This window comes from Hordeum vulgare, chromosome 1H (genome assembly GCF_904849725.1).
Source record: "Hordeum vulgare subsp. vulgare chromosome 1H, MorexV3_pseudomolecules_assembly, whole genome shotgun sequence".
Taxonomy (NCBI): Eukaryota; Viridiplantae; Streptophyta; class Magnoliopsida; order Poales; family Poaceae; genus Hordeum; species Hordeum vulgare.
In genome coordinates this window covers 238,253,822-238,325,910 of record NC_058518.1, presented here as the reverse complement: position 1 = coordinate 238,325,910, position 72,089 = coordinate 238,253,822, and positions in this window count along the sequence as shown.

Below are 72,089 nucleotides of genomic sequence, written 5' to 3'. Positions count from 1 at the left end.
TTCAGACTCTGCGACTTTCAGCATCGCAAACAACTCGCCGGGTGACTTGTTCATCCCTTGCATGTTGTAGTTCAACACAAAGCCTTTATAGCTTCGCGGCAGTGATTGAAGGATTCTGTCAGTGATAGCCTCTTGCGGGAGTTCAATCCCCAGCTAAGCTAGACGGTTTGAGTACCCAGACATTTTGAGCACATGTTCACTGACAGACGAGTTCTCCTCCATCTTGCAAGCATAGAATTTATCGGAGGTCTGATACCTCTCGATCCGGGCGTTCTTCTGAAAGATAAACTTCAACTCCTGGAACATCTCAAATGCTCCATGACGCTCAAAGCGACGTTGAAGTGCCGGTTCTAAGCCATACAATACTGCACATTGAACTACTGAGTAGTCCTCCTTACGTGGTAACCAAGCGTTCTTAACATCCTGATCAGCCGTAGCGGGTGGTTCATCTCCTAGCGCAGCATTAAGGACATAATCCTTCTTCCCAGCTTGTAAGATTAGCTTAAGATTACGAGCCCAGTCTACAAAGTTGCTTCCATCATCTTTCAACTTAGCTTTCTCTAGGAACGTATTAAAATTCAGGGTGACTGTCGCGTGAGCCATGATCTACAACACAAATATATTCAAAGTGGACTTAGACTATGTTCAAGATAATTAGAGTTTAACTTAATCAAATTATTTGCTAAACTCCCACTCAAAAAGTACATCTCTCTAGTCATTTGAGTGGTTCATGATCCACTTACACTAGCTCAAGTCCGATCATCACGTGAGTTGAGTATAGTTTCAGTGGTAAGCATCCCTATGCTAATCATATCATCTATATGATTCATGATCGACCTTTCGGTCTCATGTGTTCTGAGGCCATGTCTGCACATGCTAGGCTCGTCAAGCTTAACCCGAGTGTTCCGCGTGCGCAACTGTTTTGCACCCGTTGTATGTGAACGTTGAGTCTATCACACCCGATCATCACGTGGTGTCTCGAAACGACGAACTGTAGCAACGGTGCACAATCGGGGAGAACACAATTTTGTCTTGAAATTTTAGTGAGAGATCACCTCATAATGCTACCGTCATTCTAAGAAAAATAAGGTGCATAAAAGGATTAACATCACATGCAATTCATAAGTGACATGATATGGCCATCATCACGTGCTTCTTGATCTCCATCACCAAAGCACCGGCACGATCTTCTTGTCACCGGCGCCACACCATGATCTCCATAAACGTGTTTCCATCGAGGTTGTCGTGCTACTCATGCTATTACTACTAAAGCTACATCCTAGCAAAATAGTAAACGCATCTGCAAGCACAAACTTTAGTATAAAGACAACCCTATGGCTCCTGCCGGTTGCCGTACCATCGACGTGCAAGTCGATATTATCTATTACAACATGATCATCTCATACATCCAATATATCACATCACATCGTTGGCCATATCACATCACAAGCATACCCAGCAAAAACAAGTTAGACGTCCTCTAATTTTGTTGTTGCATGTTTTACGTGGTGACCATGGGTATCTAGTAGGATCGCATCTTACTTACGCAAACACCACAAAGGAGATATATGAGTTGCTATTTAACCTCATCCAAGGACGTCCTCGGTCAAATCCGATTCAACTAAAGTTGGAGAAACCGACACTTGCCAGTCATCTTTGAGCAACGGGGTTACTCGTAGCGATGAAACCAGTCTCTCGTAAGCGTACGAGTAATGTCGGTCCAAGCCGCTCCAATCCAACAATACCGCGGAATCAAGAAAAGACTAAGGAGGGCAGCAAAACGCACATCACCGCCCACAAAAACTTTTGTGTTCTACTCGAGAAGACATCTACGCATGAACCTAGCTCATGATGCCACTGTTGGGGAACGTCGCATGGGAAACAAAAAATTTCCTACACGCACGAAGACCTATCATGGTGATGTCCATCTACGAGAGGGGATGAGTGATCTACGTACCCTTGTAGACCGTACAGCAGAAGCGTTAGTGAACGCGGTTGATGTAGTGTAACGTCCTCACGTCCCTCGATCCGCCCTGCGAACAATCCTGCGATCAGTCCCACGATCTAGTACCGAACAGACGGCACCTCCGCGTTCAGCACACGTACAGCTCGACGATGATCTCGACCTTCTTGATCCAGCAAGAGAGACGGAGAGGTAGAAGAGTTCTCTGGCAGCGTGACGGCCCTCCGGAGGTTGGTGATGACCTTGTCTCAGCAGGGCTCCGCCCGAGCTCTGCAGAAACGCGATCTAGAGGAAAAACCGTGGAGGTATGTGGTCGGGCTGCCGTGGAAAAGTCGTCTCAAATCAGCCCTAAAACCTCCGTATATATAGGTGGGAGGGAGGGGACCTTGCCTTGTGGCTCAAGGAGCCCCAAGGGCGTCGGCCGAGACCAAGGGGGAAGGCTCCCCCCCCCCAAACCGAGTTGGACTTGGTTTGGTGGGTGGGAGTCCTTCCTTCCCTTCCCACCTCCTCTTTTTTTTTCTCTTTGATTTTCTTTGCTAGGCACATAGGGCCCTTTTGGACTTTCCACCAGCCCACTAAGGGCTGGTGCGCCACCCTCAAGGCCTATGGGCTTCCCCGGGGTGAGTTGCCCCCCCCCCCCTCGGTGAACTCCCGGAACCCATTCGTCATTCCCGGTACATTCCCGGTAACTCCAAAAACCTTCCGGTAATCAAATGAGGTCATCCTATATATCAATCTTCGTTTCCGGACCATTCCGGAAACCCTCGTGACGTCCGTGATCTCATCCGGGACTCCGAACAACATTCGGTAACCAACCATATAACTCAAGTACGCATAAAACAACGTCGAACCTTAAGTGTGCAGACCCTGCGGGTTCGAGAACTATGTAGACATGACCCGAGAGACTCCTCGGTCAATATCCTATAGCGGGATCTGGATGCCCATATTGGATCCTACATATTCTATGAAGATCTTATCGTTTGAACCTTAGTGCCAAGGATTCATATAATCCCGTATGTCATTCCCTTTGTCCTTCGGTATGTTACTTGCCCGAGATTCGATCGTCAGTATCCGTATACCTATTTCAATCTTGTTTACCGGCAAGTCTCTTTACTCGTTCCGTAATACAAGATCCCGCAACTTACACTAAGTTACATTGCTTGCAAGGCTTGTGTGTGATGTTGTATTACCGAGTGGGCCCCGAGATACCTCTCCGTCACACGGAGTGACAAATCCCAGTCTTGATCCATACTAACTCAACTAACACCTTCGGAGATACCTGTAGAGCATCTTTATAGTCACCCAGTTATGTTGCGACGTTTGATACACACAAAGCATTCCTCCGATGTCAGTGAGTTATATGATCTCATGGTCATAGGAATAAATACTTGACACGCAGAAAACAGTAGCAACAAAATGACACGATCAACATGCTATGTCTATTAGTTTGGGTCTAGTCCATCACGTGATTCTCCTAATGACGTGATCCAGTTATCAAGCAACAACACTTTGTTCATAATCAGAAGACACTGACTATCTTTGATCAACTGGCTAGCCAACTAGAGGCTTGCTAGGGACGGTGTTTTGTCTATGTATCCACACATGTAAATGAGTCTTCATTCAATACAATTATAGCATGGATAATAAACGATTATCTTGATACGGGAATTATAATAATAACTATATTTATTATTGCCTCTAGGGCATAATTCCAACAGTCTCCCACTTGCACTAGAGTCAATAATCTAGCCCTCACATCATCATGCGAATTACATTGTAATAAATCTAACACCCATACAGTTCTGGTGTTGATCATGCTTTGGCCGTGGAAGAGGTTTAGTCAGCGGGTCTGCTACATTCAGATCCGTGTGCACTTTGCATATATTTACATCCTCTCCCTCGACGTAGTCGCGGATGAGGTTGAAGCGTCGTTTGATGTGTCTGGTCTTCTTGTGAAACCGTGGTTCCTTTGCTAAGGCAATGGCACCCGTGTTGTCACAGAACAAGGTTATTGGATTCAGTGCGCTTGGCACCACTCCAAGATCCGTCATGAACTGCTTCATCCAGACACCCTCCTTAGCCGCCTCCGAGGCAGCCATGTATTCCGCTTCACATGTAGAATCTGCTACAACGCTTTGCTTGGAACTGCACTAGCTTACCGCACCCCCATTAAGAATAAATACGTATCCGGTTGGAGACTTAGAGTCGTCCGGATCTGTGTCAAAGCTTGCATCGACGTAACCTTTTACGGCGAGCTCTTCGTCACCTCCATACACGAGAAACATCTCCTTAGTCCTTTTCAGGTACTTCAGGATATTCTTGACCGCTGTCAAGTGATCCACTCCTGGATTACTCTGGAACCTACCCGCCATACTTATGGCCAGGCTAACATCCGGTCTAGTGCACAGCATTGCATACATGATAGAACCTATGGCTGAAGCATAGGGGACGGAGCGCATATGCTCTCTATCTTCATCAGTTGCTGGGCACTGAGTCTTACTCAATCTCGTACCTTGTAAAACTGGCAAGAACCCTTTCTTGGACTGTTCCATTTTGAACCTCTTCAAAACTTTATCAAGGTATGTGCTTTGTGAAAGTCCTATCAGGCGTTTTGATCTATCCCTATAGATCTTAATGCCTAGAATGTAAGCAGCTTCTCCTAGGTCCTTCATAGAGAAACTTTTATTCAAGTAATCCTTTATGCTCTCTAAGAACTCCACGTTGTTTCCAATCAGCAATATGTCATCCACATATAATATTAGAAACGCCACAGAGCTCCCACTCACTTTCTTGTAAATACAGGATTCTCCAACCACTTGTATAAAACCAAATGCTTTGATCACCTCATCAAAGCGTTTGTTCCAACTCCGAGATGCTTGCACCAGTCCATAAATGGATCGCTGGAGCTTGCACACTTTGTTAGCATTCTTAGGATCGACAAAACCTTCGGGTTGCATCATATACAACTCTTCCTTAAGGAAACCGTTAAGGAACGCCGTTTTGACATCCATCTGCCAGATTTCATAATCGAAAAATGCAGCTATTGCTAACATGATTCTGACGGAGTTAAGCATCGCTACGGGTGAGAATGTCTCATCGTAGTCAACTCCTTGAACTTGTGAAAAACCCTTTGCCACAAGTCGAGCTTTATAAACGGTCACATTGCCGTCAGCGTACGTCTTCCTCTTAAAGATCCATTTGTTCTGAATAGCCTTGCGGCCCTCAGGTAGTACTTCCAAAGTCCACACTTTGTTCTCATACATGGATCCTATCTCGGACTTCATGGCTTCTAGCCATTTGTTGGAATCTGGGCCCACCATTGCTTCTTCATAATTTGCAGGTTCATTGTTGTCTAACAGCATGATTGATAAGACGGGATTACCGTACCACTCTGGAGCAGTACGTGGTCTCGTCGACCTGTGTGGTTCGATAGAAACTTGAACCGGAGTTTCATGATCATCATCATTAACTTCCTCCTCAACCGGCGTCGCAACGACAGAGGTTTCCCCCTATCCTGCGCCACCATCTAGAGGGATGAGAGGTTCGACATCCTCGTCAAGTTCTATCTTCCTCCCACTCAATTCTCTCGAGAGAAACTCCTTCTCGAGAAAAGTTAAGCTTTTAGCAACAAACACTTTGCCCTCGGATTTGAGATAGAAGGTGTACCCAACTGTCTCTTTTGGGTAACCTATGAAGACGCACCTTTCCGCTTTGGGTTCCAGCTTTTCAGGCTGAAGCTTTTTGACATAAGCATCACATCCCCAAACTTTAAGAAACGACAACTTTGGCCTTTTTCCATACCACAGTTCATATGGTATCGTCTCAACGGATTTTGATGGTGCCCTATTTAAAGTGAATGCAGCTGTTTCTAATGCATAACCCCAAAACGATAACGGCAAATCGGTAAGAGACATCGTAGATCGCACCATCTCTAATAAAGTACAATTACGACGTTCGGACACACCATTACGCTGTGGTGTTCCAGGCGGTGTTAACTGTGAAACAATTCCACATTGTCTTAAGTGAGCACCAAACTCGAAACTCACATATTCACCCCCACGATCAGACCGTAGGAACTTGATCTTCTTGTTATGATGGTTTTCAACTTCACTCTGAAATTGCTTGAACTTTTCAAATGTTTCAGACTTGTGTTTCATCAAGTAGACATAACCATATCTACTCAAATCGTCAGTGAAGGTGAGAAAATAACGATATCCGCCGCGTGCCTCCACGCTCATTGGACCACACACATCGGTATGTATGATTTCCAACAAGTCACTTGCACGCTCCATAGTTCCAGAGAATGGAGTCTTAGTAATCTTGCCCATGAGGCATGGTTCGCACATGTCAAGTGAATCAAAGTCAAGTGACTCCAAAAGTCCATCGGCATGGAGTTTCTTCATGCGCTTTACACCAATATGACCTAAGCGGCAGTGCCACAAAAATATGGCGCTATCATTGTTAACTCTAACTCTTTTGGTCTCAATGTTATGTATGTGTGTATCACTATCAAGATTCAATATGAACAATCCTCTCACATTGGGTGCATGACCATAAAAGATGTTACTCATAGAAATACAACAACCATTATTCTCTGACTTAAAAGAGTAACCGTCTCGCAATAAACAAGATCCAGATATAATGTTCATGCTCAACGCAGGCACTAAATAACAATGATTTAAGTTCATCACTAATCCTGATGGTAACTGAAGTGAAACTGTGCCGACGGCGATTGCATCAACTTTGGAACCATTTCCTACGCGCATCGTCACTTCATCTTTCGCCAGCCTTCGTCTATTCGGCAGTTCCTGTTTCGAGTTGCAAATATGAGCAATAGAACCGGTATCGAATACCCAGGCACTACTACGAGAGCCGGTTAAGTACAAATCAATAACATGTATATCAAATATACCTGATTTTTCTTTGGCCGCCTTCTTATCTGCCAGATACTTGGGGCAATTGCGCTTCCAGTGACCCATACCCTTGCAATAGTAACACTCCGTTTCAGGCTTAGGTCCAGTTTTGGGTGTCTTCGTCGGATTGGCAACAGGCTTGCCGCTCTTCTTCGAATTACCCTTCTTGCCTTTGCCGTTTCTCTTGAAACTAGTGGTCTTATTCACCATCAACACTTGATGTTCTTTACGGAGTTCAGACTCTGCGACTTTCAGCATCGCAAACAACTCGCCGGGTGACTTGTTCATCCCTTGCATGTTGTAGTTCAACACAAAGCCTTTATAGCTTCGCGGCAGTGATTGAAGGATTCTGTCAGTGATAGCCTCTTGCGGGAGTTCAATCCCCAGCTAAGCTAGACGGTTTGAGTACCCAGACATTTTGAGCACATGTTCACTGACAGACGAGTTCTCCTCCATCTTGCAAGCATAGAATTTATCGGAGGTCTGATACCTCTCGATCCGGGCGTTCTTCTGAAAGATAAACTTCAACTCCTGGAACATCTCAAATGCTCCATGACGCTCAAAGCGACGTTGAAGTGCCGGTTCTAAGCCATACAATACTGCACATTGAACTACTGAGTAGTCCTCCTTACGTGGTAACCAAGCGTTCTTAACATCCTGATCAGCCGTAGCGGGTGGTTCATCTCCTAGCGCAGCATTAAGGACATAATCCTTCTTCCCAGCTTGTAAGATTAGCTTAAGATTACGAGCCCAGTCTACAAAGTTGCTTCCATCATCTTTCAACTTAGCTTTCTCTAGGAACGTATTAAAATTCAGGGTGACTGTCGCGTGAGCCATGATCTACAACACAAATATATTCAAAGTGGACTTAGACTATGTTCAAGATAATTAGAGTTTAACTTAATCAAATTATTTGCTAAACTCCCACTCAAAAAGTACATCTCTCTAGTCATTTGAGTGGTTCATGATCCACTTACACTAGCTCAAGTCCGATCATCACGTGAGTTGAGTATAGTTTCAGTGGTAAGCATCCCTATGCTAATCATATCATCTATATGATTCATGATCGACCTTTCGGTCTCATGTGTTCTGAGGCCATGTCTGCACATGCTAGGCTCGTCAAGCTTAACCCGAGTGTTCCGCGTGCGCAACTGTTTTGCACCCGTTGTATGTGAACGTTGAGTCTATCACACCCGATCATCACGTGGTGTCTCGAAACGACGAACTGTAGCAACGGTGCACAATCGGGGAGAACACAATTTTGTCTTGAAATTTTAGTGAGAGATCACCTCATAATGCTACCGTCATTCTAAGAAAAATAAGGTGCATAAAAGGATTAACATCACATGCAATTCATAAGTGACATGATATGGCCATCATCACGTGCTTCTTGATCTCCATCACCAAAGCACCGGCACGATCTTCTTGTCACCGGCGCCACACCATGATCTCCATAAACGTGTTTCCATCGAGGTTGTCGTGCTACTCATGCTATTACTACTAAAGCTACATCCTAGCAAAATAGTAAACGCATCTGCAAGCACAAACTTTAGTATAAAGACAACCCTATGGCTCCTGCCGGTTGCCGTACCATCGACGTGCAAGTCGATATTATCTATTACAACATGATCATCTCATACATCCAATATATCACATCACATCGTTGGCCATATCACATCACAAGCATACCCAGCAAAAACAAGTTAGACGTCCTCTAATTTTGTTGTTGCATGTTTTACGTGGTGACCATGGGTATCTAGTAGGATCGCATCTTACTTACGCAAACACCACAAAGGAGATATATGAGTTGCTATTTAACCTCATCCAAGGACGTCCTCGGTCAAATCCGATTCAACTAAAGTTGGAGAAACCGACACTTGCCAGTCATCTTTGAGCAACGGGGTTACTCGTAGCGATGAAACCAGTCTCTCGTAAGCGTACGAGTAATGTCGGTCCAAGCCGCTCCAATCCAACAATACCGCGGAATCAAGAAAAGACTAAGGAGGGCAGCAAAACGCACATCACCGCCCACAAAAACTTTTGTGTTCTACTCGAGAAGACATCTACGCATGAACCTAGCTCATGATGCCACTGTTGGGGAACGTCGCATGGGAAACAAAAAATTTCCTACACGCACGAAGACCTATCATGGTGATGTCCATCTACGAGAGGGGATGAGTGATCTACGTACCCTTGTAGACCGTACAGCAGAAGCGTTAGTGAACGCGGTTGATGTAGTGTAACGTCCTCACGTCCCTCGATCCGCCCCGCGAACAATCCTGCGATCAGTCCCACGATCTAGTACCGAACAGACGGCACCTCCGCGTTCAGCACACGTACAGCTCGACGATGATCTCGACCTTCTTGATCCAGCAAGAGAGACGGAGAGGTAGAAGAGTTCTCTGGCAGCGTGACGGCCCTCCGGAGGTTGGTGATGACCTTGTCTCAGCAGGGCTCCGCCCGAGCTCTGCAGAAACGCGATCTAGAGGAAAAACCGTGGAGGTATGTGGTCGGGCTGCCGTGGAAAAGTCGTCTCAAATCAGCCCTAAAACCTCCGTATATATAGGTGGGAGGGAGGGGACCTTGCCTTGTGGCTCAAGGAGCCCCAAGGGCGTCGGCCGAGACCAAGGGGGAAGGCTCCCCCCCCCCAAACCGAGTTGGACTTGGTTTGGTGGGTGGGAGTCCTTCCTTCCCTTCCCACCTCCTCTTTTTTTTTCTCTTTGATTTTCTTTGCTAGGCACATAGGGCCCTTTTGGACTTTCCACCAGCCCACTAAGGGCTGGTGCGCCACCCTCAAGGCCTATGGGCTTCCCCGGGGTGAGTTGCCCCCCTCGGTGAACTCCCGGAACCCATTCGTCATTCTCGGTACATTCCCGGTAACTCCGAAAACCTTCCGGTAATCAAATGAGGTCATCCTATATATCAATCTTCGTTTCCGGACCATTCCGGAAACCCTCGTGACGTCCGTGATCTCATCCGGGACTCCGAACAACATTCGGTAACCAACCATATAACTCAAATACGCATAAAACAATGTCGAACCTTAAGTGTGCAGACCCTGCAGGCTCGAGAACTATGTAGACATGACCCGAGAGACTCCTCGGTTAATATCCAATAGCGGGACCGGGATGCCCATATTGGATCCTACATATTCTATGAAGATCTTATCGTTTGAACCTCAGTGCCAAGGATTCATATATTCCCGTATGTCATTCCCTTTGTCCTTCGGTATGTTACTTGCCCGAGATTCGATCGTCAGTATCTGTATACCTATTTCAATCTCGTTTACCGGCAAGTCTCTTTACTCGTTCCGTAATACAAGATCCCGCAACTTACACTAAGTTACATTTCTTGCAAGGCTTGTGTGTGATGTTGTATTACCGAGTGGGCCCCGAGATACCTCTCCGTCACACGGAGTGACAAATCCCAGTCTTGATCCATACTAACTCAACTAACACCTTCGGAGATACCTGTAGAGCATCTTTATAGTCACCCAGTTACGTTGCGACGTTTGATACACACAAAGCATTCGTCCGGTGTCAGTGAGTTATATGATCTCATGGTCATAGGAATAAATACTTGACACGCAGAAAACAGTAGCAACAAAATGACACGATCAACATGCTACGTCTATTAGTTTGGGTCTAGTCCATCACGTGATTCTCCTAATGACGTGATCCAGTTATCAAGCAACAACACTTTGTTCATAATCAGAAGACACTGACTATCTTTGATCAACTGGCTAGCCAACTAGAGGCTTGCTAGGGACAGTGTTTTGTCTATGTATCCACACATGTAAATGAGTCTTCATTCAATACAATTATAGCATGGATAATAAACGATTATCTTGATACAGGAATTATAATAATAAATATATTTATTATTGCCTCTAGGGCATAATTCCAACACGCCTGTCTTTGCCGACAGCTGGCTGAGGGCAAAGCCACGTGCCTTATCCAGCCACCCCTGATCGAGAGCATCTCCCCGTGCCCACCTTTCTCTCGCGACCTCACCGCTAGGGTTCCCCACCGCCGCCGGCCTCCTCGGTCGCCGCCGCCGGCCTCCTAGGTCGCAGCTGCTGCCCTACCGGTGGTCGCCGCCCTCACCTGTCGTTGTCGCCGTCGGTCTCCGCTCCGTTCCCACCCCCACCGTGAGCGAGGAGACCGACCGGTTCGCGCCTCCCCGGTGGTCTCCATCTGCCGCCGCCCCTTCCCGTTCATTCAGGCGGCAAGCTCATCTGCGACCACGAGTACACATCTCCTACAGCTCGAGGCACACATCTCCTACGGTCATCCGCCGACTGTGCTCTTCTTGCTCAGAGGCACACATCTCCTACAGCTCCATTACTCCGGTCCGGCAAGGTATAAGCTTTTCTATGCTTCACATCTGTAAATTTATTTGTGCTATTAAACTTTATTCTGATCTGCATTTTATTTGTGTTGTTAAACTTTATTTACAAATTCAGTTTATAGTGATACACTTGCATAGTACAGTCTCTGCATTTTTTATACTGTTCAATGTTGTTTATAAATACAGCTTGAACTAATAAACTTGCACATCCATTTGATCAAACCACGAGTACAAAACATACTTTAGCTACCATTCTTGTATAAGAAAACAAATGCAGCACAAGCAGGTCAGGAGCATCTGCACCTGCTCGCAGTCAATATGTCACCATCTTTGGGAGCATCAGGCTCACTTTAACATAGGATCAGAAGAACAAGTAGGAAGAGTGGAGGAGAGGGACACGGAAGGGAGAGTGGCATGGAGGATGAACATGGTCGCAAGACACAATGAGAGAACCATCGCTTCAATCGCAGGGAAGCAGGGCACAAATTCAAGACCATAACCCAATGCTACCAAAAATTTAACAAGTCCATGTCTTCCTGAACCTGAAGTAAAACATGAAAATGCAGAACAATATAAGCAGCCTAGGATTTGCACAATAGAAGAAATTTTCCATGAACAATGAAATAGGGTACGTAGTACCTTCTTCGCGAAAATTCATCCATCAATTGTTTTTCAGCCACCTTCTGAGCTTTTTTACTTGCATTCGTGTGCGGGCATCGGAATATTTAGAGCACTCTGTTTCAAACTTGAATAATAAGTTATTAATAATAGATGTTAGTATTAGTTAGCTTAATTACCGCGAGTGCGTATTTGTGTTGATTGAGTGCATTTAAATGTGCAGTAGCTTCTCCGCGAGGGATTGGTTTTCGACGACCTCCCCTGCATTCGAAAGTGAGCACATTTGTTAAGTCCTCCTCCATCCCCTTTATTTTGCTCTGTTCCGGCCTTCGTGTTGATGACACTATCTAGCTAGGTATTTTTAGTATTAAAATGCAAAGGTGTTGCGTAACCAATATGCATCTCCCGTTCGAAAGGGTTCCTGTCATAAATATGCATGCATTTGCATATTTATAACGGTGATTCTTTCGAATTGTCCAACGTTATCCATGGACAGCCCGGGTATGTGTAGATTGGGTCGTTTCCCACGCTTTGCTCCGGATCCCATGCAGAGTTTCGACAGCTCCTCCATGTTGTTCTCCGGGTACACATCCTCTCGGTTAGTTGTCGAGACGTGTATCAGGAGAATAGTGGGGAGGTGCTGCCGAAATTTTGCGTTGGTTCGGGAGCAGAGCATGGGGAAATGACCCAATCTACACATACTCGGGTGGGATTAGGACCCATCTTTACCTAGTAGCTGGTAGGTGTGCATGCCGTGCATCCCAATGTATTAACCATGATTAGAAAATGGCCATAATTAATTTAACATACTTGATGAATTGATAATTTATATTGTTTTATATGTGGATACTATGTAGCTAGCTTGCCAGAATGACTGATCGTGAATGGATGTACACCGGTCACCATAGTCAGAGAGATATGACCGATGAATGGTTGAGCAAAACCTATGAATTCGTGGAAACGACGTTTTCTAAAGGCCAGCCAAAAACATGGTGCCCCTGCAATAAGTGCAAGAATTATTCGCAATAGACAAAGGATGTAATGGGTAAACACCTGCAGATGTGTGGTTTTACTCCCGGCTATACCTTGTGGACATTTCATGGTGAGTCGGCCCAACGTAACAGAGACGAGGTGTTGCATCGGCGCACCGATGATTATGGTACAGGGATTGAAGACATGGTGAATGACTTTGATGATGCTCGGAACAAGGACGAAGAGATGAAGGAATCCGCGAAAGCCTTCTATGCCATGTTGGAGTCTTCAAAACGTCCTCTTCACGAGCACACTAAGATTTTCAGCTAGATGCCATCGCACAAGTAATGGCTCTAAAAGCCCAGTTCAACATTGGAAGAGACCTGTTTGACTCAGTGATGACCCTATTTGGGCGCTTTCTACCAGAAGGTCATATTATGCCTTCAAACCTATATGAGTCATACAAAATCATTAGTGCACTCAAGATGCCGTATGAGCAGATACATGCTTGTGAGAAGGGATGTGCCTTATTTAGGAAAGAGTATGCGGACGAAACATATTGTCCATTTTGTAAGTCCTCCAGATATGTTGAGGTAGAAAACGGTGAAGGTGAGAAGAAGCAGAGCAAAATCCTCGTGAGTGTCCTACGGTATGCCGATCTTACCAAGACTTCAACGACTTTACATGCTCGAAGAAACAGCAAAACAGATGACATGGCACAAACATGGAATTAGGAAAGAATTAGATGAACACGGAGTTCAGATGTTGGTACACCCTTCAGATGGTGACGCATGGAAGGCATTCGATAGTATACATAAGGAAAAAGCTAAAGAACCAAGGAATTGTCGAATCGCCATCAGCCTCGATGGGTTCAATCCTTTTGGTATGACGGCTACCCAATATAGTTGCTGGCCTGTATTCGTCATTTCCCTCAATCTTCCACCATCATCCATTATGCAAAGAAAACACATATTTCTGACGTTGATAGTTCCAGGGACAAACTACCCGGGGAAGAATATGAGTGTGTACATGCAACCGCTGATGGATGACTTGAAATAAGCTTGGGTGAATGGGGTCAACACATACGATGCAGCTAAGAAAGAGAACTTTCAAATGTATGTTCGGTACCAATACTCGTTGCATGATCTGCCAGCATTTGCGCTTTTCGTTGCCTGGTGTGTGCATGGAAGGTTCCCATGCCCACAATGCAAGGCAGCTCTTAAGTTTCATTGGTTGCCGGCGGGTGGGAACTATTCCTTCTTTGACTTGCATAGACAGTTCTTGCCTATGGACCATCCATTCAGAAAAGACAAGAAGAATTTCATGAAAGGTAAAGTTGTCAAACACTCAGCACCACCTGCGTTGACGGGGGCAGAAATTAATGAACAGTTAAAATCTATGGAGCCTGATCCAAACCGTCCAGGGTATTTCTTGGGTTATAATGAGGAACACGCCTGGACCCACAAGCCATGCATCTGGGATCTCCCTACTTCGAAGACCTCTTACTTTCACACAACATTGACATGATGCACACTGACAAGAATATCGCTAAGGCCCTTCTTGGCACATTTTTCGGCACTGATAAGGGCAAAGATAATACAAAGGCTAGAGTTGACCAGGAGACTCTGTGCGATAGGCCATCACTAAACATGCGAGAACCGAAAGGAAGAAAAAATTGGTCCAATAAGATGGTCCAATAAGATGGTCCAATAGTTAGGTCTATTTAGTTATAATACTTAGTTTCATTCTTCATTAACTTACATTCATAGGTGCTCCCGAGATGGTTGGCCGATAAGATGGATTGTTGGGAGATGATAGTGGACAGGTGGTGCACAAAGGCTTGGTTGAGCACCCACACTATGGCCAAGGACCGTCGTGCCCAATTGGTTGGTGTGCCACACCACCAAGGCAATGCCAACATCAAGCAATACGCCAAAAAATGGGTATGTGTGCCTTGTTTTGTTTCATCAATAATTCGTTCGTTCATGATATTTGTTGTACTAATTCTTTGTCTTTTCGTGTAGGCCAAACACAATAACCAACCCGAGCCTGAGGGATACACCGCGTTTAGCATGGCCCATAAGGGCTCGTACAAGACGGCGAAGGCATATTCTGAGGGGGACGGGCCGTCGGCGTACACAAGCCTGTTCGCCTACAACAAGATGATGTCTTATTCTGAGGTGGTCAAACAGCTGCGCGGGCCTGACTTTGACCCGAGCCAGAATCCTATCGATCCACAGGCGTTAATGATCTCTGGTGGCGGTAAGAGTCATGGCACGCTGGCCATGTGTGATGGCTTCGTCCCTATCACTGAGACTCTATCTCAGATCAAGTCGAGGCAAACGAGTTCCGCTCCTGTAATACGGCAACGCGCGAGGCTAGTTGATCTTGCCATCGAGGTTAGTTTTCTTCATTATTTCTTTCGTTCTTTTGTCCCTGGATGGATGATGAAAATTCCTTTTGAGGAGTGGTTGCAGGACGCACTTATGAAGGAGAGGGAGGCCACCAGGCTCTTGTTGGAGGAGAGGGACCGGAATACACAGAGGTTTCTTGAGTTGGAGAGGGCACACAATAATACCCATGCGAAGGCCATGCATGACTTCGTTTCAGTAAGTCATTTGTGTGAGACGCAAGGCTATGTGTGAGACGCAACAAGGCTATTTCATTGACTCCTCGAAAACTAATTTGCAGGCTATGTGTGAGAAGCAAGGTTTGTCGCCCCCTCCGCCGATGCCTTCTCCGGTGGGAACGGTGAGTTCCCTTTCAATGACCAACCTTGCACGGTCTTATACCATTGTCTGTTGTCATGCTAACCACATATTTTAACTCTTGCCTTGTTGCAGCATCATTCCAGAGTTGAATCCCACGACCCCTTTACTTCTCCTGGTGAGAGCCCTAGCAACCCAGCGACCAACGGAGATGGAGCTTCTCCTCCGTTTCTTGGCATTCAGTAAGTTATTCCTCTCCTTCTTATTCTTCTTATTATTTAGATCAACTTAGATTACGCCATGCTTTAGTTAGCTTAGTAAATTCTAGTTGATATTAGCCATGGTTTAGTTAGCTTAGTAAATTCGAGTTGATATTAGAGCTCAAAAATGACATAATTAGTTTAGAAAGTTTTAAAAGAAACCAGAAGAGAAGAACAAACAAGAGATGAAGAAATAAGAGAAGAACAAAGAGGAGAAAAAGATAACTTCTCTTCTTTCTTTTTCTCTATCTTCTTCTTCATCTTCTTCCACTTCTTCCACTTCTTCTTCTTGTTCTTCTTCCTCTTCTTCTTCCACTTCTTCTTCTAATTGCTTAGTTTAATTTAGATAACTTCTTTCTTATTGTATTCTTCTTCTAACTTCTTTCTCATTATGCAGATTTTGATAAAGCAGCATGGCATATGGATGGATGCTCGAGGACTTTGTAATGCACTTGTGTAGTCTTAGATGAACTTTATAATGCAATTGTATTTGTGGGTGCACTTGTTATGCTTTGTAATACTTTGTGATCTTGTTTGCACTTTAATTACATATATTCGTGATGTTTGCACTTGTGTTGTGTTGTTTGCACTTGTGTTGTGCTGTTTGCACTTTGTGATGCACTTGTGGTGCAGTTTAGGGGCTGGTAAAATATATATATGTTGCTGTTTGTATCTATGTTTTGCAAATGTAGGGAATTAACAGAAAACAAATATGAAAATAAGCAAAGAGGGTCTTTGCCTACAGCTTACTGACGGCAACGGCTTTGCCATCGGTGGACTGACGGCAAAGAAGACACGTGGCGGCAGCCTGTGTATCCTGACAACTCTGGGAATACCAAATTTTCCCAGATTTTCGGCTTTGCCGTCAGTTGTGCGCCAGCTGTCGGCAAAGAGGCGACCAAGGGGACCTAGGGGTTTCGGCTTTGCCGTCAGCTTTGCTACGGCTGTGGGCAAAGAGGGGACCTAGGGGACCCAGGGGTTTCGGCTTTGTCGTGAGCTTTGCTACGGCTATGGGCAAAGCCTGCCGTTAACCTTCTAACGGCGCTCGGCCTGCGTCGTTGCCGCCACTGCTCTTTGCCGTCAGCCCGTGCCACAAAGCTGATGGCAAAGTCTTTGCCGTCGGTCGACCTTCAGCTGACGGCAAAGAAGATGATTGCCGATAAAATCTTGGCCGGTACCTTTGCCGACAGCACACTGACGGCAAAGCCTTTGCCATCAGTTAAACTGTCCTTTGCCGTCAGCTCTGGCTGTTGGCAAACCAGCAGATTCCAGTATTGTAAGTTGGTCTACTCGCAAGGATGGTCCGGGCGACACCCAAAATCATAATGGGGGTTGTACGGGAGTGCTGCAGCCACTGCCTGAATAGCTGCCTCACGGAGACGAGCAGCCTTTGCCTCCCTCTCATATTCCTCTGCCTCTCCTCAGGTTATGTAATATCTCCGTTTTACCTGAAAGTCAAAGAAGGCAGGAGCAGGAAGGGTAATATGGAAAACACACTGCCGGTTAAATATTAAACGGTATAGGAGGGATTCATCATCCCTCTCAAGGAACTGGTAGCGTGTCAAAGTGCCGCGGTCAAGGAAAGCTGTATGGAGCGAGGGATCTCCTTCGCGGATGGGTACTCCAAGAAAATTTGCTATGCGAGTGGCATATATCCCACCAAAGAAATCCCCTTCATTAGCATTATTATTCAGCCTCCTTGCTATTATAGCTCCCATGTTGAAACTTCTATCACCCGTTACTGCGCTCTTAAGAATACTAAGGTATGGTGCGCATAGGTGACAATGATCAATCTTGCCATTAATGTATCTGCCTATGAAGAGGGCAAAGTAATGTAAGGTAGGAAAATGAATGCTCCCTATGGTAGCCTGCTTAATATCTCTAGTTTCTCCAACGGTTATACCAGAGAAAAAATCTCTAACCGAAGATTTAGGAGGATCATTGAGACTACCCCAAATAGGTATCTTGCAAATTCTACTGAAATCCTCTAAATCCATGGTATACGATTTGTCATAGAGATCAAACAGTACATATGTATCACGGCCAGCTGAAAAATTGAATCTACGAACAAAAGAGGCAGTGAGGGTAACATATTGTTCACATTTATCGGAGATGAATTCTTCGAGTCCGACATTGTGAACAAGTGTATCAAACTCGTCTTTGAAACCTGCCTCAATCATGAATTCATCAGAAGGCCATTCACATGGTTGTACCTGTGTGTTCCTTGGTTGGTAAGGGTCGGGCTCCCGAATCGCAATACGGGGGCCACTCTTGCTTGAGGAACCACCATGATAGTTTCTCCTGAACATCTTCCTTTTCTAAAAAAATTAGTGACTCTAAGGAAAAGTGAACAACGCTCAACAAAACTCATAGCAACTACTCCCACAAGTGCCTAGAGGCCATATTACGCATCAAAACTACTTGGGACCAGCTAAAATTAGCATGCAAAGCTCAAGAACCTGGTCACCAAGGCAACAAAAATACGTGAAGTATAAGGCACTAGAGCAAAAACTAATTGTACCAATGGAGGAGTCACTTACCAAGGAGTAATTTCCCCAAAACAGTTCGGAGAATGGTGCTTTGAGCAAGGAGATCGAAAATCCCAGCAAGAGGAGCAAGAACACGGGTTTGAGCTACGAAACAATTATTTCTGGAGGTAGGAGAAGCAGATGAGAGCTCGAATGAGTGGAGGGGGTACACGTGGGCCCCACAAGCCTGCCAGGCCCGGCCAGGGGGGGTGGCCGTGTTGGAAATATGCCCTAGAGGCAATAATAAATTAGTTATTATTATATTTCTTAGTTCATGATAATCGTTTATTATCCATGCTATAATTGTACTGATTGGAAACACAGTGCATGTGTGGATACATAGACAAAACACTGTCCGTAGTAAGCCTCTAGTTGACTAACTCGTTGATCAAATATGGTCAAGGTTTCCTGACCATAGGCATGTGTTGTCACTTGATAACGGGATCACATCATTAGGAGAATCATGTGATGGACTAGACCCAAACTAATAGACGTAGCATGTTGATCGTGTCATTTTGTTGCCACTGTTTTCGGCGTGTCAAGTATTTGTTCCTATGACCATGAGATCATATAACTCACTGACACTGGAGGAGTGCTTTGTGTGTATCAAACGTCGCAACGTAACTGGGTGACTATAAAGATGCTCTACAGGTATCTCCGAAGGTGTTCGTTGAGTTAGTATGGATCAAGACTGGGATTTGTCACTCTGTGTGACAGAGAGGTATCTCGGGGCCCACTCGGTAATACAACATCACACACAAGCCTTGCAAGCAATGTGACTTAGTGTAAGTTGCGGGATCTTGTATTACGGAACGAGTAAAGAGACTTGTCGGTAAACGAGATTGAAATAGGTATGCGGATACTGACGATCGAATCTCGGGCAAGTAAACATACCGAAGGACAAAGGTAATGACATACGGGATTATATGAATCCTTGGCACAGAGGTTCAAACGATAAGATCTTCGTAGAATATGTTGGATCCAATATGGGCATCCAGGTCCCGCTATTGGATATTGACCGAGGAGTCACTCGGGTCATGACTGCATAGTTCTCGAACCCGCAGGGTCTGCACACTTAAGGTTCGACGTTGTTTTATGCGTATTTGAGTTATATGGTTGGTTACCGAATATTGTTCGGAGTCCCGGATGAGATCACGGACGTCACGAGGGTTTCTGGATTGGTCCGGAAACGAAGATTGATATATAGGATGACCTCATTTGATTACCGGAAGGTTTTCGGAGTTACCGGGAATGACGAATGGGTTCCGGGTGTTCACCGGGGGGGGCAACCCACCCCGGGGAAGCCCATAGGCCTTGGGGGTGGCGCACCAGCCCTTAGTGGGCTGGTGGGACAGCCCAAGAATTCTGTATGCGCCATAGGAAGAAAATCAAAGAGAAAAAAAAGAGGAGGTGGGAAAAAGGGGAAGGACTCCTCCTTCCAAACCTAGTTGGATTCGGTTTGGAAGGGGAGGACTCCCCCCCTTGGCTCGGCCAAACCCCTTGGGGGTCCTTGGACCCCAAGGGAAGGCTCCCCCTCTTCCCCCTATATATACACGGATGTTTTAGGGCTGATTTGAGACAACTTTTGCCACGGCAGCCCGACCACATATCTCCACGGTTTTACCTCTAGATCGCGTTTCTGCGGAGCTCGGGCGGAGCCCTGCCGAGATTAGATCACCACCAACCTCCGGAGCGCCGTCACGCTGCCGGAGAACTCATCTACCTCTCCGTCTCTCTTGCTGGATCAAGAAGGCCAAGATCATCGTCGAGCTGTACGTGTGCTGAACGCGGAGGTGTCGTCCGTTTGGCACTAGATCGTGGGACTGATCGCGGGACGGTTCGCGGGGCGGATCGAGGGACGTGAGGACATTCCACTACATCAACCGCGTTCACTAACGCTTCTGCTGTGCGATCTACAAGGGTACATAGATCGGAAATCCCCTCTCGTAGATGGACATCACCATGATAGGTCTTCGTGCGCGTAGGAAAATTTTTGTTTCCCATGCGACGTTCCCCAACAGTGGCATCATGAGCTAGGTTCATGCGTAGATGTCTTCTCGAGTAGAACACAAAAGTTTTTGTGGGCCGTGATATGCGTTTTGCTGCCCTCCTTAGTCTTTTCTTGATTCCGCGGTATTGTTGGATTGAAGCGGCTTGGACCGACATTACTCGTACGCTTACGAGAGACTGCTTTCATCGCTACGAGTAACCCCGTTGCTCAAAGATGACTGGCAAGTGTCACTTTCTCCAACTTTAGTTGAATCGGATTTGACCGAGGAGGTCCTTGTATAAGGTTAAATAGCAATTCATATATCTCCGTTGTGGTGTTTGCGTAAGTAAGATGCAATCCTACTAGATACCAATGGTCACCACGTAAAACATGCAACAACAAAATTAGAGGACGTCTAACTTGTTTTTGCAGGGTATGCTTGTGATGTGATATGGCCAACGATGTGATGTGATATATTGGATGTATGAGATGATCATGTTGTAATAGATAATATCGACTTGCACGTCGATGGTACGGCAACCGGCAGGAGCCATAGGGTTGTCTTTAAACTAATGTTTGTGCTTGCAGATGTGTTTACTATTTTTCTAGGATGTAGCTTTAGTAGTAATAGCATGAGTAGCACGACAACCCCGATGGCGACACATTGATGGAGATCATGGTGTGGCGCCGGTGACAAGAAGATCGTGCCGGTGCTTTGGTGATGGAGATGAAGGAGCACGTGATGATGGCCATATCATGTCACTTATGAATTGCATGTGATGTTAATCCTTTATGCACCTTATCTTGCTTAGAACGACGGTAGCATTATGAGGTGATCTCTCACTAAAATTTCAAGACGAAATTGTGTTCTCCCCGACTGTGCACCGTTGCGACAGTTCTTCGTTTCGAGACACCACGTGATGATCGGGTGTGATAGACTCAACGTTCACATACAACGGGTGCAAAACAGTTGCACACGCGAAACACTCGGGTTAAGCTTGATGAGCCAAGCATGTGCAAACATGGCCTCGGAACACATGAGACCGAAAGGTCGAGCATGAATCGTATAGTTGATATGATTAGCATAGAGATGCTTACCACTGAAACTATTCTCGACTCACGTGATGATCGGACTTGAGATAGTGGATTTGGATCATGTACCACTCAAATGACTAGAGAGATGTATTTTTTGAGTGGGAGTTCTTAAGTAATATGATTAATTGAACTAATTGTCATGAACATAGTCCAATGGTCTTTACGAATTACGATGTAGCTTGCACGATAGCTCTACTATTTTTATATGTTCCTAGAGAAAATTTAGTTGAAAGTTGATAGTAGCAAACTTTGAAGAGGATTGTCCTCGTTGCTGCGCAGAAGGCTTATGTCCTTAATGCACCACTCGGTGTGCTGCACCTCGAGCGTCGTCTGTGGATGCTGTGAACATCCGACATACATGTTTCTGATGACTACACGATAGTTCAGTGCAAAATACTTAATGGCTTAGAAGCAAGGCGCCGAAGACGTTTTGAAACATCACGGAACATAAGTGATGTTCTAAAGAGATGAAATTGTGATTTCATGCTCGTGCCCTTGTTAAGAGGTACGAGACCTCCGACAAGATTCTTTGTCCACAAAGTAAAGGAGAAAAACTCAATCGTTGAGCGTGTGCTCAGATTGTCTGAGTATGACAATCGCTTAAAACAAGTGGGAGTTAATCTTCCAGATGAGATAGTGATAGTTCTCCAAAGTCACTGCCACCAAGCTGTGAGAGCTTCGTGATGAACTATAACACATCAAGGATAGATACAATGATCTTTGAGTGATTCGCGATGTTTGACACTGCGAAAGTAGAAATCAAGAAGGAGCATCAATAGTTGATGGTTAGTAAAACCACTAAGTTTCGAGAAAGGCAAGGGCTAGAAGGGATACTTCGTGAAACGGCAAAACAGTTGCTGCACTAATGAAGAGACCCAAGATTAAACCCAAACCTGAGACTAAGTGCTTCTGTAATGAGGGGAACAGTCACTGGGGCGGAGCAACTCTAGATACTTGGTAGATAAGAAGGCCGACAAAGGTCGAAAGAAGTATATTTGATATACATGATGTGTACTTTACTAGTAATCCTAGTAGCATGAGGGTATTGGATACCGGTTCGGTTGCTAAGTGATTAGTAACACGAAATGATAGCTACGGCATAAACGAAGACTGGCTAAAGGCGAGGTGACGATACGTGTTGGAAGTGTTTCCAAGATTGATACGATCAAAACGTCGCACGCTCCCTCTACCATCGGGATTGGTGTTAAACCTAAATAATTGTTATTTGGTGCTTGCATTAAGCATGAACATGATTGGATCGTGTTTATTGCAATACGATTATTCATTTAAAGAGAATAATGGTTACTCTATTTGCTTGAATAATCACCATCAATGGTTTATTGAATCTCGATCGTAGTGTTACACATGTTCATCATATTGGTGCCAAAAGACACGAGATAATGATGATAGTACCACTTACTTGTGGCACTTCCGCTTGAGTCATGTTGGTATAAATTGCGTGAAGAGGCTCCATGCTGATGGATCCTTATACTCACTTGATTTTGAATCACTAGTGACATGCAAATCATACCACATGAGCAAGGCCTTGTTTTCATTGAGATGAAACAAGATAGTAACTTGTTGGAAGTGATACATTTTGATGTATGCAGTGTTGGGGAATGTCGCATGGGAAACAAAAAATTTCCTACGCACACGAAGACCTATCATGGTGATGTCCATCTATGAGTGGGGATGTGTGATCTACGTACCCTTGTAGACCGTACAGCAGAAGCGTTAGTGAACGCGGTTGATGTAGTGGAACGTCCTCACGTCCCTCGATCCGCCCCGCGAACTATCCCGCGATCAGTCCCACGATCTAGTGCCGAACGGACGGCACCTCCGCGTTCAGCACACGTACAACTCGATGATGATCTCGGCCTTCTTGATCTAGCAAGAGAGACGGAGAGGTAGAAGAGTTCTCCGGCAGCGTGACGGCGCTACGGAGGTTGGTGATGACCTCGTCTCAGCAGGGCTCCGCCCGAGCTCCGCAAAAACACGATCTAGAGGTAAAACCGTGGAGATATGTGGTCGGGCTGCCGTGACAAAGTTGTCTCAAATCAGCCCTAAAACCCCACTATATATAGGAGGAGGAGGGGGGAGCCTTTCCTTGGGGTCCAAGGACTCCCAAGGGGTCGGCCGAGCAAAGGGGGGAAGGTCTCCCCCCCCAAACCGAGTTGGACTTGGTTTGGTGGGTGGGAGTCCTTCCTTTCCTTCCCACCTCCCTTTTTTTCTCCTTGATTTTATTCCCAATGCGCATAGGCCCCTTTTGGGCTGTCCCACCAGCCCACTAAGGGCTGGTGCGCCACCCTCAAGGCCTATGGGCTTCCCCGGGGTGGGTTGCCCCCCCCCCCCCGGTGAACTCCAGGAACCCATTCGTCATTCCCGGTACATTCCCGGTAATTCCGAAAACCTTATGGTAATCAAATGAGGTCATCCTATATATCAATCTTCATTTCCGGACCATTCCGAAAACCCTCGTGACGTCCGTGATCTCATTCGGGACTCCGAACAACATTCGGTCACCAACCATATAACTCAAATACGCATAAAGCAACGTCGAACTTTAAGTGTGCAGACCCTGCGGGTTCGAGAACTATGTAGACATGACCCGAGAGACTCCTTGGTCAATATCCAATAGCGGGACCTGGATGCCCATATTGGATCCTACATATTCTACGAAGATCTTGTCGTTTGAACCTCAGTGCCAAGGATTCATATAATCCCGTATGTCATTCCCTTTGTCCTTCGGTATGTTACTTTCCCGAGATTCGATCGTTAGTATCCGCATACCTATTTCAATCTCGTTTACCGGCAAGTCTCTTTACTCGTTCCGTAATACAAGATCCCGCAACTTACACTAAGTCACATTTCTTGCAAGGCTTGTGTGTGATGTTGTATTACCGAGTGGGCCCCGAGATACCTCTCCGTCACACGGAGTGACAAATCCCAGTCTCGATCCATACTAACTTAACGAACACCTTCGGAGATACCTGTAGAGCATCTTTATAGTCACCCAGTTACGTTGCGACGTTTGATACACACAAAGTATCCCTCCGGTGTTAGTAAGTTATATGATCTCATGGTCATAGGAACAAATACTTGACACGCAGAAAACAGTAGCAATAAAATGACACGATCAACATGCTACGTATATTAGTTTGGGTCTAGTCCATCACGTGATTCTCCTAATGACGTGATCCAGTTATCAAGCAACAACACCTTGTTCATAATCAGAAGACACTGACTATCTTTGATCAACTGGCTAGCCAACTAGAGGCTTGCTAGGGACAGTGTTTTGACTATGTATCCACACCTATATATAAGTCTTCATTCAATACAATTATAGCATGGATAATAAACGATTATCTTGATACAGGAATTATAATAATAACTATATTTATTATTGCCTCTAGGGCATAATTCCAACAGTCTCCCACTTGCACTAGAGTCAATAATCTAGCCCTCACATCATCATGCGAATTACATTGTAATAAATCTAACACCCATACAGTTCTGGTGTTGATCATGCTTTGCCCGTGGAAGAGGTTTAGTCAGCGGGTCTGCTACATTCAGATCCGTGTGCACTTTGCATATATTTACGTCTTCCCCTTCGACGTAGTCGCGGATGAGGTTGAAGCGTCGTTTGATGTGTGTGGACTTCTTGTGAAACCGTGGTTCCTTTGCTAGGGCAATGGCACCCGTGTTATCACAGAACAAGGTTATTGGATTCAGTGCGCTTGGCACCACTCCAAGATCCGTCATGAATTGCTTCATCCAGACACCCTCCTTAGCCGCCTCCGAGGCAGCCATGTACTCCGCTTCACATGTAGAATCTGCTGCGACGCTTTGCTTGGAACTGCACCAGCTTACCGCACCCCCATTAAGAATAATTACGTATCCGGTTTGCGACTTAGAGTCGTCCGGATCTGTGTCAAAGCTTGCATCGACGTAACCTTTTACGGCGAGCTCTTCGTCACCTCCATACACGAGAAACATCTCCTTAGTCCTTTTCAGGTACTTCAGGATATTCTTGACCGCCGTCCAGTGATCCACTCCTGGATTACTCTGGAACCTACCTGCCATACTTATGGCTAGGCTAATGTCCGGTCTAGTGCACAACATTGCATACATGATAGAACCTATGGCTGAAGCATAGGGGACGAAGCGCATATGCTCTCTATCTTCATCAGTTGCTGGGCACTGAGTCTTACTCAATCTCGTACCTTGTAAAACTGGCAAGAACCCTTTCTTGGACTGTTCCATTTTGAACCTCTTCAAAACTTTATCAAGGTATGTGCTTTGTGAAAGTCCTATCAGGCGTTTTGATCTATCCCTGTAGATCTTAATGCCTAGAATGTAAGCAGCTTCTCCTAGGTCCTTCATAGAGAAACTTTTATTCAAGTAATCCTTTATGCTCTCCAAGAACTCCACGTTGTTTCCAATCAGCAATATGTCATCCACATATAATATTAGAAACGCCACAGAGCTCCCACTCACTTTATTGTAAATACAGGATTCTCCAACCACTTGTATAAACCCAAATGCTTTGATCACCTCATCAAAGCGTTTGTTCCAACTCCGAGATGCTTGCACCAGTCCATAAATGGATCGCTGGAGCTTGCACGCTATGTTAGCATTCTTAGGATCGACAAAACCTTCGGGTTGCATCATATACAACTCTTCCTTAAGGAAACCGTTAAGGAACGCCGCTTTGACATCCATCTGCCAGATTTCATAATCGAAAAATGCAGCTATTGCTAACATGATTCTGACGGAGTTAAGCATCGCTACGGGTGAGAATGTCTCATCGTAGTCAACTCCTTGAACTTGTTAAAAACCCTTTGCCACAATTCGAGCTTTATAAACGGTCACATTGCCGTCAGCATCCCTCTTCCTCTTAAACATCCATTTGTTCTGAATAGCCTTGCGGCCCTCAGGTAATACTTCCAAAGTCCACACTTTGTTCTCATACATGGATCCTATCTCGGACTTCATGGCTTCTAGCCATTTGTTGGAATCTGGGCCCACCATTGCTTCTTCATCACTTGCAGGTTCATTGTTGTCTAACAACATGATTGACAAGACGGGATTACCGTACCACTCTGGAGCAGCACGTGGTCTCGTCGTCCTGCGTGGTTCGACAGAAACTTGAACCGGAGTTTCATGATCATCATCATTAACTTCCTCCTCAACCGGCGTCGCAACGACAGAGGTTTCCCCTTGCCCTGCGCCACCATCCAGAGGGATGAGAGGTTCGACAACCTCGTCAAGTTCTATCTTCCTCCCACCCAATTCTCTCGAGAGAAACTCCTTCTCGAGAAAAGCTCCGTTTTTAGCAACAAACACTTTGCCTTCGGATTTGAGATAGAAGGTGTACCCAACTGTCTCTTTTGGGTAACCTATGAATATGCACTTTTCCGCTTTGGGTTCCAGCTTTTCAGGCTGAAGCTTTTTGACACAAGCATCACATCCCCAAACTTTAAGAAACGACAACTTTGGCCTTTTGCCATACCACGGTTCGTATGGTGTCGTCTCAAGGGATTTTGATGGTGCCCTATTTAAAGTGAATGCAGCTGTTTCTAATGCATAACCCCAAAATGATAATGGCAAATCGGTAAGAAACATCATAGATCGCACCATCTCTAATAAAGTACGATTACGACGTTCGGACACACCATTACGCTGTGGTGTTCCAGGCGGTGTCAATTGTGAAACAATTCCACATTGTCTTAAGTGAGCACCAAACTCGAAACTCAGATATTCACCCCCACGATCAGACCGTAGGAACTTGATCTTCTTGTTACGATGATTTTCAACTTCACTCTGAAATTGCTTGAACTTTTCAAATGTTTCAGTTTTGTGCTTCATCAAGTAGACATAACCATATCTACTCAAATCGTCAGTGAAGGTGAGAAAATAATGATATCCGCCGCGTGCCTCTACGCTCATCGGACCACACACATCGGTATGTATGATTTCCAACAAGTCACTTGCACGCTCCATTGTTCCGGAGAACGGAGTTTTAATCATCTTGCCCATGAGGCATGGTTCGCACGTGTCAAGTGAATCAAAGTCAAGTGACTCCAAAAGTCCATCGGCATGGAGTTTGGAGTTTCTTCATGCGCTTTACACCAATATGACCTAAGCGGCAGTGCCACAAAAATATGGCGCTATCATTGTTAACTCTAACTCTTTTGGTCTCAATGTTATGTATGTGTGTATCACTATCAAGATTCAATATGAACAATCCTCTCACATTGGGTGCATGACCATAAAAGATGTTACTCATAGAAATACAACAACCATTATTCTCTGACTTAAAAGACTAACCGTCTCGCAATAAACAAGATCCAGATATAATGTTCATGCTCAACACAGGCACTAAATAACAATGATTCAAGTTCATAACTAATCCTGATGGTAACTGAAGTGAAACTGTTCCGACGGCGATTGCATCAACCTTGGAACCATTTCCTACGCGCATCGTCACTTCATCTTTCGCCAGCCTTCGTCTATTCCGCAGTTCCTGTTTCGAGTTGCAAATATGAGCAACAGAACCGGTATCGAATACCCAGGCACTACTACGAGAGCCGGTTAAGTACACATCAATAACATGTATATCAAATATACCTGATTTTTCTTTGGCCGCCTTCTTATCAGCCAGATACTTGGGGCAATTGCGCTTCCAGTGACCCATACCCTTGCAATAGTAACACTCTGTTTCAGGCTTAGGTCCAGCTTTGGGTTTCTTCGTCGGATTGGCAACAGGCTTGCTGCTCTTCTTCGAATTACCCTTCTTGCCTTTGCCGTTTCTCTTGAAACTAGTGGTCTTATTCACCATCAACACTTGATGCTCTTTACGGAGTTCAGACTCTGCGACTTTCAGCATCGCAAACAACTCGCTGGGAGATTTGTTCATCCCTTGCATGTTGTAGTTCAACACAAAGCCTTTATAGCTTGGCGGCAGTGACTGAAGGATTCTGTCAGTGATAGCTTCTTGCGGGAGTTCAATCCCCAGCTCAGCAAGACGGTTTGAGTACCCAGACATTTTGAGCACATGTTCACTGACAGACGAGTTCTCCTCCATCTTGCAAGCATAGAATTTATCGGAGGTCTCATACCTCTCGATCCGGGCGTTCTTCTGAAAGATAAACTTCAACTCCTGGAACATCTCAAATGCTCCATGACGCTCAAAGCGATGTTGAAGTCCCGGTTCTAAGCCATACAAGACTGCAAATTGAACTATTGAGTAGTCCTCCTTACGTGCTAACCAAGCGTTCTTAACATCCTGATCAGCCGTAGCGGGTGGTTCATCTCCAAGCGCAGCATTAAGGACATAATCCTTCTTCCAAGTTTGTAAGATTAGCTTAAGATTACGAGCCCAGTCTACAAAGTTGCTTCCATCATCTTTCAACTTAGCTTTCTCTTGGAACGTATTAAAATTCAAGATGACTGTCGCGTGAGCCATGATCTACAACACAAATATATTCAAAGTGGACTTAGACTATGTTCAAGATAATTAGAGTTTAACTTAATCAAATTATTCGCTAAACTCATACTCAAAAAGTACATCTCTCTAGTCATTTGAGTGGTTCATGATCCACTTACACTAGCTCAAGTCCGATCATCACGTGAGTTGAGTATAGTTTCAGTGGTAAGCATCCCTATGCTAATCATATCATCTATATGATTCATGATCGACCTTTCGGTCTCATGTGTTCCGAGGCCATGTATGCACATGCTAGGCTCGTCAAGTTTAACCCGAGTGTTCCGCGTGCGCAGCTGTTTTGCACCCGTTGTATGTGAACGTTGAGTCTATCACACCCGATCATCACGTGGTGTCTCGAAAGGACGAACTGTAGCAACGGTGCACAGTCGGGGAGAACACAATTTCGTCTTGAAATTTTAGTGAGAGATCACCTCATAATGCTACCGTCGTTCTAAGCAAAATAAGGTGCATTAAAAGGATTAACATCACATGAAATTCATAAGTGACATGATATGGCCATCATCACGTGCTTCCTTAATCTCCATCACCAAAGCATCGGCACGATCTTCTTGTCACCGGCGCCACACCATGATCTCCATCAACGTGTCACCATTGGGGTTGTTGTGCTACTCATGCTATTACTACTAAAGCTACATCCTAGCAAAATAGTAAACGCATCTACAAGCACAAATGTTAGTTATAAAGACAACCCTATGGCTCCTACCGGTTGCCGTACCATCGACGTGCAAGTTGATATTTTCTATTACAACATGATCATCTCATACATCCAATATATCACATCTTATCGTTGGCCATATCACATCACAAGCATACCCAGCAAAAACAAGTTAGACGTCCTCTAATTATGTTGTTGCATGTTTTACGTGGTGACCATGGGTATCTAGTAGAATCGCATCTTACTTACGCAAACACCACAACGGAGATATATGAGTTGCTATTTAACCTCATCCAAGGACCTCCTCGGTCAAATCCGATTCAACTAAAGTTGGAGAAACAGACACCCGCCAGTCATCTTTGAGCAACGGAGTTACTCGCAGCGATGAAACCAGTCTCTCGTAAGCGTACGAGTAATGTCGGTCCGAGCCGCTTCGATACAACAATACCGCGGAATCAAGAAAAGACTAAGGAGGGCAGAAAAACGCACATCTCTGCCCACAAAAACTTTTGTGTTCTACTCGAGAAGACATCTACGCATGAACCTAGCTCATGATGCCACTGTTGGGGAACGTCGCATGGGAAACAAAAATTTTCCTACGCACACGAAGACATATCATGGGGATGTCCATCTACGAGCGGGGATGTGTGATCTACGTACCCTTGTAGACCGTACAGCAGAAGCGTTAGTGAACGCAGTTGATGTAGTGGAACGTCCTCACGTCCCTCGATCCGCCCCGCGAACTATCCCGCGATCAGTCCCACGATCTAGTGCCAAACGGACGGCACCTCCGCGTTCAGCACACGTACAGCTCGACGATGATCTCGGCCTTCTTGATCCAGCAAGAGAGACGGAGAGGTAGAAGAGTTCTCCGGCAGAATGACGGCGCTCCGGAGGTTCGTGATGATCTCGTCTCAGCAGGGCTCCGCCCGAGCTCCGTAGAAACGCGATCTAGAGGTAAAACCGTGGAGATATGTGGTCGGGCTGCCGTGGCAAAGTTGTCACAAATCAGCCCTAAACCCCACTATATATAGGAGGAGGAGGGGGGAGCCTTGCCTTGGGGTCCAAGGACTCCCAAGGGGTCGTCCAAGCCAAGGGGGGAAGGTCTCCCCCCCCCAAACCGAGTTGGACTTGGTTTGGTGGGTGGGAGTCCTTCCTTTCCTTCCCACCTCCCTTTTTTTCTCCTTGATTTTATTCCCAATGCGCATAGGCCCCTTTTGGGCTGTCCCACCAGCCCACTAAGGGCTGGTGCGCCACCCTCAAGGCCTATGGGCTTCCCCGGGGTGGGTTGCCCCCCCCCCCCCCGGTGAACTCCCGGAACCCATTCGTCATTCCCGGTACATTCCCGGTAATTCCGAAAACCTTCCGGTAATCAAATGAGGTCATCCTATATATCAATCTTCGTTTCCGGACCATTCCGGAAACCCTCGTGACGTCCGTGATGTCATCCGGGACTCCGAACAACATTCGGGAACCAACCATATAACTCAAATACGCATAAAGCAACATCGAACCTTAAGTGTGCAGACCCTGCGGGTTCGAGAACTATGTAGACATGACCCGAGAGACTCCTCGGTCAATATCCAATAGCGGGACCTGGATGCCCATATTGGATCCTACATATTCTACGAAGATCTTATCGTTTGAACCTCAGTGCCAAGGATTCATATAATCCCGTATGTCATTCCCTTTGTCCTTCGGTATGTTACTTGCCCGAGATTCGATCGTCAGTATCCGCATACCTATTTCAATCTCATTTACCGGCAAGTCTCTTTACTCGTTCCGTAATACAAGATCCCGCAACTTACACTAAGTCACATTGCTTGCAAGGCTTGTGTGTGATGTTGTATTACTGAGTGGGCCCCGAGATACCTCTCCGTCACACGGAGTGACAAATCCCAGTCTCGATCCGTACTAACTTAACGAACACCTTCGGAGATACCTGTAGAGCATCTTTATAGTCACCCAGTTACGTTGCGACGTTTGATACACACAAAGTATTCCTCCGGTGTTTGTAAGTTATATGATCTCATGTTCATAGGAACAAATACTTGACACGCAGAAAACAGTAGCAATAAAATGACACGATCAACATACTACGTCTATTAGTTTGGGTCTAGTCCATCACGTGATTCTCCTAATGACATGATCCAGTTATCAAGCAACAACACCTTGGTCATAATCAGAAGGCAATGACTATCTTTGATCAACTGGCTAGCCAACTAGAGGCTTGCTAGGGACAGTGTTTTGTCTATGTATCCACACATGTATATAAGTCTTCATTCAATACAATTATAGCATGGATAATAAACGATTATCTTGATACAGGAATTATAACAATAACTATATTTATTATTGCCTCTAGGGCATAATTCCAACATGCAGTCCAATGGGTGCTGAGGCATGCAGTGGATATCATTATGTTCTTACTTCAATGACAATTTGAGCAGATACAGGAGTATTTACTTAATGAATCACAAGTCTGAAATATTGAAAAGTTCAATTCTATTTCGGAGTGAAGTTCGTCGTAACAAGAGGATAAACTGTCTATAATATGATCATAGAAATGAATATCTGAGTTACGAGTTTTGGTATGCAGTTAAGACAATGTGGACATTGTTTCTCAGTTCATGCCACCTGGAACATCATAGTGTGATGATGTGTCTGAACGTCATAGCCATGCACTATTTGGTATGGTGCATGCTGTAATATCTCTTATCGAATTACCACTATCGTTTATGGGTTATGCATTAGAGACAACCGCAATCACTTTAAATAGGGCACCGCGTATTTCCGTTGAGATGACACAGTATAGACTAAGGTTTAGAGAAATCTAAACTGTCGTTTCTTGAAAGATTGGGGCTTCGACACTTATGTGAAAAAGTTTCAGTCTGATAAGCTCGAACCCAAAGCGGATAAATGCATCTTCATAGGATATCCAAAACAATTGGGTACATCTCCTATCTCAGATCCGAAAGCAAAGTGTTTGTTTCTAAAACGGATCCTTTCTCGAGGAAAGGTTTCTCTCGAAAGAATTGAGTGGGAGGGTGGTAGAACTCGATGAGGTTATTGAACCATCACTTCAACCAGTGTGTAGCAGGGCGCAGGAAGTTGTTCCTACGGCGCCTATACCAATTGAAGTGAAAGCTGATGATGGTGATCATCGAGCATCGGATCAAGTTACTACAAGCCTCGTAGGTTGACAAGGTCGCGTACTACTGCAGATGGTACGGTAACCCCGTCTTGGAGGTCATGTTGTTGAGCAACAATGAACCTACGAGTTATGGAGAAAGCAATGGTGGGCCCAGATTCCGACAAATGGCTGGAAGCCATGAAATCCGAGAGGGGGTCCATGTATGAAAACAAAGTGTAGACTTTGGAAGAACTACTTGATGGTCATAGGACTATTAAGTAAAGATGGATCTTTAAAAGGAAGACAGACGACGATGGTGATAAGTCACTATTAAGAAAAGCTCGACTTGTCGCAAAGATGTTTCCGACATGATCAAACAGTTGACTATGGTGAGACTTTCTCACTCGTAGCGATGCTAAAAGTCTGTTAGAATTATGTTAGTAGTTGTTGCATTATTTTTGAAATATTGCACATAGGTTGTCAAAACATTGTTTCCTCGACGGTTTCCTTGAGCAAACATTGTATGTGATACAACCAGAAGGTTTTGTCGATCCTAAAGATACTAACAAGTATGCAAGCTCCAGCGATCCTTCAATGGACTGGTGCAAGCATCTCGGAGTTGGAATATACACTTTGATGAGATGATCAAAGATTTTGGGTTTGTACGAGGTTTATGAGAAACTTGTATTTCCAAAGAAGTGAGTGGGAGCACTATAGAATTTCTGATAAGTATATGTGGTTGACATATTGTGGATCAGAAGTAATGTAGAATTTCTGTAAAGCATACAAGGTTGTTTGAAAGGAGTTTTCAAAGGAATACCTGGATTGCGCTACTTGAACGTTGAGCATCAAAGATCTATGGAGATAGATCGAAAGCGCTTAATAGAAGTTTCAACAAGGTGCATGCCTTGACAAGTTTTTGAAGGAGTTCAAAATAGATCAGCAAAGGAGGAGTTCTTGGTTGCGTTGTAAGGTGTGAATTTGAGTAAGACTCAAAACCCGACCACGGCAGAATAAAGAGAATAGACGAAGGTCGTCTTCTATGCCTTAGCCGTAGACTCTAAAGTATGCCATGCTGAGTACCGCACCTGATGTGTGCCTTGCAACAAGTCTGTTAAGAGGTACACAGAGTGATCCAGGATTGAATCACTGATCAGCGGTCAAAGTTATCCTTAGTAACTAAATAGACTAAGGAATTTTTCTCGATTATGGAGGTGGTTAAAGAGTTCGTTGTAAAGGGTTACGTCGATGCAAGCTTTGACACTAATCCGAATAACTATGAGTAGTGAAACGGATTCGTATAGTAGAGTAGATATTTGGAGCATTTCCGAATAGCACGTAGTAGCAGCATCTATAAGATGACATAAAGATTCGTAAAGAACGCATGGATCTGAAAGTTCCAGAACTGTTTACTAAAACCTCTCTCACGAGCAAGACGTGATCAGACCCCATAACTATATGGGTGTTGGATTTGTTGGAATCACATGGTGATGTGAACTAGATTATTGACTCTAGTGCAAGTGGGAGACTGTTGGAAATATGCCCTAGAGGCAATAATAAATTAGTTATTATTATATTTCTTAGTTCATGATACTCGTTTATTATCCATGCTATAATTGTATTGATTGGAAACACAGTCCATGTGTGGATACATAGACAAAACACTGTCCCTAGTAAGCCTCTAGTTGACTAGCTCGTTGATCAAAGATGGTCAAGGTTTCCTGACCATAGGCAAGTGTTGTCACTTGATAACGGGATCACATCATTAGGAGAATCATGTGATGGACTAGACCCAAACTAATAGACGTAGCATGTTGATCATGTCATTTTGTTGCTACTGTTTTCTGCGTGTCAAGTATTTGTTCCTATGACCATGAGATCATATAAGTCACTAACACCGGAGGAGTGCTTTGTGTGTATCAAATGTCGCAACGTAACTGGGTGACTATAAAGATGCTCTACAGGTATCTCCGAAGGTGTTCGTTGAGTTAGTATGGATCAAGACTGGGATTTGTCACTCCGTGTGACGGAGAGGTATCTCGGGGCCCACTCGGTAATACAACATCACACACAAGCCTTGCAAGCAATGTGACTTAGTGTAAGTTGCAGGATCTTGTATTACGGAATGAGTAAAGAGACTTGCCGGTAAACGAGATTGAAATAGGTATGTGGATACTGACGATCGAATCTCGGGCAAGTAAACATACCGAAGGACAAAGGGAATGACATACGGGATTATATGAATCCGTGGCACTGAGGTTCAAACGATAAGATCTTCGTAGAATATGTAGGATCCAATATGGGCATCCAGGTCCCGCTATTGGATATTGACCGAGGAGTCACTCGGGTCATGTCTGCATAGTTCTCGAACCCGCAGGGTCTACACACTTAAGGTTCGACGTTGTTTTATGCGTATTTGAGTTATATGGTTGGTTACCGAATGTTGTTCGGAGTCCCGCATGAGATCACGGGCATCACGAGGGTTTCCGGAATGGTCCGAAAACAAAGATTGATATATAGGATGACCTCATTTGATTACCGGAAGGTTTTCGGAGTTACCGGGAATGTACAGGGAATGACGAATGGGTTCCGGGTGTTCACCGGGGGGGCAACCCACCCCGGGGAAGCCCATAGGCCTTGGGGGTGGCGCACCAGCCCTTAGTGGGCTGGTGGGACAGCCCAAGAAGGCTCTATGCGCCATAGGAAGAAAACCAAAGAGAAAAAAAGAGGAGGTGGGAAAAAGGGGAAGGATTCCTCCTTCCAAACCTAGTTGGATTCGGTTTGGAAGGGGAGGACTCCCCCCCTTGGCTCGGCCGAACCCCTTGGGGGTCCTTGGACCCCAAGGCAAGGCTCCCCCTCTTCCCCCTATATATACGGAGGTTTTAGGGCTGATTTGAGACAACTTTTGCCACGGCAGCCCGACCACATATCTCCACGGTTTTACTTGTAGATCGCGTTTCTGCGGAGCTCGGGCGGAGCCCTGCGGAGATTAGATCACCACCAACCTCCGAAGCGCTATCACGCTGCCGGAGAACTCATCTACCTCTCCGTCTCTCTTGTTGGATCAAGAAGGCCGAGATCATCGTCGAGCTGTACGTGTGTTGAACGCGGAGGTGCCGTCCGTTCGGCACTAGATCGTGGGACTGATCGCGGGACGGTTCGCGGGGCGGATCGAGGGACGTGGGGATGTTCCACTACATCAACCGCGTTCACTAACGCTTCTGCTGTGCGATCTACAAGGGTACGTAGATCGGAAATCCCCTCTCGTAGATGGACATCACCATGATAGGTCTTCGTGCGCGTAGGAAAATTTTTGTTTCCCATGCGACGTTCCCCAACAGACTGGGCCTCCTGGGCTTGTGGCCCACTGGCGCATCCCCCAGACTAGCTCTTCATCTCAGTATTTTTCAAAAACTCCAGAAAAAATCATACTTGATTTTCAGGACGTTCGGAGAACTTTTATTTTCGAGGTACTTTTCTAAGGGACGCTAAAATAGAAAACAGGGAAAACTAAACTAAACCTATCATTTTTATTCTAAGCAACCGAAGGTGAAAGCTTGGAACAAAGGTTTGTGACTCCTCAATTCATCTGTCTCATGGTCATCGAAATAAATCCGTCAATGAGGTTGATCAAGTCTCCTTGACAAACTTTTTTGAATCGCAAAAGAAAACGGAGAATTTTCGAATAGTCACTAGGTTACCTCAATGGGGATGTGCATATCCCTGACAATCAAATCATACTTCATCTTGACAGGAGGTATAGGGCATTCAAAGCTCCCAATAAGAATCGATGAAGTTTTTTCGATAGCATTGATGCAATGTACTCGATATTGTTTCTTTGGAAAGTGCACCGTATGCTCATTACCAGTGACATGGAAAGTGACATTGCCTTTGTTGCAATCTATAACAGCCCCTGCAGTGTTTAAAAAGGGTCTTCCGAGGATGACCGACATGGCATCGTCCTCGGGAATATCCAAGATAACAAAGTTTGTTAAGATAGTAACGTTCGCAACCACAACAGGCACATCCTCGCAAATGCCGATAGGGAAGGCAGTTGATTTGTCGGCCATTTGCAGAGAGATTTCAGTGGGTGTCAACTTATCCAGTTCAAGTCTACGATAAAGAGAGAGAGAGGCATAACACTTACACCGGCTCCAAGGTCGCATAAAACAGTTCTAACGTAGTTACTTTTAATGGAGCAAGGTATAGTGGGCACTCCGGGATCACCTAGTTTCTTAGGAGTTACACCCTTGAAGGTATAGTTAGGAAGCATGGTGGAAATCTCAACCTCAGGTATCCTCCTCTTATTAGTAACAATATCCTTCATGTACTTAGCATACAGAGACATTTTGAGCATATCTGTGAAACGCATTTTCGGAAAGACAGGTCTAATCATTTCAACAAAGCGCTCAAAATCCTCATCATCCTTTTTCTTGGATGGTTTGGGAGGAAAGGGCATGGGTTTCCGAACCCATGGTTCCCTTTCTTTACCATGCTTCCTAGCAGCGAAGTCATTCTTATCGTATCTCCTAGGCTTAGGCTGTGGGTTATCAAGATCAACAGGTTCAATCTCCACATCCTTATCATTGCTAGGTTGAGCATCAACATGAACATCACTATTGATATTATCATTAGGCTCATGTTCATCACCAGATTGTGTTTCATCATCAGAGACAGAGACATCGTTTGGATTCTCAGGTGTATCAGCATCTGGGTTGCTAGCGTGCAGGTTCCTATCATCTTTCTTCTTCTTTCTAGGATGACTAGGTGCATCAGTGCTAACTCCTTGAGAATCTTGTTCAATTCTCTTTGGATGACCCTCAGGATACAAAGGTTCCTGGGTCATTCTACGGCCTCTAGTAACGACTCTGACATAATTGTCATTCAACTCATTGAGAAAGTCATTCTAATCTTTAAGTACTTGTTCTACTTGAGTAGTAACCATAGAGGCATGTTTACTCAGAAGCTTAAGATCATTGACGTTTCTGTCCACACAAGCACTTAAATGACTAAGCATACGAGCATTCTGTTCCAATTGTCTGCTAACATAATCATTAAACTCTGTTGTTTGGCAACAAAGTTATCAAATTCATCCAGACATAGGCTAGCAGGTTTATCAAAAGGAATATCACTCTCATCAAACCTACGCAGAGAATTTAGTTCCACTACCTGTATCGGGTTATCAAGACCATGGATCTCTTTGATAGGTGGTAGATTTTTGACATCTTCAGATTTAATGCCTTTCTCTTTCATAGATTTCTTAGCTTCTTGCATATCTTCAGGATTGAGGAATAGAATACCTCTTTTCTTCAGAGTTGGCTTAGGAGGTTGTTCGGGAATAGTGCAAGCATTCTCATTGCACAAGATGTTATTCAACAGGATCTCAGGTTGTTCTACAGTTCATTCCCTAAAAACACAACCGGCACAACTATCTAGGTGGTCTCTAGAAGCATCGGTAAGTCCATTACAGAAGATATCAAGTATTTCATTCTTCTAAAGAGGGTGATCAGACAAAGCATTCAGTAGCTGGACGAGCCTCCCCCAAGCTTGTGGGAGACTCTCTTCTCGAGCTTGAGCAAAGTTGTATATTTCCTGCAAGGTAGCTTGCTTCTTATGGGCAGGAAAACATTTTTCAGAGAAGTAGTAGACCATATCATGGGGGATACACACACAACGAGGAGCAAGAGAAGTGAACCAAGTCTTAGCATCATCCTTTAGCGAGAAAGGAAACAACTTGAGGATATAGTAGTCGCGGATCTTTTCCTCACTAGTGAATAGGGTGGCTATATCGTGCAGCTTAGTAAGATGTGCTACAACCGTTTCAGACTCGTAACCATGAAAAGGATTAGATTCAACCAAAGTGATTAACTCAGGGTCGACAGAGAATTCATAATCCTTATCAGTCACAAAGATAGGCGAAGTAGCAAACTTCGGGTCATATTTCATCCTAGCGTTCAGAGATTTTTCTTTCCACTTGAGCAGTAATTTCTCAACATCATAGCTATCCTTACAAGCAAGAAAGTCCTCAGCTATCTCTCCCTCCATAACATAACACTCAAACATATCAGGCAATTCATGTCTAGGACAGCTAGTTCTAGCAGGCAAAATAGCAGGTTCTACTTCAATAGTATCAGCAGTTTCAGAAGTATCATGACATCTAGCAGCAACTCTAGAAATTTGTGCATCAAGGAATGCACCTAGTGGCAAAGCAGTATCAAGCATAGCATCATCAGGCAAAGTAGTATCAAGCATAGCATCATCATAAGCATCATGGGCAGCAGAAGTAGCATCATCAAGCACAGGCGACATATCAAGATTTCTAGCAGGAGGTGGTGTCACAAACTTACTCATAACTGAAGGTGAATCAAGTGCAGAGCTAGATGGCAGTTCCTTACCTGTCCTCATAGTGGAGGGCAAGACTTTAGTTCTTGGATCTATCAGATTCCTCATAATGACCAGCAGACGTAAATCCCAAGTGACTCAGAGAATAGAGTTGTGCTTCCTCGGCAACGACGCCAGAAAAAGGTCTTGATAACCCACAAGTATAGGGGATCACAACAGTTTTCGAGGGTAGAGTATTCAACCCAAATTTATTGATTGGACTCAAGGGGAAGCCAAAGAATATTCTCAAGTATTAGCAGTTGAGTTGTCAATTCAACCACACCTGAAAGATTTAGTGTCTGCAGCAAAGTATCAGTAGCAAGGTAGTATGATAGCAGCAGTAGCAACAGTAACCAGTAGCAGCAAAGTGACAGCAGTAGCGGCAAAGTAATAGCAGTAGCAACTGAGTAACAGTAGCAGCAGTGACAGCAGTAGCGGCAAAGTAACGTAGCAAGTACCAGTCGGAAAAACTCGTAGGCATTGGATTGGTGATGGATGATTATGCCGGATGCTATTCATCATGCAATAGTTATAACACGGGGAGATATGTCACTAGCTCCAGTTCGTTAATCTAATGTAGGCATGCATTCCGTATGTAGTCATACGTGCTTAGGGAAAAGAACTTGCATGACATCTATTGTCCATCTCTCCCGTGGCAGCGGGGTCCTAATGGAAACTACGGGATCTTAAGGTTCTCCTTTTAATAAAGAATCGAACCAACGCATTAACACTTGGTGAATACATGAACTCCTCATACTATGGTAATCTCCGGGAGTGGCTCCGGCTATTGTCACTCCGAGGTTGCCAGGTCATAACACATAGTAGGTGACTACAACTTGCAAGATATGATCAAGAACACACATATATTGGCGGCAACATAATAGGTCCAGATCTGAAATCATGGCACTCGAGCCCTAGTGACAAGCATTAAGCATGGCAAAGTAGTAGCAACATTAATCTCAAAACATAGTGGATACTAGGGATCAATCCCCATCAAAACTAACTCGATTACATGATAGATCTCATCCAACCCATCACCGTCCAGCAAGCCTACGATGAGATTACTCACGAACGCTGAAGAGCATCATGGAGTTGGCGATGAAGGAAGGTTGGTGATGACGATGGCGATGATCTCCCCTCTCCGGAGCCCAGAACGGACTCCAGATCTGCCCTCGAGAGGAAGAACACGAGGTGGCGGGGCATCCGTATCGTAAAACCCGATGAACCCTTCTCCTTGATTTTTTCGGTCGAAGGAGGATATATAGAGATGGAATTGGAGGCGGCGGAGCCCTGAGGGGCTCACAAGCCTGCCACGCCCGGCCAGGGGGGGCGCGCCTGGTGGGCTTGTGAGCTCTTGGCTCCGACCCTCCAGGTGACTCTTGCGCCAGTATTTTTTATATATTCCACAAAAAATCCTCATAAATTTCCACGTCATTCCGAGAACTTTTATTTCTGCGCAAAAACAACACCATGGCAATTCTGCTGAAAACAGCGTCAGTCCGGGTTAGTTCCATTCAAATCATGCAAATTAGAGTCCAAAACAAGGGCAAAAGAGTTCGGAAAAGTAGATACAACGGAGACGTATCAGTGACCAGTGTACATCCAAGCACGATCGCTCATGTTGCCTAGCTACCTATGGGCGCACAAGAAATAAATATATAATTCATCATCTATATTCATCCGCTAAGCAAGTTTGTCAGTTTTATTACGTCCATGCAATCTACACGCTAATAGGTAAAGGTAGGTCCTAATCCCACCCGAGTATGTGTAGATTGGGTTCGTTTTCCCATGCTCTGCTCCAAATGCGATGCAGAATTTCGGCAACACCTGCCTGTTGTTCTCCTGATACACGTCTCAGAAATAAGCAGAGAGGATGTGTACCCGGAGAACAACAGGGAGGCACTGACGAAATTCCGCATCGGATCCGGAGCACAGCATACGGGAAAACGAACCCAATCTACACATACTCAGGCTGTCCATGGATAACATTGGAAATTCGAAAGGATGGCGGTTATAAATATGCAAAGACATGCATATTTATAGATGTCGCCCTTTCGAACGGGGGACCCATACTGGTCAGGCATACTCATGATTGAAGAAACCTATATCTAGCAAGTTCCATCGGCACGAAGACCGGAACAGAGCAAATTAAGGGGGTAGGAGGAGAAGTCATTTGTGCTCACCAACAAACGCAGGGGCGTAGCTCGTCTAATGCACGTGGAGGTATTCGAACAACTACACATTGAAATTCACACAATCAACACAAATATGATGTTTTCAAACATAATCGGAAAATATGTGACTTAAATCATAATTTACAAAACTATGATGCCGTCGGTTTGTGGAAGTCCGAAAAGCACCTTCTCGTTCAACCGGAGGCAGAAGAGTTGTCGGGGGTCGGGGGTTAGTGGCGTCGGGAGTCAGTGCCGTCGAGGGTCGGTGGTGTCGGGTGTCGGTGGCGTGGGGGTTTGGGGGTTAGTGGCGTCAGTGGTCGGGGGTCAGTGTTGTCGGGGGTCCAGGGTCAGTGGCGTCAGGAGTCGGTGGTCGGGGGACTTTTCGATCAACAAGATGCCCAAGAGGTGTCGGAGGTTGGGGGTTGGGGGTCAGTGGCGTCGCGGGTGGTCTATTAACAACTGCGTGTAGTTTTCTGCCAGGGTGTCGTCAGGATGTCGTGTCGGGGTTTCGGGCATCATGTCGGGGTGTCGGGGTGTCAGGGTGTCATTTTCTTCTTCATCATCTTCTTTTTTTCCTCCTCTTCCTTTTCTTCTTCTTCTTCCTTCCTTCCTTTTCTTCTTCTTCTTCTTCTTCTTCTTCTTCCTTCTTTTCCATTTCCCTCTTCTTCTTCTTCTTCTTCTTCTTCTTCCTTATTTTTCTTTTTCGTCTTCTTTATTCTTCTCCTCTCTCCTATTTTTCTTCTTCTTCTTCTTCTTCTTTTTATCCTCCTCCTCCTCCTCCTCCTCCTCTTCTTCTTATTCTTCTTCCCTTATCTACTTATTCTTCTTTTATTCTTCATCTTTTTTCTACGTATTTCAATTATGACTATGTAGAATCTAAACCTATCGCTAAACCTATATAGCACTAAACAGCAAAAAATTAACAAAAACAGAATCTACCAATCATTAACTAAAAAAGAATCTACCACTAATTAACAAAATAGAAACTACCTCTAAATTAACAAATAACAAATAACCTAGCACTAATTAACTAAACCTAGGACTAAATCTACTATTTAACTAAAACAACTAAGTAAACTACCACTAAATCAAATAACTAAATCAACTAACTAAATCTAATCAAATAACAAAAAACAAACTCACTGATACGTCTCCAAAGTATCTATAATTTTTTATGGTTTCATGCTATTATCTTGTCAAACTTTGGATGTTTTGTATGCCTTTATATCTTTTTTGGGACTAACTTATTATCTGAGTGCCAAGTGCCAGTTCCTGTTTTTTCCATGTTTTTGACCCTTTCAGAGGGGGATTTTAAACGGAGTCCAAACGGAATGAAACTTCCAAAAAGATTTTTTCCGAAACAGAAGAAGATCGGGAAGCGTAAGAACCAGGACACGGGGCCACCAGGGACCCCACAAGCCCCCTAGCCGCGACCAGGGGGCCCGCGCCTCCCAGGCTTGTGGGCTCCCTGGGCCACCTCTGCCCTAGGTCTTTCGCCTATATATTCCCAAAAATTCCAAAACAATTAGGAGATCATCAAAAGTACTTTTCCGCCGCCGCAAGCTTCTGTCTCCGCAAGATCCCATCTGGGGCACGTTCTTGTGCCCTGCCGGAGGGGGGATTCAGATACGGAGGGCTTCTTCATCAAAACCATGACCTCTCTGATGATGCGTGAGTAGTTCACCATAGACCTACGGGTCCATAGCTAGTAGCTAGATGGCTTCTTCTCTCTCTTGGATCTTCAATACAAAGTTCTCCATGATCTTCATGGAGATCTATCCGATGTAATCTTCTTTTGCGGTGTGTTTGTCGAGAGCCAATGAATTGTGGATTTATGATCAGATTATCTATGAATCTTATTTGAGTTTCTGCTGATCTCTTATATGCATGATTTCATATCCTTGTAATTCTCTTCGAGTTGTGGGTTTCGGTTGGCTAGCTTGATCTATGATTCTTGCAATGGGAGAAGTGCTTGGTTTTGGGTTCATACCGTGCGGTGACCTCACCAGTGATAGAAGGGGTAGCGAGGCACAAATCGTGTTGTTTCCATCAAGGGTAAAAATATGGGGTTTTCATCATTGGTTTGAGATTATCCCTCTACATCATGTCATCTTGCTTAAGGCGTTACTTTGTTCGTCATGAACTCAATACACTAGATGCATGTTGGATAGTGGTCGATGTGTGGAGTAATAGTAGTAGATGCAGAAAGTATTGGTCTACTTGTCTCAGACGTGATGCCTATATGTATGATCCTTGCCTTAGATATCGTCATGACTTTGCGCTGTTCTATCAATTGCTGGACAGTAATTTGTTCACCCACCGTAATATTTGCTATTTTGAGAGAAGCCTCTAGTGAACACTATGGCCCCCGGGTCTACTCCACACCATATTATCAGCCTTACTCTTTTACTTCATTGCACTTTCCGCCTTCAGATCTCACTTTGCAATCAATCTTGAAGGGATTGACAACCCCTTTATAGCATTGGGTGCAAGCTCGTTTGTGTTTGCGCAGGTACTCTAGACATGACGAGATTCTCCTACTGGATTGATACCTTGGTTCTCAAACTGAGGGAAATACTTACTGCTCATGTGCTGCATCACCCTTTCCTCTTCAAGGGAAAAACCGACGAAAGCAAGTCTCCGTCAACATGTCAATTTCTGGCGCTGTTGTTTGAGAAGTAGCAAGAAGAATTTTTGGCGCCATTGCCGGGAAGGATCAAGTCAAGAACTCATCCAAGTAAGTGTCGCAAACTCATCTCTTGCATTTACTCTTTTGCCTCTCGTTTTCCTCTCCCCCACTTTTGAAAAACAAAAATTTACAAAAAGATTTGCCCTTTTCTTCGTTTGCCTTTTGCCTTTTCGTTCGCCCTTTTCTCTCGCTTGCTTTCTGTTCGTTTGTGTGGGATAGTCTACCTGTCCTCATGGCTAGATACACCACTTCAAACGATACTCCCGAGAACGAAGTTCTCAATTTCAAACAAATTGAGGAAGAAAACATAAATGAGGCTTGGTATAGGATTTGCAATGCTCAGAGTAGATCTACTCATAAGCAATCTACTACCGTCCCTGCTTCGCAGTTTTTATGTGGGTGTTTCTCCTTGGAATAGGTATATTCTTGACACCATCGTAGGTGGAAATTTCATGGGTAGCCATACCGTTGATTCTTACGGAGCTGTAATAAATTTGGTAGGCTCACCCCCACTCATGGTTAATGGAACTACCTTAACTCTGGAACATGTGATGCGTAGGCTGGACGTCATTGAAAATAAAGTTGCTACAATCGAACTTATTGAGAATTTGGATAAAAAGATCCACAACCAAATCACTTAGTACGGATCCAAGGTGGGAATGGTTTTGAAAAAATTAAAGGAGAAGGAACCCACAGTTAACAAAAAACTAGGTCATGATTCCGCTAGGATTGGCAAACTAGAGGATGTTATAACCAACTTGGGTTCTGCTTTTGCCGCTGTGCAGAATACTCCAACTTTTGCCCACAATAAGATCACCAAGTCTGTCTTTGTTCCTAAAAATAGTGGCGAATCATCTAGAAAGAAAGATGAAGACCTTAAGATGATGAATGATCACGCCACTTATGGTTTGAGCACCAAAGACGATGATACGTGATTTTATCGCCTTATGCCTAGCTAAGGGCGTTAAACAATAGCGCTTGTTGGGAGGCAACCCAATGAATTTATCTTTTTCTTTCTGTTTTGTTGCGTCCACACCATCCTAATTCTTTTATGATTGTGTTTTTTGTGTTTCTTTTTGTGTTTGAGCCAAGCAAAACCTTTATGACTAGTCTTGGTGATCGTTGTTTGATCCTGCTCGAAAAAGACAGAAACTTTTCGCTCACAAGATGATTTTTCATTTTTATTCAGAAAGAGCTTTTGAGTTGATTCTTTTTTATTCTCGTTGATATACCTTTTTCCCACGCAATCGTAATTTTTCAGAATTTTTGAGGTACCAGAAGTATACAGATTGCTACAGACTCGTCTATTTTTGACAGATTCTGTTTTTGTTGTGTTGGTTGCTTGTTTTGATGAAACTATGGATAGTATCGGGGGGTACTAGCCATGGAAAAGTGATAATACAATAGCCTAACACCAATATAAATAGAAATCAAGATTTCTACAGTACCTAAAGAGGTGGTAGTTTGTTTTCTTGTGCTAATATTATCACGAGTTTCTGTTTAAGTTTGTGTTGTGAAGTTTTCAAGTTTTGGGTGATGTTATCATGGACAAAGAGATAAGGAGTGGAAAGAGCTCAAGCTTGGGGATGCCAAAGGCATCCCAAGCCAAATTCAAGGACACCAAAAAGCATAAGCTTGGGGATGCCCTGGGAAGGCATCCCCTCTTTCGTCTTCAATCCATCGGTAACATTACTTGGAGCTATATTTTTATTCACCACATGATATGTGTCTTGCTTGGAGCATCTTGTATCGTAGGAGTCTTTTATTTTTGTCGTGTCACAATCATCCTTGCTGCACACCTTTTTAAGAGAGAGACATGCACTCATCGTGATTGTACTAGAATACTCATCGTGCTTCACTTATATCTTTTGAGCTAGATAATTTTGCTCATTGTGCTTCACTTAGATCTTTTAGAGCATCGCGGTGCGTGACTTGGTAGTTGGCTTATGCTATGAAAGTAGTCCCAAAGGTGATAGGTACCCAAATAGGATACAAAACTTCCATCTTCATGTGCATTGAGTAGAAAGAGAAGTCTTGATTCCTCTCAATTAGTTTTGAGACGTGGATTTGGTAATGTTAAGAGTTATGTTAGTAGGGTGTTGTGAATCTAGAAATACTTGTGTTGAAGTTAGTGATTCTCGTAGCATGCATGTATGGTGAACCGCTATGTTAGGAAGCCGGAGCATAATTGATCTATTGATTGTCATCCTTTGTGTTGAGGTCGAGATCGCGCGATGGTTAACACCTACCAACCCTTCCCCTAGGAGTATGTGTTTAGCACTTTGTTTTGATTACTAATAAAAAATTTCGCAACAAGTATGTGAGTTCTTCATGACTAATGTGAGTCCATGGTATAGATGCACTTTCACCTTCCACCTTTGCTAGCCTCTCTAGTGCCGCGCAACTTTCACCCGTGCACAAACCCACCATATGCCTTCCTCAAAAGAACCACCATACCTACCTACTATGGCATTTTCATAGCCATTCCAAGATATATTGCCATGCAACTCCCACCGTTCCGTCTCATGACTTGTGTCGTCACTCTCATATTGCCTTTGCATGATCGTAAGATAGCTAGCGAGATGTTTCAGCATCATACACCAAGCTAGATCGTTGCACATCCCGGTACACTGCCGGAGGCATTTCCTATAGAGTCATCATCGTTCTAAGCTTTGAGCTGTGAGTAAATAAAAGTGTGATGATCATCATTATTAGAGCATTGTCCCATGTGAGGAAATAAAAAAAGAGCCCAAAGAGCCCAAAAAAAAGAGAGGCCCAAGTGCCCAAAATAAAATAAAAAAAAGAGAGAAGGGACAATGCTACTATCTTTTTCCAGACTTGTGCTTCATAATAGCACCATGTTCTTCATGATTGAGAGCTTCTTGCTTTGTCACTACCATATGCTAGTGAGAATCTTCATTATATAACTTGGCTTGTATATTCCAATGATGGGCTTCCTCAAATTGCCCAAGGTCTTCGTGAGCAAGCATGTTGGATGCACACCCACTAGTTCTCCTTTTGAGCTTTCACATAATTATAGCTCTAGGGCATCCTTTGTATGGCAATCCCTACTCATTCACATTGATATCTATTAATGGGCATCTCCATAGCCCTTTGATACACCGAGGCAATGTGACCATCTCCTCCTTTTTTGTCTCACAACCACCACCACACTCTATTCCACCTATAGTGTTATATCCATGGCTCACGCTCATGTATTGCGTGATAGTTATAAAAAGTTTGAGAAAGTAAGAGTGTGAAAACAATTACTTGGCCAATACCGGGGTTGTGCATGATTTAAATTAGTTGTGTGAGGATGATGGAGCATAGCCAGACTATATGATTTTGTAGGGATAACTTTCCTTGGCCTTGTTATTTTGAAAGTTCATGATTACCTTGCTAGTTTGCTTGAAGTATTATTGTTTTCACATCAATAGCAAACTATTGTTTTGAATCTTACGGATCTGAACATTCATGTCACGTGAAAGAAGTTACAAAGGACAACTATGCTAGGTAACATTCCACATCAAAAATTCAGTCTTTATCACTTCCCTACTCGAGGACGAGCACGAGTTAAGCTTGGGGATGCTTGATACGTCTCCAACGTATCTATAATTTTTTATGGTTTCATGCTATTATCTTGTCAAACTTTGGATGTTTTGCATGCCTTTTATATCTTTTTTGGGACTAACTTATTAACTCAGTGCCAAGTGCCAGTTCCTATTTTTCCGTGTTTTTGACCCTTTTCAGAGGAGTATTTTAAACGGAGTCCAAACGGAACGAAACTTCCAAAAAGATTTTTTCCGAAACAGAAGAAGATTGGGGAGCCTGAGAACCAGGGCAGGGGGCACCAGGGACCCCACAAGCCCCCTAGATGCGGCTAGTGGGGGCCAGCGCCTCCCAGGCTCGTGGGTTCCCTGGGCCAACTCTGCCCTAGGTCTTTCGAAAGTACTTTTCCGCCGCGCAAGCTTTTGTCTCCACAAGATCCCATCTGGGGCACGTTCAGGTGCCATACCGGAGGGGGGATTCGGATACGGAGGGCTTCTTCATCAACACCATGACCTCTCCGATGATGCGTGAGTAGTTCACAACAAACCGACGGGTCCATAGCTAGTAGCTAGATGGCTTCTTCTCTCTCTTGGATCTTCAATACAAAGTTCTCCATAATCTTCATGGAGATCTATTTGATGTAATCTTCTTTTGCGATGTGTTTGTCGAGATCCGATGAATTGTGGATTTATGATCAGATTATCTATGAATCTTATTTGAGTTTCTTCTAATCTCTTATATGCATGATTTCATATCCTTGTAATTCTCTTCGAGTTGTGGGTTTTGTTTGGACAGCTTGATCTATGATTCTTGCAATGGGAGAAGTGCTTCGTTTTGGGTTCATACCGTGCGGTGACCTCACCCAGTGACAGAAGGGGTAGCGAGGCACGCATCATGTTGTTGCCATCAAGGGTAAAAAGATGGGGTTTTCATCATTGGTTTGAGATTATCCCTCTACATCATGTCATCTTGCATAAGGCGTTACTCTGTTCGTCATGAACTCAATACACTAGATGCATGCTGGATAGCGGTTGATGTGTGGAGTAATAGTAGTAGATGCAGAAAGTATCGGTCTACTTGCCTCGGACGTGATGCCTATATGTATGATCATTGCCTTAGATATCGTCATGACTTTGCGCGGTTCTATCAATTGCTGGACAGTAATTTGTTCACCCACCGTTATATTTTTTATTTTGAGAGAAGCCTCTAGTGAACACTATGGCCCCGGGGTCTACTCCACACCATATTTTCAGCATTACTCTTTTACTTCGTTGCACTTTCCGCCTTCAGATCTCACTTTGCAATCAATCTTGAAGGGATTGACAACCCCTTTATAGTGTTGGGTGCAAGATCGTTTGTGTTTGCGCACGTACTCTGGACTTGACGAGATTCTCCTACTGGATTTATACCTTGGTTCTCAAACTAAGGGAAATACATACTGCTCCTGTGTTGCATCACCCTTTCCTCTTCAAGGGAAAAACCGACGCAAGCAAGTCTCCGTCAACGTGTCAATTTCTGGCGCTGTTGTTTGAGAAGTAGCACTCACCTATTAGGAGGAGGGTAGTGGGCAGCCGGGGCGGTGGGCAGCCGGGGAGGAGGGGCAGTCGGGGCAGTGGGCACCCGGGGCGGTCGGGCAGCCGGGGCGGTGGGCAGCTGGGGCGATGGGCAGCCGGGGCGGTGGGCAGCTGGGCGGTGGGCAGCCGGGGAGGAGGGGCGTGGGGAGGAGGGGAGGCCGAGCTCCGGGGAGGAGGGGTGGCGACGGTGCTGGGCGGGTGGAGGGGGTGGGGAGGAGGGGTGATGCGGCGTTCGGACGAGCGTAGGGAGGCAGCCGGCGGGCGGGGGGGCAGAGAGAGCGGGTGAGAGAGACAGAGAGATGGGCGAGGAAACTGTCAGAGATAGGGGGCGTGGGGTGGGGAGACGGTCGTTAGGGGGGCCTCTCTTTGCCGTTCGCCCCCCGACGGCAAAGAGAGCGCCTGTTATGGGGTGGGAGGGTGTGTGGTGGGTCGCCCCGTGCTCTTTGCCGTCTGCCCTCCTGCTCTTTGTCGTGCGCCAGCACACGACAAAGACAAGACTGATCGCAAAGAGTATCTTTGCCATCAGTCTGCTCTTTGCCGTTAGTTTTCTGGTGACTGACGGCAAATAGGGTCTTTGCCATCAGCCAACAGACGAAAAAGAAGAGGCTGACGACAAATAACTGAATTCCAGTAGTGCCTCCTCCCCGCGACCCGCCGCCAGAGCTCGCCCCCTCCTCCTCCCTGCGAACCCCTCCTCCACCATCGCCCCCTCCTCTCCGTGCCCCCTCCTCCACCATTGCCTCGATGCCCTCCTGCCCACGCCCCTCCTCCCTGCGCCCCCCTCTCCTCCACCACCGCGCCACCCCTCCCCCACCACTGCCCTCTCCTCCCCGTGGACCCCCTCCTCCACCAGCATCGGCCAGGCCGTCCACCGCCCCGGCTGCCCACTGCCCGTGAAGGTGAATTTGTTTTCTTTTTTTGCTAATTAATAGATTTAGTGGTATATATAATTTAGTTGGTAGGTTAGTTAATTAGTAGATTTAGGGGTAGTTTAGTTAGTTGATTTAGTTAAATAGTAGATTTAGTGCTAGGTTTAGTTAATTAGTGCTAGGTTATTTGTTAATTACACGTAGATTCTGTTTTGTTAATTAGTGGTAGATTCTTTTTTAATTAATTAGTGGTAGATTATGTTTTTGTTATTTTTTTGCTGTTTAGTGCTATATAGGTTTAGCGATAGGTTTAGTGCTAGGTTAAGAAGATAAGGGAAGAAGGATAAGAAGAAGAGGAGGAGGAGGAGTAGGAGGAGAAAAGCAGAAGAAGAAGAAAAAGAGGAGAGAGGAGAAGAATAAATAAGAGGAAAAAAGGAAAAGAAGGAAGCAGAAGAAGAAGAAGAAGAAGAAGAAGAAGAAGAAGAAGAAGGAGAAGAATAAGAAGAAGAAGAAGAAGAAGAAGAGGAAAAAGGAAAAGAAGGAAGAAGAAGGAAGAAGAAGAAGAATAAAAAGAAAGAAGGAAGAAAAAGAAGAAGAAAACGAATAAGAGGAAAAAATAAGATGAAGAAAAAGAAAATGAAACCCTGACACGCCGACACCCAACACAATGCCTCGAAACCCTGACACGACGCCCCGACACGACATCTCAACAACACCCCGGCACGAAATACTTTTTTATGGAACCCTAGATGACATCTATATAGGTCATATATTTGTGTTAGGTCATATATTTTTCGATTTTATTAATGAACACAAAATATTTGTGTTGATCAGGTGGATTTACATGTGACAGTTGTCTCGCCGTTGTGAGGTCTGTTGTGCGAAGACCTCCCCGTGCGTTCTATGAGCTCCGCCCCTGCATTCGTGGGTGAGTACAGATTTCATCTCCTCCTCGCCCCTTCATTTGCTCTGGGTCGGTCTTCGGATGAAACTTGCTAGATATAGGTAATTAAATTAATTTATCAGTATGCGTGACCAGTATGCGTCTCCCGTTTGAAAGGGTTATAGTTATAAATATGCAATCATTTGCATATATTTATAACCATGATTCTTCTGAATTGTCCAACGTTATCCATGGACAGCCCGAGTATGTGTAGATTGAGTTCGCTTTCCCATATGCTTTGTTCCGGATCCGATGCATAATTTCATCAGTGCCTCCTGGTTGTTCTCCAGATACACATCCTCTCTGTTTATTGCAGGGACGTGTATCACGAGAACAACGGGCAGGTGCTGCCCAAATTTTGCATTGGATCCGGAGTAGAGCATGGGAAAACGAATGTTGGTTGCACGAGAACTCGGGTGGGATTAGGACCTATCTTTACCTATTAGCATGTTGGTTGCATGGACGTAATAAAACTCGCAAACTTGATTAAATGATGAATATATATGCTGAATTATATATAAATATATTTCTTGTGTGTTTAGTAGCTAGGCAAGATGAGTGATCGTGCGTGGATGTACACCGGTCACCGTAGTCAGAAAGAGATGCCGAAAGAATGGTTTCGAAAAACCAAGGAGTTTGTGAAAGCCGCATTTGCAAATGGGCAGGAAACAAATTGGTACCCTTTTCCTGGATGCGGCAACTGTAAAAAGAGGACAGAGGCTCTAATGATTAAACACCTGCAGAGGAGGGGTTTTAAGCCTAATTATACGGTGTGGACATTTCATGGTGAGTCTATACAACGCACCAGAGTTGAGGTGGTTCGTCATCGCACCGACGAGCATGGTACCAGGATCGAAGACATGGTGCAAGACTTTGATGATGCTCGGGATTCAAAAGATGAGATGGAGGAATCTGCAAAGGCCTTCTATGAAATGTGGGAGTCTTAAAAACATCCTCTCCACGAGCACATTGAGCTTTGTCAGCTGGATGCCATTGCACAAGTAATGGCTCTTAAGGCTCAGTTCAACTTGGGAAGAGAATGCTACAACGTGATAATGACACTATTTGGACGCTTTGTACACAAAGGCCATGTCATGCCTGCAAACCTGTACCAGTCGGACAAAATAATTCGTGTACTTAAGATGCCCTATGAGAAGACAGATGCGTGTGAGAATGGACGTGCCTTATTTAGGAAGGAGTATGCACACTTGGACTATTGTCCCATTTTCAAGTCTTGCAGGTATCTTGGGGTAGACAACGGTATGGGTGAGAAGAGGCAAACCAAAATTGCAGTTAATGTTCTTCGGTATATGCTAATCATACCAAGGCTTCAACATATTTTCATGGTCGAAGAGATAGCGAGACAAATGACATGGCACAAATTGGGCAAAAGAACCGAACTAGATGCGGATGGGAATAAGATGGCAGTACACACATCAAATGGGGAAGCGTGGAAAGAGTTTGATAGATTACATCGGGATAAAGCGGCAGATCCAAGGAATCCTCGAGTCTGCGGCGCCAGAGATGGTTTTAATCCCTTCGGTATGATGGTAACCCAAAACAGTTGTTGGCCTATATTTTTCATTCCACTCAATCTCCCCCCCCCCCCGGCAGATTATGCAAAGAAAGAACATATTTCTGACATTGATAATTCCAGGGCCCAATTATCCGGGGAAGAATATGAATGTGTACATGCAGCCGCTTAAGGATGAATTGCAAGAAGATTGGGATAATGGGGTCAAGACATACGATGTCGCTAGAAAAGAAACTTCAAAATGCATGTGTGGTACATGTACTCGGTGCATGACTTGCCGGTGTTGGCGCTATTCTCTGGATGGTGTGTGCATGGAAGATTCTCATGCCCCATATGCAAGGCAACTCTTTAGTTTCACTGGTTGTAGCCGGGTAGGAAGTATTCTTGCTTTGACTTGCATAGACAGTTCCTGGATCCTGAGCATCAGTTCAGAAAAGACAAGAAGAACTTTACCAAAGGTAAAGTTGTCAAAAACTTGGCACCACCTGCATTGACAGGCCAACAGATCCTAGATCAGTTAAACGCCCTAGAGCCCGATCCAGAGCATCCAGGGTATTTCAAGGGGTATAATTCAAAACACGCCTGGACTCACAAGCCATGCTTGTGGGATCTGCCTTACTTCAAAGACATCCTTCTTCCACACAAAATCGACATGATGCACACTGAAAAGAATATCGGAGAGGCTATTTTTGGTACATTGTTCGGCATAGATGGGAAGACAAAGAATAATACTAAGGCTAGAGTCAATCAAGAGACATTATGTCATAGACCATTACAAAACATGCGAGAAGGCAAAGGAAAGCAGAAGTGGTTGAAGCCAAAGGCCTGGTTAAATCTTGGAAGGCCAGCTACGAGGGAAATTATCTTGTGGGTCAAAATGCACTTGATGTTCCCCGATGGGTATGCAGCGAATCTAAAGAGGGGAGCGAGTCTTGAAAAAATAAAAATCTTTGGTCTCAAGAGTCATGATTGGCACATATGGCTTGAGCGAGTAATGCCGGTGATGTTACGTGGCTTTATTCCTGAGGATGAATGGCTAGTACTGGCGGAGCTGAGCTATTTCTTCCGTGTTTTTTGTGCGAAAGAATTGTCGCCTAGCATGGTAGATGATAGGGAGGAGTTTGCATCGGAGTTGCTCTGCAAGTTAGAGAAGATCTTTCCGTTGGGCTTCTTTAATCCAATGCAGCATTTGATTTTACATCTACCGACCAAGGCAAGATTGGGTGGGCCCATGCAAAATCGTTGGTGCTATGTAACTGAGAGGATGCAGAAGACGCTTCGAGCTAAATGTAAAAATAATCGTAGAATTGAAGCACCGATGGCTGAGCCATTCATTATCGAGGAGGTGGCAAACTTTTGACACCACACTACGAAGCCAAAAATCATCATTTGCATAATCCGAAGCCTCGGTACAATGATGCAGACCCTAAAAAAGGTGGATCCAACCTCACCCTATTCAAAGGGAAGCTCGCACCAGCCGGTGCTTCGAGACCAATAATGTTGCATGTCGAAGAATGGCGGAACATTTCCTTGTATATCTTCTGTTAGTGGCGGGGATGAGTCTACGGATAGTGAGGGCGGTGTGCAGGTGGACGGGGCCACCGTGTACAAGCGTGGTAGTACATGTCTCCTGGTCGTGTCGGCTACCTGCGAGCAAAGGCCGGTGATTAAGCCTGGAGGGGAGAGGTAAGTACATTTACTCTTTATTTAGCTTTTGCCTTCAAGTTTTTTCAAATATCTAATGCATTGACCTTATCATACAACAGGGGATGGAAACACCCTGTTGGAGTCCGCAAGCTGAACACCGTCCTTGCTGTGCTTTGCCGGAAAAATTTCCCGGGGTTTGTCACGTTGCCTGGTGAGGGTCAGGTTCCTACACTAGGATTTACCTCGGAGCACTACCAGGATGCGCAGGACCCGCCGGAGGAGATTATAGATGGTGTCTTGTGCCACACAAGGGCCGAGATGGTGATCAACAGCTTTTTGTTAAATTATCCCTTTACACAATCTAAAATTAACAATATAGCTAATTATTGTACTAATCGGTGTTGTCTCGTTTGATTGCAGACCTTCTATAGGTGTGAGGAGGGATATGAGGAGGCGGCGGCCAAGGTTCTTGAGGAAGAGTGTAGGCGGTTACTACAGAACTTATGCCACGAGGCTCGGCTGCAGGCTATTTGAGACTACTACGCCACGCGTGGTATTAAGAAGCAGAAGAAGGAGTGCCACGGAAAGTATCTGAAGAAGGAGCAGTACATGAAGGTAATTACCTATTCTTAAGGCCTTGTACGTAGTTTTCTTGATTTGATTCATAGGTGTAGCGCTCAAAATTATTTTTAATAACTTATAGGTGCCCCCAAGATGGTGTGAGGATAAGACGGATTGTTGGGAGGTGTTGGTGGATGAGTGGTGCACAGGCAACTGGCGAGCCGTCCACGACAATGAGAAGGATCGACGTAGCCAAATGGTTGGTGTGCCACACCTTCAAGGTAGCGCCAACTTACTTCATTTCGGACGGAACTGGGTATGTGATTTGCTTCATGATTCATGCAATTCATTCTTCATGCTAGCTTGAGCCCCTTACTAATACTTTATTCCTCTCTTTTAGGCGCATCACAATAAGATGGAGATGCGAGAGTTGTACGACCTTTATAGCATGGCCCATACCGCCTCCTACAAGAAGGCGAAGGCATTCTCTGAGTCTAACCTGGATGATCCAAAGAACTTCACCAACATCTCATCCCACCACAATCTCGTGAAATTCAGGGACGTGGGGAAGGCTTGGAAAGGGGAGGACTTTAACCCGAGCCAGGAACCATTGGATCCAGAGCTGGTGATGATATCTGGTGGCGGGAGGCCCCATGGCTCGATAGCCATTGGAGATGGGATAATACATTGTCCACTCACTCTCCCGGAGATGAAGGCGCGCCAGTCGAGCTCCTGTCCTGAGATAACGCCTCATCCACGGCCAGTCGATCTTGCCATCGAGGTTAGTTGTACGGACTCAGAAAACTTTCATCCATTTCATTGTGTGTCTGGCCATCGATCATTACTGTGGTAACGAGGAATGGTGTTGCTGGTTGCTCTTGTGAAAGAGAGAGCGGCAACCCAGGATACTCTTGAGAAAGAGAGATTGGCAAACCAGGCTGCTCTTGAGAAAGAGAGAGTGGCAAGCCAGGCTGCTCTCCAGGCTGCTCTTGAGGACAGGAACCGGACCATGACTTGGTTTATTGAGGAGCAGAGGGCTTGGAATGAGGCGGGTCACCTGGCCATGTACGAGTTTTTTGTGGTAAGTTTCTTTTTCACATTAGCCAAATCATGTGTGTAATGTTTGTTTCTTTACTAACTAATATGACCGACTCTTCAAAACCAAATGTGCAATCTATGTGCGAGAAGACCGATCAAGCCCCTCCGCCGATGCCCGTCTTCTGTGTGATTGGCACGGTGAGTTTCATTTCAGTGGTCATTATAAACTAGTATTAACAATTGAGTGTCATCATGCTAACTCAGACATTGCAAAATATCTTTGTGCAGAATAACTCCCGAGTGGCATCGCACAACCCTTCTCCACGGGAACCGTCTACAAACGAAGCCGTCGGGAGCAACCCTGGTGCTTCTCCTCCTTGATGACCACGACGGTAAGTTTTCTCTAGTTCATTTATGACTTAATTAGCTAGTTTAGCTCCAAAAAGACATACTTAGCTAATTTAGCTCCAAAATGACATAATTAGCCCATTTAGCTCCAAAATGTCATATGATGCCTACGCGCGCTTCTATTCTTGTAGACTATGTTGGGCCTCCAAGCGTAGAGGTTTGTAGGACAGCAACAATTTCCCTCAAGTGGAAGACCTAAGGTTTATCAAACTCAGGGAAGTAGAGGTTGAAGATGGTATCTCTCAAGCAACCGTGCAATTAAGATACAAGAAGTCTCTTGGGTCCCCAACACACCTAATACAATTGATAGTTGTATAGGTGCACTAGTTCGGCGAAGAGATGTTAAAAGGCAAGTGATATGGATGGTAAATCAAGGTATTGTAAATATGAAATAAAAATGGCAGCAAGCAAACATGAAACAAAACTGAAAGTAAATGGTGTTCAATGGTGGAAAACAAGGCCTAGGCTTCATACTTTCACTAGTGGCAACTCCCAACAACATTAACATAATCTAATAACATGATATTTCCACTAAAACATGCAATGGAGATGTACTTGGAGGTCATTCCTTTGTGATCAAGAGAGGACGAGGATTATGTAGGGCTACAAAAGCACACCTCAGAGTTCGCAGTTATCATCTATGGATTTCCCAATGTCACCGCGGCCATCCAAAGAGAGTACCACAATAACCACAACATATCTCAAGGATAGTCAAAGACAAGCACCAAGAGACTCTCAATCTTCAATCAATTCACAAAAGAGGAAATCATTCATGAAAATATTCTTCTATTCCATGTCTAATAGACTGCTGTCACCATGGTCTCGGGGATTATACTAGATAAGATCAAGTAAGTACATCAATCCAATACATAGAATAAGGGGAAACATCATGGGATCACCCTAGATTAACATAGCCTATGATCACAATCAAGATCACATCATGGGAGAGAGAGATGACCACATAGCAACACGTAGAAGACCTCAGCCCCGTGGGAGACTACTCACACATGGCCATGGTGAGCAAGAGGTTGATGGAGAGGTGCAGCCTGGAGAGGAGGCGGCGGCCGACGGCGGCCACGGCGGCGGCGGAACTTGCCCCCCTTCTTCCTTGGAGATGGTGCTGGTATGGAGGTGGTTCTCCATCCCAAGGCGGCTGCCCGGGAGGAGGAAATCTCGTAGCTCTTGGTGTCTCTCGAGAAATCAGGTTTTTCCTCTCCTTATATGAGTCGGGACGATCATCCTTGTCCCTCCGATGGATGCCCCTTTGATCCAAGGGCTCTTGGGCACATCTAGAACCTTCCCAGGAACCCCTCTCAGCCCTAATGAGGTCCCCAAGTCATGGCTTGGCCGAATCCATCTAATATGGTAAGAGTTGGACTCAATCACGTCACTGATTCCCGTAATCCTGTAATCAGATATTTGTCCTCCAATAAAACGGGCTTTCCTGGAGCGCCTGAACTCTAAATGGGCCGAATTGTATGTCTAGAATTATCAGCATAAAATGCCCCACAACTTTCGCATCTATTAGTTTTCCATTTGACGTCACCTTCGAGTCGGAAACAAACGATCTCTAAAATCTGTAGGGGGGACAAATTTCAGGAAAGTCAGAGTCCCACTCCAACAAGGTTTTCTCTTCAATTTTTGATAGTTCCTATACATCAAAGTGTAAAACAAGAACATTGTGCACTTTTGCAAATATTAGTTGGTTACTCCAAATATATCATAAACTTAATATAAAAACAATTATCAAAAGCATAAAATTAGCATGAAACCATCAAAAATTATAGATATGTTTTGGACGTATCAACATACTTAGCTAATTTAGCTCCAAAAAGACATACTTAACTAATTTAGCTCAAAAATGACATAATTAGCCAATTTAACTCCAAAAAGAAATACTTAGCTAGTATAGCTCCAAAAAGAGGAGAAGAGGAGAAGAAATAGGAAAAATGAAAAGAAGGAAGAAGAAGAAGAGAAGAAGGAGTCCTACTTCTTCTCTTTTTTTTCTTCTTCTCCTCCTCTTTCTTCTCCTCTTTCATCATCTCCTTAGCTTATATTCCCCAACAATGACATAATTAGCCCATTTAGCTCCGAAATGACATAATTAGCTAGTTTAGCTCCAAAAAGACATACTTAGCTAATTTAGCTCCAAAATGACATAATTAGACCATTTAGCTCCAAAATGACATACTTAGCTAATTTAGCTCCAAGAAGAGGAGAAGAAATAGGAAAAATGAAAAGAAGGAAGAAGAAGAAGAAGAAAAAAAGATCAAAATGGCTTAGTTGTTCAAAATGGCATAATAAGCTCAAAACTTAGCTAATTTAGCTCCAAAGTGACATAATAAGCTCAAAATGGCATAAGAACCTTGGTTAGCTCATGAATATTATATACTTAGCTTTTTTTCCTCTAAAATGACATAATTAGCATAGTTAGGTCAAAATTGCATAAGAACCTTTATTACCTCATAAATGTGAGATAGTTAGCTTATTTCCATCCAAATTGACATAATTAGCTTAGTTAGGTCAAAAATGGCATAATAACCTTGGTTAGCTCAAAAAGGTCATATACTTAGCTTATTTTCCTCCACAGTGACATAATAAGCTCAAAAACATCATATGTTGTTGTTGTTGTTCTTCTGACTTTCTTATTCCCATTTTGCAGATTGGATGTACTACATGCATGGAAGGTCGCATTGATGGAGTGCTTTAGTTCTAGTTTTCATTTGAGTTGATGAACAATGTGGAACTATATGTATATCTATATATGGATGAACAGTATATGTGGAACTATATGTATATGTATATATGGATGAAACCTTGTATATGTTGGTTCTTTCGATATATGGGATGTAAATTGATGAACAGATGGCATTGATGAACTTTATATGTAGGAACGCACTACCGAGCGGTGCCGCACCCAGGGCTTCCCGTGCGGCGGCCAGGTTGCCAGCCTGGCATCCAAACACACCCACGAGGCAGGTGCTGCAACCCACCCTTTCCTCCTTTTCTGTCTGAAGCCCCCACCAGCACCATAAATATCTACCTCCCACCACCAAACCCAACCCCATCTCAGATCCCCCTACCCCCACCACCGTAATCTCTTCCCCCCCTGTCTTCTTCCTCCCTCCACAAAAGCCCACTGGCATGAACATACCAACAAGAAACAATACCAACAGAAAAGCATCAAGAAAAAAACAATTTCTAGAGTTGTCCAAGTGATCCAAAGCAGTAAAAAATTATAGGTATGCAACTGCTCCATCTAAATTCTGGAGTTTCCCACAAATATGAATATGCTTACAGAAAGGACTAAAAAACATCACCCCCTCAGATCTGTTGTTTTCCCTCAAATCTCTTGTTTTCTCCAACTCAAAAAGACAACCCCTCTCTCTTTTCTTTGCACCTTCAGATATCCACCTCTCTTTCTCCCTCTGGATCTTCAGCTTCTGATCTCAAATCCCCTGTTACATAACAAAAAAATCAGAAAAAAACACTGATAAAAATGTCTCCATTTGACACAAAACATGCAGGGAGAGCAAGATCTTCACAAAAAAGAAAACAATCATGGGACATCACTCATATATAGATGGATTCTCACTTTGTGGCTGCTCATGACACAGGTTTGTCCCCTCCCTCCGTGTAGTTTCCAAATTAGTTGTGTTTTGTAGTGTTTTTGCTGCTACCATAATTCCTACATTTTCCACCTAAACCACCGCCATCTAATAGTGTTTCATTCGGCTACCGTAGTTCCAATCAGGAAGGTTTCTTGCGGTGTTAGCTAGTAAAAAAAATACTAGCATGGCCAATATACACACATCGCCTAATTCTAGCTACATGGATGACTTGACCTCTTATCCTCTATAAAACTGCTTACTTGCCTGATGCAAATGCATGTTATTATTACTTAGTTGTCCAATTGTAATGAGTTGCTGGGTTACGCGCTAGTTGCCATATTAACTGTGCCTACTCATCAGATTAACTGTGCTTACTCACCAGGTTTCTAAGTACTTAGTTATCATTTTAGGCAGCATAGTTTCCAGATTTAGTATTGCTTAATTGTCAGGTTTGCTAAAGGTAGTTGTCAGGTTACCTGATTTCCAAAAATTCACACATGGCCTAGCCCAAAAAAATTCACACCATGGCCTAGCTCTAGCTACATGTATAAGTTGACCTCTTGTCCCTTTATAAATTGTCTACTTGCCAAATTACAAGTAGCTACTCATCATATTACAGGGAAAAAAAACTTTTTGTTACCTGATTACAACTGCTTACTTGCGTGGGTTACGCGCTAGTTGCCATATTAACCGTGCCTGCTCACCAAGATTAACCGTGCTTACTTGCCATGCTCTACGTACTTGGTTATCGTTTTAAAAAAAGCTTAGTTTTCAGATTAAGTATTACTTAGTTGTCAGGTTACTAAAAGTAGTTGTCAGGTTACTGATTACCAGTTTTCGAGAAAAAATATATGCACAAACTGTGATTTCCTAAAAAAATGTAACTAAAATTGGTTCTGTATGTTATGCAGATCGTGAGACTGTCGGTACATCACGCACTGTGTTGTCGGCAAACACCGACCAAACGTTGGACGCATCGTCTAATCACACCCCAAATGATGACAATGCAAATGAGGATGAAGCCATGCCGGAGGTGATGTCCACCCACAGCAACCCACAGCCATGATGAGATTTGACACTCTTGAGGATGCTGAGAAACACTACAAAATGTATGCGAGGGATAAAGGTTTTGGAGTAAGGTATTGTTTCCAAAAAAGTCGGAGGCTAGTGGTGAACTGATAAGAGCATCACTTGTCTGCCATAGAGCTGGGTTGAAGATCAAGAGGAAAGTAGACACCCAAAACCCGCAACCTATTGCCCCTGAGAGGAGGAGGAATACAACTGAAAGAACAAACTGCCCAACCCGTATGTTTGTGAAGCAGAGAGATAATGCCTGGGTTGTAACAGCAATAAATGACGACCATAACCACCCTCTCATAAAGAAATGGTCGCTGACAGGGTACCTACGATCACATAGGCATATCCCTGAAGAAGAAGAACAGTTTCTGAAGTTGCTTCATTCATGCAATCTAGAACCTTCTAGATAGATGCAGTTGTTGACAGAGTTGCATGGCCAACGTGAAGCCATTGGTTACACTGACAAAGACTTGGCAAATTTGCTGGCAAAGTTTCGGGCTAAGCACAACCCATATGTTTGTGAAGCAGAGAGATAATGCCTGGGTTGTAACAGCAATAAATGACGACCATAACCACCCTCTCATAAAGAAATGGTCGCTGACAGGGTACCTACGATCACATAGGCATATCCCTGAAGAAGAAGAACAGTTTCTGAAGTTGCTTCATTCGTGCAATCTAGAACCTTCTAGATAGATGCAGTTGTTGACAGAGTTGCATGGCCAACGTGAAGCCATTGGTTACACTGACAAAGACTTGGAAAATTTGCTGGCAAAGTTTCGGGCTAAGCACAAATACACTGATATGCAGGACACGATTGAGTACTTCAAAAGCAGTCAACAACTTGATAAAGACTTTTTTTACAAGTACAAGCTTGATGATGAAGATAAGGTCCAATGCATTTACTGGATTGATGGTTCAGCGAGAAGGGCTTACAAGTTCTTTAGTGATTGTGTCTCTTTTGACACAACATACTTGAGCAATATGTACAAGATGCCTTGTGCCTCGTTTATTGGTATAAACAACCATGGACAGTCAATTCAGTTTGGGTGTGGTTTTGTTAGGAACGAGCTATCGACAAGCTTCGTTTGGCTATTTGAGACATTCCTAGAGGCAATGGGTGGTTTGGCTCCAACCAATATCATAACTGATCAAGATTTTGCCATGAGGTATGCTATTCAGGATGTTTTTCCCAATACAACACACCGAAACTGTCGTTGGCACATAATGCAAAATGCAACTGAGAAGCTTGGTGCGTTCCTAGCGAAACAGCCAGAGTTGCAAGCTGAGTTCAATGATTGTGTCAATGACAGCTACGCTCCTGAGGAGTTTGAAGCAAGGTGGATTGCAATGGTTCAACAACATGGGGTTGCAGAACACCCAGACTTTGTTTATTTGTATGAGAAACGAAGGTGTTGGGTGCCTGCCTACTTTATGCACAAGTTCTACCCCTTTATCCAAACCACACAAAGGAGTGAAGGCTTGAATGTTGTGCTCAAAAAGTATGTCAACCCACAAAACTCAATAATGGACTTTATTCGCCAATATGCTGCCATACAAGAGAAGATAATGTGTGCTGAGAGCAAGCAGGATGCAGACACAACAATCACAACAGCTAGGAAGTGTAGTTACAACCCAATTGAGCTCCAAATGTCAAGTATCTATACGCGCAATATTTTTGTTAGGTTCCAGGGGGACATGCAGTCACTGTTGTCTTACAGCTGTAAGAAAATGGGTGCCCACGAATACATGGTTGACTGCATTGCTAAGTTTGTCCCAGGATATGGCAACAAGTCCTTTAAGGTTCATGCAAATGTTGAAGAAGGGTTTTATATGTGTGAATGCTGCAAGTATGAGCGTGATGGGACGTGTGTTGCCATATACTAAGGGTAAAAACACATCCTGCTTGTTGCGTTTTGTTTTCCATAATTGTCATGTTCCCCCCCCCCACTTGTTTTTCTACTTGTCAGATTTTGTAGGCTGTTTTGTGGGATTTGCTAGGTTCTCCAAAAATGACTTATGTATTTACTACCTTGTACATTTTTGCAGATCATGGTCTAGCTTGGTGTTACCAAGTTGCAAGCGGCATACATACTCAAAAGATGGACATGGCTTGCGGAGGAAATGCTCGTTGATATGTCATCACAAGTCCCTGGCAAGGTGCATGAGATGCGTGAGGAGTCGGTGATTCTGATGAAAACAACCCTCATGAAGAATGAGTTTGCCTCGCTTCCTAAAGTTGGGTGTCGAACAACTGATGGTCGGAAGATAATAGGTACACACTTGAAGGAGATGAAGAGGGAACTTGTTGCGCTTCCGAAAGAACAGAAAAAAGAGGATCAAGGGCTGATTTTGCTGCAGTTTCTTCAGCAACTACTGCGAGTGCACCATCTATGTCAAAGTATGCTGCTCAACCTGCTCATTCTGCCCCAATTCATGGCTTCAACAACCAAGGCTGTTCTTCCTGTGCAGTGCCTTTCGAGCCAAGCATTATGGGGCACGGTGCTACAGCTGCGAGTACACACACTATGTCAAACACTGCTACTCCATCAGTCTATACTGCCCCAGCTACTTCTTCCTCCAACAACCAAGGTCGTTCTTCTAATGCAGTTGCATTCAACCCTCAAATTCAGGGCCAAAGTGCTTTGTTGGCGGCTAGGAGTGCACCAGTTATGCCAAATCCTGCTGCTCCGGGTGTATACTCTGCCCAACTTGGTGCCTCCACAAGACAAGGGCATTGTCGTGGGTATAAGCCTGACAGTAGATGTGTAGGGTACGAATGAGATGGGCAGAGTCCTAGCTACGGCAAGGTTGTATGAGTTCAGGCCCCTCTACGGTGGAGGTAACACCCCTACGTCTCAGTGCTCTCGGAGCTTGTTACCGAGTGTAATATGGAATACAATGATTTGCTAACCCCTTTACCAGTGGGGGAGGGCGGCTTATATAGAGTGCGCTGCCCTCCACAACGGTTCTGATTCAGGGGTGGGGTAGTGGCGATTGAATGCGTACGTTACATGTAACGTATGCCCTAAATGCTAATAAATGTACCCGGAAACGTACGGCAGTTTCCCTCCAGAGAGGTTACGATGTACCGAGTGTACCCAGTCGGTTAGCCTTGTGCCCTCCGAATGCTAGTCTCCGACTAGACGATTCAGGGCCTCTTACCGACTGGATGATGGGGACTCCTTAATTCAGTCGGGGCAGACTTAGGGTCCTGTCCTTTGTGTGGGGTAGTCCTTGGGTAGGACATGTATGGCAGGCCTATGACCCTACCCTAGAACTATGACCCCATCATTAGTCCCCGAATGGATTGGGGTTGAAACGCCGAAGCGGTGCTTGAGGTTCAGATCCGACTGGACTAGGTCCGGCTTGGGCGTGGCTTGCCTCTATCCATTTTATCTTTCCTGACCAGCGATCCGAGTGGAAGCACTTGCGAAACAGACTGTCGGGAACCGAGGGCTTCTGCGGCATCTTTTGACGCGACCGGTCAACTGACAGCGGCGGATTTTCCGGGATCTCAAATTTCGGGTTCCGCGCGCTCAGCGGGGATGACGCCAGCGCGCTCGAGTAGCGCCTGACGCCTCGATTCTCGTGCCTTCAACTCCTACACTGATATCGCCGTGGCCGGTCGGGGAGATAAGATTTCGGGCCCATTCGCCAGTGACCCAGTCGGCGCTCTATTTAACTCTGGGCGGCGAGGCTCCTCCGTTACGCTCGCCGAATCTTTCGCTCTCGCCTGCTCCGTTCTCCTCGCCACCCCCTGCGCTCCTACGCTCCTTCCTTCTCCTCCCTCTCGAGGGTTCGCCGTCGCCTCCATGACCAAGGGTCAGACCAGCAAGATGGAGGCGAGGAAGAAGAACAACAAGGTGGCGGCGCCTACTCAACGGCGGCAGCGGCCGCTACCGGCGGGGTGGATCCAAGGAGACTTCCTGCCCTCCACGGTGATGGAGGGAGACCTGCTGGAGCTGGTGGAGCACGGAATGCTCGTGCATAAGTCCTGGAGACTGCCGGCGGACGACGAGGTCGAGCCGGCGCCTCAGGAGGGGGGGGCGTCCTGTTCCTCAGCCATGTTCACAGAGGTTTTTCTTTGCCTCCGCATCCCTTCTTTAAAGGCATCATGAATCACTTCGGGGCTCAACTTCATCACTTTCCTCCGAATGCCATCGCCCATCTTTCTGCCTTTATTGTTTTGTGCGAGTGTTTCATCGGTTGTCCTCCCCATTGGGGTTTGTTCAAACACATCTTCTCCGCCCGATCCCAGACTATCAAACGACATAGCCAGTCGGATGATAAGACCCACCTCCTCCAGCTCTGTGGAGGTTTAGGATTTCACAAGAAGAGTCGGAGTAGCTATGCCGCTCTCCAGTTGAGTGAGTCGGTTAGGAACTGGCAGTCGACATGGTTCTACTGCCAGGACATCGCATGTCTGAATGCGTCGACTGGGCTGCCTCCTTTTAGTCTAGACCGGCCCGCCCCGCCTAAGCAGCTTGCGCTCTCGAAGGCCGAGAAGAACGACATCCAGCCTTTGGTTGAGGCACTCGTGGATGTCGTCAGGAGGGGGGTCACCGGCATAGACCTGCTAGAAATCTTCCTTGGTCAGCGGATCCAGCCTCTGCAGGCCGGCGACCATGCTATGTGGCATTACACGGGGCCCGAAGATTCCACTCGGACCAACGTGGTGGGCGTACCCGAGGAGAGGGTGACCTCGTGTGTGCTCCAAATCACGGGTCCCTGTGAGAACCCCAAAGGAGCCTGCCGAGTGACGCCTTACAGCGCGGACCACCCTCCACCGAATCAGGTGAGTGGCACTAGCCGAGTGCATTGAACTGTCTTGATTCCAGTCGTTTACTTATATCTCCGTGTGATGCCTAATGTTTCCGACTGAACTTCATGCAGGCGTGGACCAACTGGTTCTCCCCCGTCTCGAATGGGAATCCGGAGGAGGAAGGCAGTCAGGAGGGCAGCGTGGAGAGCGCCGAATACGTCTCCGACAGCGGGGAGTCGGGGGAGGAGGACAGCGAGGAAGAGGAAGAGGATGAAGAGCAAGGCTCGCCACCTCCACGACCAGAGCATCGGACCAAGCGCCGACACGAGCCCGCCGTCCCTTCAGCTCCTCCTGCGTCCTCGAGTGCTCCGCCTGCTGCTCCGGTGGTCCCGAGTGTTCGAGGCACCAAGAGGGCCAGTGACGCCGCCGCTGAGCCCGCAGGCTAGTCTTCCAGGGCGCCCAAGCCGAGTGGGACCAAGCCTCGGAAGGCTCTGCCGCGAATGAGGGTCGCTATCCCTGTCACCTCCACGTAAGTGAATCTAGCTTTCGGCTCTTTTTGTTATCCGAGTGAACCCCTATTTATAAGTCGAATGGGTTTCACTCGACAGGGTCGCTACCTCTGCAACCTCTCCAGCCCGCCAAGGGGACGACCCCATGGACACATACAACGTCGTTTCGTCCCAGCCAGGTGTGTTGTAGGAGAGTCGGGTGTTTTATCCCCACGTACTGCGCCATTCTTTCTTTTTTCTGAGACGTCATGTCATTCGTCTTGTCAGGGGCGATTTGCCTGGACGAGGACGACCAGGGGAGAGTCGACCCCGCCGTGGAGCCTGTCCTGGAGCCTGTCCTTGAGGCTGCTCCTCTTGCTGCCACCCCTGTCGCCGACGTCCGGCCGACTTAATCGCCGCCACCGACTGAACCGGTGCTGGTGGGGGAGGAACCGACTGGGGCGGACCTTGGGATGCCCCAGGAACCTCCGACGATTCCCGGTTCGTCGAATGCTGAATTCAGCATCCTGCTATTGGGGAACGTGGCATGGGAAACAAAAATTTTCCTACGCGCACGAAGACCTATCATGGTGATGTCCATCTACGAGAGGGGATTTCCGATCTATGTACCCTTGTAGATCGCACAGCAGAAGCGTTAAGAAACGCGGTTGATGTAGTGGAACGTCCTCACGTCCCTCGATCCGCCCCGCAAACCGTCCCACGAACCGTCCCGCGATCCGTCCCACGATCCGCTCCGGTCTAGTGCCGAACGGACGGCACCTCCGCGTTCAGCACACGTACAGCTCGACGATGATCTTGGCCTTCTTGATCCAGCAAGAGAGACGGAGAGGTAGATGAGTTCTTCGGCAGCGTGACGGCGCTCCGGAGGTTGGTGGTGATCTAATCTCAGCAGGGCTCCGCCCGAGCTCCGCAGAAACGCGATCTAGAGGTAAAACCGTGGAGGTATGTGGTCGGGCTGCCGTGGCAAAAGTTGTCTCAAATCAGCCCTAAAACCCCACTATATATAGGAGGGAGGGAGGGGAGGAGGCAGCCTCAAACCCTCAAGGTTTGGCCGAAATTTGAGGTGGAGGAGTCCTACTCCAATCCTACTTGGAGTAGGATTCCACCTTCCCACTTGGAAACTCTTTCCACCTTGTGTTTTTCCCTTCTCAAACCTTATGGGCCTTAGTGGGAACTTATTCCAGCCCACTAGGGGCTGGTTTATCTCTTCCCATAGCCCATGAGACCCCTTGGGGCATGACACCCCTCTCGATGGTCCCCGTCACCCCTCCCGGCACTCCCAGTACACTACCGAGGAGCCCGAAACTTTTCCAATAATGCACGAAAACCTTCCGGTAACCAAATGAGGTCATCCTATATATCAATCTTCGTTTCCGGACCAATCCGGAAACCCTCGTGACGTCCGTGATCTCATCCGGGACTCCGAACAACATTCGGTAACCAACCATATAACTCAAATACGCATAAAACAACGTCGAACCTTAAGTGTGCAGACCCTGCGGGTTCGGGAACTATGTAGACATGACCCGAGAGACTCCTCGGTCAATATCCAATAGCGGGACCTGGATGCCCATATTGGATCCTACATATTCTACGAAGATCTTATCGTTTGAACCTCAGTGCCAAGGATTCATATAATCCCGTATGTCATTCCCTTTGTCCTTCGGTATGTTACTTGCCTGAGATTCGATCGTCAGTATCCGCATACCTATTTCAATCTCGTTTACCGGCAAGTCTCTTTACTCGTTCTGTAATACAAGATCCCGCAACTTACACTAAGTCACATTTCTTGCAAGGCTTGTGTGTGATGTTGTATTACCGAGTGGGCCCCGAGATACCTCTCCATCATACGGAGTGACAAATCCCAGTCTTGATCCATACTAACTCAATGAACACCTTCGGAGATACCTGTAGAGCATCTTTATAGTCACCCAGTTACGTTGCGACGTTTGATACACACAAAGCATTCCTCCGGTGTCAGTGAGTTATATGATCTCATGGTCATAGGAACAAATACTTGACACGCAGAAAACAGTAGCAACAAAATGACACGATCAACATGCTACGTCTATTAGTTTGGGTCTAGTCCATCACATGATTCTCCTAATGATGTGATCCCGTTATCAAGTAACAACACTTGCCTATGGCCAGGAAACCTTGACCATCTTTGATCAACGAGCTAGTCAACTAGAGGCTTACTAGGGACAATGTTTTGTCTATGTATCCACACAAGTATTGTGTTTCCAATCAATACAATTATAGCATGGATAATAAACGATTATCATGAACAAAGAAATATAATAATAACTAATTTATTATTGCCTCTAGGGCATATTTCCAACAGTCTCCCACTTGCACTAGAGTCAATAATCTAGTTCACATCACCATGTGATTTCAACGAATCCAACACCCATATAGTTCTGGGGTCTGATCATGTCTTGCTCGTGAGAGAGGTTTTAGTCAATGGTTCTGAAACTTTCAGATCCGTGCGTTCTTTACAAATCTTTATGTCATCTTATAGATGCTGCTACTACGTGTTATTCGGAAATGCTCCAAATATCTACTCTACTATACGAATCCGTTTCACTACTCATAGTTATTCGGATTAGTGTCAAAGCATGTATCGACGTAACCCTTTACGACGAACTATTTAACCACCTCCATAATTGAGAAAAATTCCTTAGTCTATTTAGTTACTAAGGATAACTTTGACCGCTGATCAGTGATTCAATCCTGGATCACTCTGTGTACCTCTTAACTGACTTGCTGCAAAGCACACATCAGGTGCGGTACTCAGCATGGCATACTTTAGAGTCTACGGCTAAGGCATAGAAGACGACCTTCGTCTATTCTCTTTATTCTGCCGTGGTCGGGTTTTGAGTCTTACTCAAATTCACACCTTACAACACAACCAACAACTCCTTCTTTGCTGATCTATTTTGAACTCCTTCAAAAACTTGTCAAGGCATGCATCTTGTTGAAACTTGCATTAAGCGCTTTCGATCTATCTCCATAGATCTTTGATGCTCAACGTTCAAGTAGCGCAATCCAGGTACTCCTTTGAAAACTCCTTTCAAACAACCTTGTATGCTTTACAGAAATTCTACATTACTTCTGATCCACAATATGTCAACCACATATACTCATCAGAAATTCTATAGTGCTCCCACTCACTTCTTTGGAAATACAAGTTTCTCATAAACCTTGTACAAACCCAAAATCTTTGATCATCTCATCAAAGTGTATATTCCAACTCCGAGATGCTTGCACCAGTCCATTGAAGGATCGCTGGAGCTTGCATACTTGCTAGTATCTTGAGGATCGACAAAACCTCCTGGTTGTATCACATACAATGTTTGCTCAAGGAAACCATCGAGGAAACAATGTTTTGACATCCTATGTGCAATATTTCATAAATAATGCAGCAACTACTAACATAATTCTAACAGACTTTTAGCATCGCTACGAGTGAGAAAGTCTCATCATAGTCAACTGTTTGATCTTGTCGGAAACATCTTTGCGACAAGTCGAGCTTTTCTTAATAGTGACTTATCACCATCATCGTTTGTCTTCCTTTTAAAGATCCATCTTTACTCAATAGTCCTATGACCATCAAGTAATTCTTCCAAAGTCTACACTTTGTTTTCATACATGGATCCTCTCTCGGATTTCATGGCCTCCAGCCATTTGTCGGAATCCGGGCCCACCATTGCTTTCTCCATAACTCGTAGGTTCACTGTTGCTCAACAACATGACCTCCAAGATAGGGTTACCCTACCACTCTGCAGTAGTACGCGACCTTGTCAACCTACGAGGTTTGTAGTAACTTGATCCAATGCTCGATGATCACCATCATCAGCTTTCACTTGAATTGGTGTAGGCGCCACAGGAACAACTTCCTGCGCCCTGCTACACACTGGTTGAAGTGATGGTTCAATAACCTCATCAAGTTCTATCACCCTCCCACTCAATTCTTTCGAGAGAAACCTTTCCTCGAGAAAGGATCCGTTTCTAGAAACAAACACTTTGCTTTCGGATCTGAGATAGGAGATGTACCCAACTGTTTTGGATATCCTATGAAGATGCATTTATCCGCTTTGGGTTCGAGCTTATCAGACTGAAACTTTTTCACATAAGTGTCGAAGCCCCAAACTTTCAAGAAACGACAGTTTAGATTTCTCTAAACCTTAGTCTATACTGTGTCATCTCAACAGAAATACGCGGTGCCCTATTTAAAGTGAATGCGGTTGTCTCTAATGCATAACCCATAAACGATAGTGCTAATTCGATAAGAGACATCATAGCATGCACCATACCAAATAGTGCGTGGCTATGATGTTCAGACACATCATCACACTATGATGTTCTAGGTGGCATGAACTGTGAAACAATTTCCACATTGTCTTAACTGCGTACCAAAACTCGTAACTCAGATATTCATTTCTATGATCATATCGTAGATCGGTTATCCTCTTGTTACGACGAACTTCACTCTGAAACAGAATTGAACTTTTCAATATTTCAGACTTGTGATTCATTAAGTAAATACTCTTGTATCTACTCAAATCGTCACTGAAGTAAGAACATAATGATATCCACTGCGTGCCTCAGCACCCATTGGACTGCATACATCAAAATGTATCACTTCCAACAAGTTACTATCTTGTTTCATCTCAATGAAAACAAGGCTTTGCTCATGTGGTATGATTTGCATGTCAGTAGTGATTCAAAATCAAGTGAGTATAAAGATCCATCAGCATGGAGCCTCTTCATGCAATTTATACCAACATGAGTCAAGCGGCAGTGCCACAAGTAAGTGGTACTATCATCATTACCTCGTATCTTTTGACACCAATATCATGAACATGTGTAACACTACAATCGAGATTCAATAAACCATTGAAGGTGATTATTCAAGCAAATAGAGTAACCATTATTCTCTTTAAATGAATAATCGTATTGCAATGAACACGATCCAATCATGTTCATGCTTAACGTAAGCACCAAATAACAATTATTTAGGTTTAACACCAATCCCGATGGTAGAGGGAGCGTGCGATGTTTGATCATATCAACCTTGGAAACACTTCCAACACGTATCGTCACCTCGCCTTTAGCTAGTCTCCGTTTATGCCGTAGCTTTCATTTCATGTTACTAATCACTTAGCAACCGAACCGGTATCCAATACCCTCGTGCTACTAGGAGTACTAGTAAAGTACACATCAACATCATGTATATCAAATATACTTCTTTCGACTTTTGCCAGCCTTCTTATCTACCAAGTATCTAGAGTTGCTCCGCCTCAGTGACTGTTCCCCTCATTACAGAAGCACTTAGTCTCGGGTTTGGGTTTAATCTTGGGTCTCTTCATTAGTGCAGCAATAGTTTTTCCGTTTCACGAAGGATCCCTTCTAGCCCTTGCCTTTCTTGAAACTTAGTGGTTTTACTAACCATCAACTATTGATGCTCCTTCTTGATTTCTACTTTCGCAGTGTCAAACATCGCGAATTGCTCAAGGATCATTGTATCTATCCTTGATATGTTATAGTTTATCACGAAGCTCTCGTAGCTTGGTGGCAGTGAGTTTGGAGAACCATCACTATCTCATCTGGAAGATTAACTCCCACTTGATTGAAGCGATTGTCGTACTTAGATAATCTGAGCACACGCTCAACGATTGAGCTTTTCTCCCTTACTTTGTGAACAAAGAATCTTGTCAGAGGTCTCGTACCTCTTAACAAGGGCACAAGCATGAAATCACAATTTCATCTCTTTAGAACATCTCTTATGTTCCGTGACGTTTGAAAATGTCTTCGGCGCCTTGCTTCTAAGCCATTAAGTATTTTGTACTGAACTATCGTGTAGTCATCAGAAACGTGTATGTCGGATGTTCACAGCATCCACAGACAATGCTCGAGGTGCAACACACTGAGTGGTGCATTAAGTACATAACCCTTCTGCGCAGCAACGAGGACGATCCTCTGCAAAGTTTGCTACTATCAACTTTCAGCTAAATAAAAATAGTAGAGCTATAGCGCAAGCTACATCGTAATTCGCAAAGACCATT